A 72089-nucleotide genomic window follows, 5' to 3' on the forward strand; every position below is an offset into this window, starting at 1 on the left:
CCTGCTAGAAGCAATGACTTAAGTTATCAAGCTAGTAGGCACCATTCCCATTGGCGCATTGGCATCAAATGACACCAGCTTGCTTTGGGCCTGGACCTTCCTGTTCTTCCAAAAAAAGAACAGGAGTACTTGTGGCACCTTAGTGACTAACAAATTTATTAGAGCATAAGCTTTTGTGGGCTACAGCCCACTTCATTGGATTCATAGAATGAATGCAATCTTCTTTCTATATGTTCCATTCTATGCATCCGATGAAGTGAGCTGTAACTCATGAAAGCTCATGCTCTAATAAATTTGTTAGTCTCTAAGGTGCCACAAGTACTCCTGTTCTTTTTGTGGATACAGAGTAACACAGCTGCTACTCTGAAACCTGTTCGTCCAAGACACTCACAGTGCCTGGACACAGGTTGTTCTACTGTCTTCTTCTTAGGCAACAACTCTATGGACCAAGTTCTCTCACATGGTCCCAAGTCTAAACTAACTTCGGTTCCTACTCAATTCCACTCTTATTTACATCTCAGAAGACAGATGAAATTTCTGGCTTAGCTTCTTGTGCCATGGCTACTCTTTTTGGTATGCTAGATAAAATAAGCCAGGATCAACCCATCAGTTATCACAGTCCCATTAACTGCTTTCAATTTGAAGTATTCCTTCTTCTCGTAACCCTCTGTGTTACCTTATGATGAACAGTTTGGCCTACAAATCGTTCCCAAATGCAGTCTAAAGCAAATTAAGTGAAAAGTAACCCCCTAACAAACATTTTCACCACAAATAACTCTATCTAAAAAACTCCAGGAGCCACTTCAGTAATTTGCATCTGAAAGTGACTGAATATAATCTTCAATTTCCTCTTTCCTTCTATAGGTAATACAAACAGTATATTTTCTTGGAGGCACTTCAATGATGTTTCCTATACTGTTTTTATATCCAATGATACCCTGTTCTGCAGCATGCTGTGTATGGGTTATCTTGTGAGAGACTCTACCTATAGCTGTATGTCTATAACTTATAATGCACTTCAGAATACTTCAAAGTGAAAGATGCTATATAAAATCTTAGCCGTGGAAAAAATCTGCAAATATTCACTCCATTTTTAAAATAAGTGAATTCACTTGAACTCTGCATATGTTCATCAAGTGTAGTCACTTTTAGAATTGTTGAAAAGAGTGTTTGTGGAAGCAAATGTTAACAGAGTTTTGGAACATATTTGCGGGAAGCAGAATTAATATAATTCTCCATTAGCATCTACTATACAGTATAAATTCTAAGAGTTTTGTCCATTTAGTTCATGAACAGAAATATATCATGTGACTTAAGTGACCAATCATATCACTTGAGTTTCAAATTCTTAATATTCAGATAGTGCTTATGAATTAAATAAAAAAGACTTATTCACTGAAATATGGTGAGAAATATATCTGAAAAAACAGTATTATTTTTAAACTTGGAGAGTTGAAAAAGGAAAAGTTAATTGAATGTAATAAATTAATAGCCAAGAAACCAAATGGATTGAATGCTGACAAGCAGATTTGAACATCACTTGCCAGTTTTTTTGGTTTTTTAATTCAAAAAAAAATCATGACTTGTTCCATTCTCTGTTGTGGTGTGTTTGAAATGCATTGTTGTTCTGTTATCACTTCAATATATATTGCAGGGTGTGTACTATGGAGAAATTCAAAGTGCAGATCTTTTAAAATGAAATAATGTGAGTACAGCTTTCTGTTCCCCAAACAAATTTTACACATAATGTATTAGCTCATGTACTTGCATAGGTAACATTATTTGTGGGTGCGGGCAAGGCCGGATTAACTCTCCTGTGGGCCCAGGGCTATTAGATTTTGTTAGGCCCATGCATACAAGCCTTTTTCCTGGAGAGAGCTTGGTGCAGGAGGGGGCAGGGGCGGGGGATTAGGGTACGGGAGGTGGTGCAGGGTCTGGGTGCAAGAGGGGGATTCTGATCTGGGGCAGGGGTTGAGGTGGAGGAGAGGCTGTGAGGTGCAGGCTCTGGCTGGGAGGCACTTACCACAGGTGGCACCCTGCCGGCGGCACAGCAGAGCTCAGGCAGCCTTCCTGCCTTCCATAGCACTACACTATGAGGGGAGGGGAACAGCGTGTCTCTGTGCTCTGCCTGCACCTGCAAGCACCACCCCTGTAGCTCCCATTGGCCAGTTTCTGGCCAATAGAAGCTGTAAGGAAGGTGCTGGGGGTGGGGACAGTGCATGGAGCTACCCTCCCACCCCCACCAGGGGTTGCAGAGGCATGCTAGTAGCCAGCCGCTTCTGGGAGTGGTGTGGGGCCACGGCATGCAGGCAGCCTACCTGAGCACCCTGCTGCACCATGGGACTTTTAGCAGCCTGGAGTTGGAGATCGCTGCTTGCCTTGAGCTGGGGCCCTGGGCTGCTGCCCCTATAGCCCCTACCTTAATCCAGCCCTGGGTGCGGGAGCCTAAAACTTGGTGAACTGGCTTTCCTTGAGAAAAATGAATAGCTGACACATTTGTTTTTCTTTTACAAAGATGAAATACAAGTCAGATTAGCTAGTCACTGTACTGCTATTAATAATGAATGAAACTGTTAAGTAGTATTTGTTCATTAAGGAAAAAATTGAAAGTTCATTATATGTTATCAGACAAGCAAAATATTAATTCATTTCTAGCTTCTGCCTGTAAAATTCAGTAAACCCCACAAAGAGAAGCAAATAAAAAAGTTAATCTTTAAGTGGATCCTATAACTTCCTCTACAGAATGCCTTTTCTGGCTTTTGCAGGCTAACATATTCCTATAATGGTGTCCTAAAGCAGATGTGCTCCAGTGGAATCCAGTCTGCCTCCTCCTACTGCTGTTGATTCTTTCACTGTTCCTGTTGCCCAAGAATGAAATTATTACCTTGCACACTCTAGGGCAATGGGCTTGCACATGCCAGAAGAAAAAAAATCTCATTTGCCTTCTTATCAAAAGCGACAGCTAAAGCAGGCTTTTTATAGGCTGTGAATGTCAGTAGACAGAGCTTGCACAACTTACTTTTACAAAGCTCAAAAGCTTGTCTCTCTCTCTTGCCAACAGAAGTTGGTCCAATAAAAAAAATTACTTCACTCATCTTATCTCTCTAATATATTGGGATCAACATGGCTGCAGCAACACTTCATATTACAAACTATATTTTTAATACTTGTTACAGTGGAAGGTTGGTACAGGTCTGGTCTCTTCAGCAGCTGGAGTTCATCTGCCCCAAGCATCCTACCCAACACAAAGATATGTTATGAATTGAGAGCTCACCTAAGATGTTAATAATTCTTGAAGAAACGGGATCAGGTTGGCCTTTTTGTCTGGGGAAAGGGAAGGCCTAAGGATCTTTGCCTTCTCTGCTAGGGAAAGACTAGGGACTGTGACCGTCCTTGTGCTTGGAGGAATACAAGGATTTTCCCCTCTGCTCATGATTGGAGGTACAAACCACTCCAATGGAAGAAATAGTCCCTCATCATTTTTTTCCTGTAAATTATCCACTATCAGTCCAGGGGTGAATGGAGTGTGAGTCCATACACCCTTAAGTTTCACTTCTGACAAATACTGGGGCTAGTGATTTTGGATGACCAAATTTAGAGACGATAAAGAGACCTTATTTCCATAAAGTGCTGAGTATCAGCTGGGAGGACCCAGACCCCTGGGTGGGGAGTATCCATACCTCTTAAGGTGTCAACTTCAGCACTTCAGCATTGAAACAACCTTAGTCACTTCTGAAAATCTTGGCCTCTGTAAATAAGACTACTAGGCATCCACAGTAAAAATATAGTGAAAATTGCTAGAAATTATGTACTGTATGTTGAGCACTACATTATTTTAAAATATGAACAGTTGAACCATATATTGAATTAACTGATCTATGTCAGCAAACAATAGCTATACAAATTACTTGGCAAATACTGTATGTTTATTTTAATTTAATTTAATTTTAATTTAATCTGTTCATAAATTATGAAAACACCAAAGACTGACTGAAACTTATACAACACTAATTCTTTTCCATGCAGGCAAAACTCAAATGGCCAAACAGATGTTTATTAGATATCTTAGAAAGAAACAATTGTGCTCATAGCTGAAACTTGGATGGCAAGTTTCAGCCTCGAATCTCTTTTTAGAACTGAGTTCTAAATTCACAAGAAGGGATTACTAATGAAAGCGATAATGCAACCTTTCTTACACAATTCCAACCACAAAAAATATAATCTTATAGCTAAGGTTGTAAGAGTTCATTTTAAATCTATTAACATCCTAAAAAGAAAGTAAAAGGATGAAGTGATTCCATCATAACCCACACTCTCTTTATATGTCATGCCTGCCAATACCTTCAATGACACATATACACAAGAGACTAAAAATTTGTCTTAAAACTAGGGCTGCCAATTAATCACAGTTAACTCACGTGATTAACTCAAAAATTATTTGTGATAAAGAATTAATTGTGATTAATCACACTGATAAACAATAGAATACCAATTTAAATTTATTAAATATTTTGGATGTTTTTCTATATTTTCAAATATATTGATTTTGATTATGACAGAATACTAAGTGAACAGTGCTCACTTTATATGATTTTTATTACACATATTTGTACTGTAAAGATGATAAAGAAATTGTATTTTTCAATTCACCTCATACAAGTACCATAGTGCAATCTCTATCATGAAAGTATAACTTACAAATGTAGAGGTTTTTTTGTTAAACAACTACACTCAAACAAAATGTAAAACTTTAGAGCCTACAAGTCCACTCAGTCCTACTTCTTGTTCAGACAATCACTATGACAAACAAGCTTCTTTATATTTATGGGAGATAATGCTGCCTGCTTCTTATTTACAATGTCACCTGAAAGTGAGAACAGGCATTCTAATGGCACTTTTGTAGCTGGTGGGTGGTGCAAGGTATTTATTTGCTTGTTTTGCTAAACATTTGTATGCCCCTTCATACTTCGGCCACCATTCCAGAGGACATGCTTCCAAGAAAATGATACTTGCTAAAAAAATAATGTGTTAATTAAATTTGGGAGGAGAATTGTATGTCTCCTGTTCTGTTTTACTCACATTCTGCCATATATTTCATGCTATAGCAGTCTTGGATGATGACCCAGCACATGTTCGTTTTAAGAACACTTTCACAGCAGATTGGTACTTTCTTTGCATTTTGTCAAATAGGAAATTTCTAAAAATAGCTACAGCACTTGATCCAAGGTTTAAGAATCTGAAGTGCCATCCAAAATCTGAGATGGATGACGTGTAGAGCACACTTTCAGAAGAGCAACATTCTGATGCAGAAACTACAGAACCCGAACCACCAAAATATAAAATCAACCTTCTGCTGGTGGCATCTGACTAAGATGATGAAAATGAACATGTGTCAGTCCTCACTGGTTTGGATTATTATCGAGCAGAACCCTTCATCAGCATGGATGCATGTCCTCTGGAATGGTGGGTGAAGAATGAAGGGACACATGAATCTTTAGCACATTTGGCACATAAATATCTTGCAACACCGGCTTCAACAGTGCCATGCAAACACCTGTTCTCACTTTCAGGTGACATTGTAAACAAGAAGCAGGCAGCATTATCTAAGTAGGACTGAGTGGACTTGTAGGCTCTAAAGTTTCACATTGTTTTATTTTTGAATGAAGTTTTTTTTGTATATAATTCTACATTTGTAAGTTCAACTTTCATGATAAAGAGATTGCACTACAGTACTTGTATTAGGTGAAGTATTGTAATCAAGTATTAGTGCAAGTATTTGTAATCAAAAATAAATATATGCATCCGATGAAGTGAGCTGTAGCTCACGAAAGCTTATGCTCTAATAAATTTGTTAGTCTCTAAGGTGCCACCGGTACTCCTTTTCTTTTTGCGAATACAGACTAACACGGCTGCTACTCTGAAAACTGTACACTTTGTATTCTGTGTTGTGATTGAAACAAACATATTTGAAAATGTAGAAAACATCCAAAAATATTTAAATAAATGGTATTCTATTATTGTTTAACAGCGCGATTAATCGCAATTATTTTTTTAATCGCTTGACAACCCTACTTAAAACCTTAGCACTGATCTTTCCTAATCTGTGGTATAACAAAATCTTTACACAAATTGTTACATTAACAGCATTCAGCACACTATACTATACCTACCTTATTATAATGGTTATTTATTATAGTCATATATAGAATGTGTATGAGTAGAAAATGGTATAGCTCCAAATACTGCAAGTGGGTCTTCATAGATCCATAGACTTTAAAGCCAATAAGGGCTATTAAATCATGTAATCTGATTTCCTGTATATTACAGGGACATTGAATTTTCCTCTGTTACCCTATATAAGTACAAAAACTTGTTTTTAACTAAATTGTAACTTATAGAATTGCTTCCACTCTGGATACAAAGACATCAAGAAATGGAAAATGGACAAGTTCCCTTGGTGGTTTGTCCCAGTGCTTAATCACCTGCACTATTAAAATATTGTGCCTTATTTTGCCTTTGAATTTCTCTGGCTTCAACTTCCAGTGATAGATTCTTGTTCAGCCTTTCTCCACTATGTTGCATTCTCCACTCCAGAGTATCTATCTTTAAAAAGGAGAACAAAGAGGTTCTGGGGAATTATAGACGAGTCAGCCAAACTACAATACTAGAAAGGTACTGGAAGAAATTATAAAACAATCAATTTGTAAGTACCTGGAGGATAATTGGGTAATAAATAATATCCAGTGTGAATTTGTCAAGAGCAAATAATGTCAAACCAACCTAATTTCCTTCTTTGACAGGGTTACTGGAGTAGTAGATGGGAAGGGGAGAAGTAGATGAGAAGCATCTTGATTTTAGCAAAGCTTTTGACACATTCCCACCTCATTCTCAGAAGGAAACTTGGGAAATGTGGTCTAGATGAAATTTCTGTAAAGTGGGTGCACAAATGATGGAGAAACCATACTCAAAAAGTCATCAATAATTAACTATACAACTGGGAGGATGAAACTAGCGGGATCCCATAGGGGTCTGTCCTGGGTCTGGTACTTGTCAATATTTTTGTTCATGACTAGGATAGCAGAGTCAAGAGTATGCTTCTAAAATTTGGAAATGACACCAAATTGTAAGCACTTCAGAGGACAGAATTGGAATGCACAAGGACCTTGATAAATTGAAGAATAGGTGTGAAACCAACAAGATTAAGTTAAATAAAGACAAGTATTGTAATTAGGAAGGAAAAAAATCAAATGTATATCTAAAATATAGAGAATATCTAGCTAGGCAGTAGTACTACAGAAAAGGATTTTGGTGTTTTTTTGGATCATAAATTGAATATGAGCCAACAATATGATGCTGTTGCAAAAAAAAAGGCTAATATCATTCTGTGATGAATTGTTGTGATCAATTGTTTTCTGCATCCACGGAAGGAAGGACAAGAAATAATCGAATTAATCTGCAGCAAGGGAGATTTATGTTGGATATTAGGAAACGATTTCTAACTATAATGATATTGATGTCCTGGAATAGGCTTCCAAGGGAGGTTGTGGACACCTGACTGTGAGGAGTGTTCCAGTATTGGTCTCATCAATGCTGTATACAGCAGTAATAGCACCTCCCTGCTCCTGTTCTCTGTTCCCCTATTTATACATCCAAGCATCACATTAGCCCTTTTTGCCATAGCATCACCCTAGGGAGCTCATGTTGAGTTGCTTGTCCCCTACGACTCCTTTTCATTTACTGTTTTCCTGGATACAGTTCCCCATTCTGTAGGTATGGCCTGCATTTATTGTTCCTAGATGTATAACACCCTATGCCTGTATTTAATTGCACCTGGAAAGGGAGGATTATTCAGTGACCTGGCTGGAGGGCTGAGCCACAAAGAGGGAGAACTGTGAGTCCTGGAGATTGAGGAGGGATATGGTGTGAGCAATTCATCAGAAAAGAGGACGTTAGACCTGGGTGGAGCTAATGCCCAGACCCAGCCACAAGGAGCAGCCCGATGGTAAATGGACCCCGTGATGACTTCATTAGGGGTCCAACCATGCAGAGTAACTTGCAGGATCAAGGCCATAGTTTGTACAACATTGATTGTAAAGGAAGATGTCTGAAAAAATCTGGTCTTTTTATGTATTTCTTTAGGTACCTAATATATACATATACTTGGCAATGGCAAAATCAAGAGTCACAGCCCTGACATAGCTCCTTGACAAATTTCAAATCCCTGATCTAATTTATGCGGGCACTAGAGCTTCCCCCCGCAAAAAAAAGGCACCAGAAGCTTTTAACATGGGCAAAAGATATTTTTCCTTAGTTTCATTCTTGAAGATGGTTAAATCATATTGGCTGAAATTTTCCAGGAAAAAAACAAAATCAGGATGAGGCAGACATCCCACATGGAAAATTTCTGCCTAAACAGTTTATATCTAGCCATGTTTTAGGCAACTGAAAACAAATTCTTGTAATGGGAATTGTCAAGCAACCTTAATAATAGGTGTTGCCAGTCCTGCCTATAATGATTTAGATTGTTAGGAACATGATTGAAAATGCTGTGCTAGTATACCAGTTTTAATAAGCAAATCATAAAATATAATATATAAGTTGGTTTTACACAGATAACGTCTTTATAGTTACAGATGTGGTCACATATCACACTTCAACAACAAAGTTAAAGACTTCCACCTATAACAATTAATAGCTATAACAGGAATGATCGTCAAATAGCAGTGATATAAAATATTAATTCTGCAGTTATTCAACAGCGTAGCAAAGGTACCTAGTTAAAATTCTCACAGGGTCTCTGCTCATTATCATCAAATTTATGATTAACTAGAAATGCCACTAACATTAATGCATTGTATAACATCCCACATTTAAATTGCTGACAAAAATAACTGAATTAATATTGTATTAATCATTTGGTTCCATTAACTCTCAAACTTCAAAGTGATACTAAAGTTTACATATAATATTAATATAATATTAAGGATAAAAATCTGAAGTATTTGGGTGCTATAGTTTCATAAGAAGGACATTTTACAAAATCATTAATCAGTAAGTGGTGTTGCACCCTTTCAAGGAATTTATAAACTCAATCTTTTTAACTGTTTAGCAGGCACACAATAAAAATGTACAATTTTTGTGAATGTTCTGTAAAATTTTAACTTTAAGATTAACATTGGGTTATTTTGTTAGAACAATACACTCAACAATACTGCCACTCAAAATAATTGTACATATTATCAGCATCATACAGTAACTCTGTTTATATGAATTTAGTTTAATGAGAGGTTTCAGAGTAGCAGCTGTGTTAGTCTGTATTCGCAAAAAAAAAGGAGTACTTGTGGCACCTTAGAGACTAACAAATTTATTTGAGCATAAGCTTTCGTGAGCTACAGTTCACTTCATCGGATGCATTTGGTGGAAAAAACAGAGGGGAGATTTATATACACAAACAGAGAACATGAAACAATGGGTTTTATCATACACACTGTAAGGAGAGTGATCACTTAAGATGAGCCATCACCAGGAGCAGGCGGGGGAAAGGAGGAAAACCTTTCATGGTGACAAGCAAGGTAGACTATTTCCAGCAGTTAACAAAAACATCTGAGGAACAGTGGGGGGTGCGGTGGGGGGGGAGAAATAACAGGGGAAAATAGTTTAACTTTGTGTAATGACTCATCCATTCCCAGTCTCTATTCAAGCCTAAGTTAATTGTATGCAGTTTGCAAATTAATTCCAATTCAGCAGTCTCTCGTTGGAGTCTGTTTTTGAAGTTTTTTTGTGAAGGATAGCCACCCTCAGGTCTGTAATCGAGTAACCGGAGAGATTGAAGTGTTCTCCAACTGGTTTTTGAATGTTATAATTCTTGACATCTGATTTTGTCCATTTATTCTTTTACGTAGAGACTGTCCAGTTAGACCAATGTACATGGCAGAGTGGCATTGCTGGCAGATGATGGCATATATCACTTTGGTAGATGAGCAGGTGAACGAGCCTCTGATAGTATGGCTGATGTGATTAGGCCCTATGATGGTGTCCCCTGACTAAATATGTGGACAGACTTGGGAACGAGCTTTGTTGCAAGGATAGGTTCCTAGAGGATAGTGGTTCTGTTGTGTGGTGTGTGGTTGCTGGTGAGTATTTGCTTCAGATTGGGGGGCTGTCTGTAAGCAAGGACTGGCCTGTCTCCCAAGATCTGTGAGAGTGATGGGTTGTCCTTCAGGATAGGTTGTAGATCCTTGATGATGTGTTGGAGAGGTTTTAGTTGGGGGCTAAAGGTGATGACTAGAGGCGTTCTGTTATTTTCTTTGTTGGGCCTGTCCTGTAGTAGGTGACTTCTGGGTACTCTTCTGGCTCTGTCAATCTGTTTCTTCACTTCAGCAGGTGGGTATTGTAGTTGTAGGAATGCATGATAGAGCTCTTGTAGGTGTTTGTCTCTGTCTGAGGGGTTGGAGCAAATGCGGTTATATCGTAGAGCTTGGCTGTAGATAATGGATCGTGTGGTATGATCTGGATGAAAGCTAGAGGCATGTAGGTAGGAATAGCGGTCAGTAGGTTTCCGATATAGGGTAGTGTTTATGTGACCGTCGCTTATTAGCACCATAGTGTCCAGGAAGTGGATCTCTTGTGTGGACTGGTCCAGGCTGAGGTTGATGGTGGGATGGAAATTGTTGAAATCATGGTGGAATTCCTCAAGGACGTCTTTTCCATGGATTCAGATGATGAAGATGTCATCAATGTAGCGCAAGTAGAGTAGGGGCATTAGGGGACGAGAGCTGAGGAAGTGTTGTACAGCCATAAAAATGTTGGCATACTGTGGGGCCATGCGGGTACCCATCGCAGTACCGCTGATTTGAAGGTATACATTGTCCCCAAATGTGAAATAGTTATGGGTGAGGACAAAGTCACAAAGTTCAGCCACCAGGTTAGCCGTGACATTATCGGGGATAGTGTTCCTGACGGCTTGTAGTCCATCTTCGTGTGGAATGTTGGTGTAGAGGGCTTCTACATCCATAGTGGCTAGGATAGTGTTTTTAGGAAGATAACCAATGTATTGTAGTTTCCTCAGGAAGTCAGTGGTGTCTCGAAGATAGCTGGGAGTGCTAGTAATGTAGGGCCTGAGGAGGGAGTCTACATAGCCAGACAATCCTGCTGTCAGGGTGCCAATGCCTGAGATGATGGGGTGTCCAGGATTTCCAGGTTTATGGATCTTGGGTAGCAGATAGAATACCCCAGGTCGGGGTTCTAGGGGTGTGTCTGTGCGGATTTGTTCTTGTGCTTTTTCAGGGAGTTTCTTGAGCAAATGCTGTAGTTTCTTTTGGTAACTCTCAGTGGGATCAGAGGGTAATGGCTTGTAGAAAGTGGTGTTGGAGAGCTGCCTAGTAGCCTCTTGTTCATATTCCGACCTATTCATGATAACGACAGCACCTCCTTTGTCAGCCTTTTTTATTATGATGTCAGAGTTGTTTCTGAGGCTGTGGATGGCATTGTGTTCTGCACGGCTGAGGTTATGGGGCAAGTGATGCTGCTTTTCCACAATTTCAGCTCGTGCACATCGGCGGAAGCACTCTATGTAGAAGTCCAGTCTGCTGTTTCGACCTTCAGGAGGAGTCCACCCAGAGTCCTTCTTTTTGTAGTGGTGGTAGGAAGGTCTCTGTGGGTTACTATGTTGGTCAGAGGTCCTATCCTGAAGGACGACCCATCACTCTCACAGATCTTGGGAGACAGGCCAGTCCTTGCTTACAGACAGCCCCCCAATCTGAAGCAAATACTCACCAGCAACCACACACCACACAACAGAACCACTAACCCAGGAACCTGTCCTTGCAACAAAGCCCGTTGCCAACTCTGTCCACATATCTATTCAGGGGATACCATCATAGGGCCTAATCCCATCAGCCACACTATCAGAGGCTCATTCACCTGCACATCTACCAATGTGATATATGCCATCGTGTGCCAGCAATGCCCCTCTGCCATGTACATTGGTCAAACTGGATAGTCTCTACGTAAAAGAATAAATGGACAAAAATCAGATGTCAAGAATTATAACATTCAAAAACCAGTTGGAGAACACTTCAATCTTTCCGGTCACTCGATTACAGACCTGAGGGTAGCTATCCTTCAGCAAAAAAATTTCAAAAACAGACTCCAGCGAGAGACTGCTGAATTGGAATTAATTTGCAAACTGGATACAATTAACTTAGGCTTGAATAGAGACTGGGAATGGATGAGTCATTACACAAAGTAAAACTATTTCCCCATGTTATTTCTCCCCTCCACCCCACCCCCCACTGTTCCTCAGATATTCTTGTTAACTGCTGGAAATAGCCTACCTTGTTTGTCACCATGAAAGGTTTTCCTCCTCCCCCCCCCCCGCTGCTGGTGATGGCTCATCTTAAGTGATCACTCTCCTTACAGTGTGTATGATAAAACCCATTGTTTCATGTTCTCTGTGTGTGTATATAAATCTCCCCTCTGTATTTTCCACCAAATGCATCCAATGAAGTGAGCTGTAGTTCATGAAAGCTTATGCTCAAATAAATTTGTTAGTCTCTAAGGTGCCACAAGTACTCCTTTTCTTTTAGTTTAATGAGCTAATTTATTTGAAACCCTGACAGTTATTTAATTGACAATAATATATCTTATAAAGATGGGTGAGCCACAGGGACATACATTAAATCCCCGGTTTTATCAAATTTTAACCAGTGTTCCTCTCAATCAGAATCTGAGATGGAAAAATAACTATTCTTTTGGTGCATTTAATTTACTTGAGCACTTACAGGTGCAGTTTAACTGCATCTGTCTGTTACAAAGAGTGATGGACCCTTACCCCTATCCTGATTCATATCTGGGTCTGAATTCCCAGAATTCTGGGAATTCACATTTAGGGATTGTTTCGGCTTATTTCTAGGTACCAAATGTTATGTTTTTCCAGTAAAATATATACTACATGGCAAAAGAAGTATGAGGCCTGCTCCAACTCTTGGTTAAGTCTAAGGCTATGCCTACACTTACAGGGGGCGTGTAGAGTACATACATTAAATGACTCACAGCATAGGTATAAATAGCAGCATAAACTGTGAGGCACTGATTAGAAGAATAGAGTAAAGGAATGTCAGATCTTTAGGATATGTACCCTACATTGCTCTCTGCATGCCCAAGCAATGTCGCCTCCATCTACTCTCAATCATGAGTGGCGCGGAGAAAGCAAATAAGGAAACGTTATTTACTTGTTCCTATAATATAAGAACCATGGGGCACCAAATGAAATTAATAGGCAGCAGGTTTAAAACAAATAAAATGAAGTTCTTCTTAATTCAGCGCACAGTCAACCTGTGGAACTCCTTGCCTGAGGAGGTTGTGAAGGCTAGGAATATAACAGGGTTTAAAAGAGAACTGGATAAATTCATGGAGATTAAGTCCATTAATGGCTATTAGCCAGGATGGGTAAGGAATGGTGTCCCTAGCCCCTGTTTATCAGAGGGTGGAGATGGATGGCAGGAGAGAGATCACTAGATCATAACCTGTTTGGTTCACTCCCTCTGGGGCACCTGGCATTGGCCACTGTCGGTAGACAGGATACTGGGCTGGATGGACCTTTGGTCTGACCCAGTATGGCCATTCTTATATTCTTATATTCTCACACTGCTAATTTTAGTAATGTAATGTCCCACTTTCTCTCTGATACAGGAACCTTTCACCACAACTAAGAAAGGTTCCAGCAAGGGGAGGCCCCAGGGAAAAGCTCTGGCAGCTCTCCACTGCCGGAGCCTTAACCCACTGCAAGGAGAGACTCCAGAAGCAGGGAAAGGCCATGGCACTTGCCCAGAGCCTTTCTGTGCTGCCTCACCCCACCATAGCCTTTCACCAATACATGTAGCTACACACTGCAGTGTGGACACAGCCTGCTTTTTACTGTGGTGTGTGGCTTCACATACCCTACATGCTGCTACTGCCAGTGTAGAAAAGGCCTAAGACAGCATTTCTCAACCACTGAGTTGTAATTCCTGAGAAAGGGTTATAAGGCATTGACTATTTTATTCTAAAGCAAAGAAAATCTTGCTTCCCCACTCACAACACATCCTGATCATTCAAGGTCAAATATTCTATGTCAACTTCTTGAAACACATATGCTAAATTATATAGGCTTACTGTTACTGATACATTTTTTTTTATTTTATAGCAAATGTAAGGGGGTTGTGCACACTTTTGACTTTCAATAAGAGGTCACCAACCTGAAAAGTTTGAGAAACACTGATCTAAGGCATAGGAGTCAGCACCATCCTGCCTTTTACATATTGTTAAATAGGAGGGGGTTCTGACTTGACCCTTGGCTAGATGGTAAGGTGGTCCCAGTATGGAAAGTAGTGACAACCACTGGCTTAAGGGATACGATTCCATCATTACACATACAGACATGCTTTCACATCTGTTTTGCACAAGTGCATTTACAAGTTCCTCTTTGACAGCCTCATCCAAAGCCCATAGAAATCAATGAAAGACTCCTATTGACTTCAATGAGTTTTGGCTCAGGCTGTTAATAATGACAGATAAACTGGAAACAGCATAGTTAGTAAATATGTATAATATGAAATACCATCTGTTTACCCTGGCCTGATACACCCACCCTCCACTTTTGTAGTCATTGACAAGTCAAGAAGCACATTTCTAACTGCTGCTTTGCATGAAAATTTCATTGATTTGAGTGGAATGTCATCATATACTACATCAGGCATGGCAAATTTGCTGGCAGCAGTGGTTTTAATATATACCAAATAAATAAGAGATTTATTTCAAAAATAAGCCAATAAACTAGTTTTGTTAAACATTTCAGAGAAGTTAATCAGCATATCTCCTACCTTTCTCCAAATTTATCTTTGTTCACCAACCAACAAACAAGAAAGTAGAAAAGAAAAAAATAGTTAAATACAAAATAAAACAAAAAGTTTATCCTTGTAGTACATATAGATTTCCCCACCATAAAGATGTTTCAGAAATATTTGGGGGGTTTTCGTGACAATGCCACATATTATTTCCTCACTACCATTCACTTGTTTTAGCTTGATCCTGATGACCCAAATATGAGACCTGATTAGAAACATTTATTGTTCAAAAAAAATCTGTTTTAAATTACAAAAAAAAATTATGTTTAGTGTGTGTCAGGGGAGTCCATTATCTGATTATTCACAGACTACATTTATTCTTGTTCATGCAAATAGGTGAACATGTACGTTTTCACATCACACTCAACACTATGATGTCCACGTATGTGTCATAGTAGAGTTCCTCATCTAGTGTAGAATTTGAGTGTGCCTTGTGCAATGAGAACTACTATGCTGTTGATTCAACTACCACCAACCTACAGACTTGCCACCACAGGATAATAGCTAATCTCTTTTGGGAGCTCCACATAACGTTAGTTGAAAGACACTTCAGTAGGATGCAGTGAATCAGCATGTCTTCTGCCTCGGCCACATCCACTTTCCATTTAGCACCACTATGCTGGTTGTTTAGAGTCCCCACTCAGAAATAGATTGTAGTGAGTCAAGTCACCACAATCGCTCTGGACAAGAGACACACATTTTGGAGTCCTGGAAAACCCACAAAAAGAAACACTGATGGAACAACTAGAACAATAAGAACCAGGAAAAGGTACTGCTGTGAAATCCTGGGAAAACAGAATATCAAGAGGGAGAGTATTGTTGACTTACAACCTTTCCCCTTTTCCCCTGCATTTGCTATTTTGTGATAAGTTTAACAATATTATAAGGGATCTATAACTGACCTTGAGGTTTTGCATATTAGTTTGAAAAATGCATGGGGACAAGTAGATGAACATAAGTAATTGGGTTATCAAGCTTGCTATATTCAGAATGTATTGTGTTAGTACGAGGCCTATTGTAAGAAGTCATGATAAAGGCTGAGTTGTAGTTAACATAGTGCAAGACTGAAAGAATATAACCCTAGATCATAATTTTGCACTCATTCAGAGAAGGCAAATGAGGGACCACAAAAGGAACAGTACACTACAAGAGTCAGTTAGAAGGGAGTTTTTTGGAGGGTGGGAGGGTGTTGGCAGGTAGGTTGCTAGACAAGAGGTAAGTACTTTGACCACTGTGATCCATAGGAATTATTAGGAAATGATTGAGAAAGGACAGATGCAAACAGTTAATACAATATTAATGATTATGATTAATTATGGACACCCAGAATGCCATAGATGGAGTAGGGGCAGGCATTGACCTTATGATAATTGGAGTACCAGAACAGATGTTTATATATCGGTGACATTTCCATGATGTAGAATATAAGACACCACACTTAGTTCCCTTTCCTTGCATTCTCTCAGGCTCTTAAATAGAGTCAGCTGTATTTATGGTTTTCTGAGGTTCTCCACTTGCTAATTTTCATCACTGTATTTTCCTCATCTTTTTTATAGTATAAGTATGAAATATGTTTATTAGCCTGGCCCTATTGTGTGTATACATTGCTTATTTGGATAGGTTTATGCTGTTTAATATTTATAGTAGTATAATTATTTGATTTCTTTGTAAGGTTATAGATGGATTTATACTGTTCTATTGCCAGTCACTTCAATCCCAGAAAGAAAGAGCAGTTTCTAAGAGAAACTCTGTGGGTAGCCCATTTTGAGAAAAATCTGTGACTGATCATGAATAATAAACATAAGTGTGGCAAATAAGTTGTGTCATTATTTGTAATGGCTCCAGTGTGACTAGCAACATCCAGTGCAGTTGGGAGGTAAAGGAGCATTAAGACCAGACGCAAGACCCTGAGATCTGGTAAGAGGAAGGTTATCAGAACTTGGTGAGAGTGATTTCAATGAAGTGCATATGATAGAAGTCAGAATGGAAGGGGATCTGGAAACTAGCTGGAGAAGAAATGGAGGTAGTGGTTGTAGACAGCACATTGAATGAGTTTGGTGGTGAAAGGAAAAATAAAAAGGCAGGTGTGGCGGGGGGTGTTAATGGTGTTTTTTTGGGGGGGGTTGGGGAGACCTGAGCAGACTTGTATTGTGAAGGGATACAGCCAAGTGGTGTGTGCTGAGATGGAGAAAAATGAAAATGAGGGGATGAGATCTCAAAAACAGTGCAAATTATAACATTCAAATTTGAGGAGCTGAAAAATTGCATAGTTTTCTCAACAGTAAAGTGAGTTCATTTTTACATTGAATGTCTAAAGTTTTGCCCAGCTCTCCTCCTGACACACATTTTACTATTTGTGGTTGCTGCTGCCTTGCACACACAATGTTATCGTCAGGTTACTTTGAACAATTATAATTATAGCCAGGCAGTAATTACTATATATTATTCATTTAAAAAATCAGGAGCATATAGTATAAGGGTGGGTAGTAATTTCATATTAGGAAATAAAATGGTCTTTCAAATTTCTAATTTCAAGAATGAAAGTATGATAAGTAAGGCACTATTTTAATTTTAAAATCAAAATGAAAAGCATGTCTTTGGAAAGGCTGCTCCATAGCCACAGGAGATTTTGAATCCACATTACAAAATGGCTGCAGGCACTTATTTTGGTGTGGATGAATTATATATATTCACAATGAATATTATATATAATATTCATTCACACCAAAATAAATGCCTTCAGCCATTTTGTAATGTGCATTCAAAACAGAATATATTTCTTTCTGCTGAGTTATACTAACTCAGTTATACTAACTCAGCAGAAAGAAATGTATTCTGTTTGTAATCAAAGTGTTGAGTGATTTTATTAATACTAAATGAGTCAGAAGGTTAAACCAGTTTTTGTTACTGGGAACTGCGATCGGCCAAACCTGTGGCTACGGCAGGTAAACAAACAGGCCCGGCCCGCTAGGGGCTTTCCCTGCACAAGAGGTGGAACATGTTTGGGAACCACTGTTCTAGACTTTGAGAAGTGTGGTAAACTAAAATAGATAAATCTATAAATTATAAATACTCTATAAATAGAGTACAAGTTAATATTAAAACTTGATTCCAATACTGACCTCCATTGTTGAACTGTAAATATTCTTTCATCCTTGAAGATGAGCATTTTAGGCAATGTCTGTTCTGCAACTGGGAGGTGTGATTCCCAGCTCAGGTAGACATATATATGCTAACTCTGCTCGAGTTTGCATGCTAAAAATAGCTGTGTGGCTGCTGCAGCATGGAGCCAGCTCAGGCTGGCTGCACAAGTACAGCCTCAAATGGCTAGCTCAACCTGCTGTGACCACAACTGCTATTTTTAGGACTTTAGCTCAAATAGAGCTAGCAAGTGTATGTGTATGTGAATGACACTTCGAGCTGCAGTGTATACCTACCCTTAGAAAGAAAAGGGAAAAAGAGAAAAAAGAGAAAGAGAGCTCAAGAAAAGTAGATAATCAAGTGGGTTTAAGTTAACGCAATTTACAAATGAGTATTTCTCTCCATTACCACATATTCCATCTGCTTCCCCAGATTTTGGTCTTCACTGGAGATGCACTAGAATATGGATTTGACAGATCAATTTATAAACATGTGATGGGTTTTAATTTGCCATTGTTTTTAGTAGTCTCTCAAGCACCTGCAGCATGATCCAAAGGCCATTGAAGTCAATGGGAACACTCCCACTGACTTCAGTAGAACAGGCCTATATTTCCTTTGACTACAAGTGACATTTAGTTAGCCAGTATATTAAAAATATACTAGAAATAGTATCCTTACTAGGTTTACTGTCCTTTACTTCACAGTGACTGTGATTCATAGATTCTGAATGTCAAGCCAAAAGCGACTTCTGAAGGGGTATACAAATCCTGTACCAGCATGGAAGAGGTGAAGGAGCTGGTTTAGGCTACAGTGGCCCTGCCCCGCTGCACTTGTAAATTGTGCCAGGACAGGAGGAGGAGTTAAAAGAAGGAAATTCTACTCAGATGGGGGCAACCCTGGGAAGGGAACAGTATGTTGAACTCCCCAGCTCCCAGAGAGAGGTCTGTAAACTTCTTTGCAGAAAGGAGAACACAGATACATGGGTGGCAGGCTTATATAATTTTTGGTGGTGATCAGAATGGAGCCATCCCATCCATAGGATGGACTGGGGCAACCACCCCGGGCCCCACGCTTCAGGGGGCCCCACGCTTCAGGGGGATGTTGGGTGCTGGGTGGCCTGAGGGACTAGCAGGGGGCCTGGCACCGGCAGCAGCGATTAGCCGGCTCTAGCCTGCCCCTGCTCCACCCCTTCCTGCAAGCCTCTGCCCTGCCTCTTTCCAGCTTCTGCCCCCTCCCCCAAGTGACGCCAGGAGCTGGCAGGATGGGGTGGAGCGCAGGTCCAAGCTGGGCAGGCGAAGGCCTGGTCACTTGCTGCTGCCAGCGCCAGGCTCCCTACTAATCCTCCAGGCTGACATGGACCCTGCATCCCCCTGAAACACAGGGCCCCCCAATGTGCAGTAAGCCCAAACATTGGTGGAGCCAGGCCCACATTCCTAAATATTGGTGGAGCATAGACACCATGGGCCCATATAACTCATTGCTTATGCACAGATTCCCTATGCTAAGATAGGAAAAGAGACTGAGACCTATACTGGAGATCCAGTGAACTCTGGGTGGACTATGATACTGCCTAGGCCCTTCTAAATTAAGAGAGGCCAATATCCTCATGGTTTTCTTTCTTTATGCTTTTATTTAATGTCACTTGGTGACTGTGGACTGCTTTTGTTTCTTTCAGCTGAGGGACCTGAGCAGGACCGAAACAGCCAGAAGGCCTTGGCTAGAGGACCGAGCACCAGTCCCACAGTGGTGAGACAACTAGAAATGCATGACTGTGCTCCCAACATTGGTCCTGAAGAGGGTGCTCTGCCAAATTCAGATTTGTGACAGGACTCTTAGCTCATCGAGTTTGACCTCCTGTACGTTACCAACCATTATATTTCACCATGTTAACCCTAGAATGAGCCCAATAACTTGTGTTTGGTTAAAGCATAACTTCCAGAAAGGCATGCAATCTTGATCTGAAGACAAGTAGAAATAGAGAATTAACACTTTCCTTGGTAGTTTTTTCCAATTATCAATCACCCTATTTAAAAAAAAAAAATCTGTGCCTAATCTGAATTTGTCTGGTATCATCATCCACCCATTTGTTCTATTTATGCCTTTCTTGGCAAAATTAAAGAGCTCCTTAGTACCAGTATTTTCCCCTATGAAAGTACCTATTCATATAATCAACTGAATCACTCTCTTTTTCGATAGACTAAACAGATTGAGATCTTTAAGTCTCTCTCTGTAACATGCTTTCTCCAGCGTTCAAATTTAGTTTATGTCTGTTTTCTGTACCATCTCAATTTTTAACATATTTTTTTTTAAAATTGTGGACATGAGAACTGTATGCAGTATTCCAATACCAATGCCACATGCAGAGGTAAAATCGTCTCTCTGCTCCCCTGTGTATACATCTGAGGATCATGTTAGAGCTTTTTGCCACAGTATCACACTAGGAGCACACATTGAGTTGTTTCTCCACTGTGATCCCTAAATACTTTTCAGAGTCACTGCTTTTCAGGATAGTCCCTTAGTCTGTAGTTATGACCTGAATTACTTGTTCCGAGCTGTATAACCACTTATTCAGCTGTATCAAAATACATTTTGTTGGAATGGGCTCAGTTTACCAAGTGATCAAGATTGCTCTGTATGACTGCCCTGCCCCTACCACTATTTATGACCTTGGCAATTGTTGTGTCATCCACAAAATTTATCAGCAGTGGGCTACATTCTTAAATGGGTTTAAGTGCCTAATTTCAACGTTAGGCACCTAAGCCTAGGATCAGGCACCAGTGATTTTCACAAAACCCCACTAAACTAAGACTTACTCAGCACCTAAGATTTTCAGTAAAGGTTCCCTAGGTGCCTATGTTTCTGCCTCTGAGCATGTGGGCTGCTGCTCCATTAAAGGCATCTAGACACCTAAGCCCCAGTGTGATGCACAAACCAGGGGAAGTTAGGTGTTCCTCTGAAGTTAGACGTTCCTCTGCCTAATTTTTCTATGGGGCCTGATTTGGTAAGCATGTGAGAGTGAGGAGGAGGACTTCCCTCATAACTTTTAGCCCAGTGGTTAGGATTCTGACTTGGGATGTGGGCTAGCCCCACTTTAAGTCCCTCCTCTGAGTTAGGGGGAAAAAGGGTTTGAACAGGGATCTGATACTTCTCTGAAAGGGCATGAAACCATTTTCAAAAAATTGAGACCAGAGAAATCCTGAATTTCAGACAGCTCTACTTCTAATGGCCTACACCAATTTTGAAAATGGGGCCCAGGCTACTAACTCACTTAGGTGCTTTTGAAAAACTTGCTCCATGGCTATATCTAGCTAAGAGCCAGACTTCTCTGAATTCAACCCATGAAAGCAATTAAACTAGTTTAAACCTATTTCAATGAAGCAATCCAGCCATAATTACTATATACCATCTGTTCTGTTCTGTTTGCCTTGTGTTTTATATTATAAGCTTTTCAGGACAGACTTCCTGTTATTTAGCAGAGATCTCCTCTGAATAAAACCATACACTAGAAGTAAAATAAATATTTAAAGTGCTTAGGTTATCCTGGGAGAGGGGGGAAATGCTGAGAGAAGTTGCTACTACTGCATTATAATTGCTTTACCTAGGGCAGTGCCTTTCTTCTGTCTAGCCATTACCAAACTAACTAAAAAAAATAAGTAAATCAAACAGCCCAAGCTTTAAGCAATCCTTTAACATAGAAGTTGGAAATTTGTACCTCACTCCTCTCCTGACCGTTGTGCTGGGATGTGAAAGGAATAGAAGAGACTATGAAACAGGACTCATGGAATAGTTTATCTTTTATGCATAAAGAATCGAAAAGACTGAAGAGAGTGTGATCAGGCTGTTTAGATTCCAGCTGGCAGTATCTGGGAATACAAAATGAATGCCTAGGTATCAGTATTATTTGTCATCTTCTGGGAAAGGCAGAGCTGTATAGAATTACAGGAAGATGCATGCCTTGAACACCTTTCCTTTCCACTGCTAACTTTGGCTGCAATATGTTGCTGTATTCCTGATTTGTTATTTTCTCCTTTTGTTATTTTCTCCAAGGGATATCTATGGACACATGGTAGCTTATCAGATGCTTAAAGAATATTGCATGGGGCATCTGCTCGACAATGAGATTTTTATATGTCACGTTCCTAAAAGATCTGAAAAACCAGGAGCCAGAGAGATTAATCTGAGAACAGGATTAGCCATGAGTATGGAAAAATGAGGTAGAATAGCCTTTATTAAACTATAAAGAGATGGTATTTTGTGTTCCATAAATACCAATTATTTCTTGGCATTTTATGAACCTTCCTGTCAAGTGAAGTGGATAAAAGATATGTATATATGCAGTTTTCTGAGGTCTACTGAAACAAGAAAGGCAAAAAGATCTCTTCTCCAACAAGCGTAATGGATCACAAATTTTAGATTCTGACCTCCTTATCTGTGTGAAACTCCCATTGTCATTAATAGGAGCTCTGCTTAGATAAAGACAGCAGAATATTAAAGTTTAAATCCACAGTGAATATCTGGGAGGAGCAGTATGACCAAAAGAAGAAAACTAAACCAAACCTATTTTTTTCCAATTCTTATGTAAATAGGTTGTGAGGACATCAGATATCACAGTGCAGTAGTGGAATAACAGAAAACGTTTTCTGCAAACAATGAAGCATTTGCAATATTCTCTATTCTTTCCATCTCAATGAGTAGTCAGCTGGCAGTGTCTTATAGTAATGTCCAAAACAATTTATATACCTGTGCAGTTCCACCTAAATGGATCGGTATGGTGTCTTTACACCCATGTTGTCATTGACAGAAGAAATCATAATCAGCTGTATCAGCTGACTTTCCTGAGGTCACACTGTGACAGTCTGTATCCCTATGTTCACCCTTTTTACAAGACTATGATGGATTTTATGAAAAGAATGCCTTGTGAGTTATCATTTTAAAACTCAATTTGATGATCATTATTGTGTGGTAAAATATTTGTGGCAAGTTGTATGTAAAATTATATGGTTTTACTGTAGGATATGACTGAGACATATTCCAAGTCTGCAAAAGCAGGTACAAAACAGTACCTCAGAGACCAAAGGCAACCTGATGCCGCAACCAGGTGGCCACAAAGTAAAATGGACTATCATCTGGTTAAACAGCTATTCTTTGGCAGGAAAAAGGATGTGAGTGAGAGATTCCCATCCCCACAGGATTCATAGTAGCAGCCATGTTAGTCTTTATTTGCAAAAAGAAAAGGAGTACTTGTGGCACCTTAAATACTAACAAATTTATTTGAGCATAAGCTTTCGTGAGCTACTGCTCACTTCATTGGATTCAGTGGAAAATACAGTGGGGAGATTTATACACACAGAGAACATGAAACAATGGGTGTTATCATACATACTGTAAGGAGAGTGATCACGTAAGATGAGCTATCACCAGCAGGGGGGAGGGGGAGGAAGAAAACCTTTTGTAGTGATAATCATAATCATGATGGCATATATCACATTGGTAGATGTGCAGGTGAACGAGCCTCTGATAGTGAGGCTGATGTGATTAGGCCCTATGATGGTGTCCCTTGAATAGATACGTGGACAGAGTTGGCAACGGGCTTTGTTGCAAGGATAGGTTCCTGGGTTAGTGGCTCTGTTGTGTGGTGTGTGATTGTTGGATCATGTGGTGTGATCTAGCTGAAAGCTGGAGGCATGTAGGTAGGAATAGCGGTCAATAGATTTCCAGTATAGGGTGGTGTTTATGTGACCATAGCTTTCACATTGTCCCCAAATGTGAAAGATGGACACAAAGATGGATTACAAGCCATCAGGAATAGTATCCCCGATAATGTCACGGCTAACCTGGTGGCTGAACTTTGTGACTTTGTCCTCACCCATGACTATTTCACATTTGGGGACAATGTATACCTTCAAATCAGCGACACTATGATGGGTACCCGCATGGTCCCACAATATGCCAACATTTTTATGGCTGACTTAGAACAATGTTTCCTCAGCTCTCGTCCCCTAATGCCCCTACTCTACTTGCACTACATTGATGACATCTTCATCATCTGGACCCATGGAAAAGAAGCCTTTGAGGAATTCCACAAGGATTTCAACAATTTCTATCCCACCATCAACCTCAGCCTGGACCAGTCCACACAAGAGATCCACTTCCTGGACACTACGGTGCTAATAAGCGATGGTCACAAACACCACCCTATACCGGAATCCTACTGACCGCTATTTTTACCTACATGCCTCCAGCTTTCACCCAGATCACACCACACGATCCATTGTCTACAGCCAAGCTCTACGATACAACCGCATTTGCTCCAACCCCTCAGACAGAGATAAACGCCTACAAGATCTCTGTCAAGCATTCTTACAACTACAATACCCACCTGCTGAAGTGAAGAAACAGATTTGACATAGCCAGAAGAGTACCCAGAAGTCACCTACTACAGGACAGGCCCAATAAAGAAAATAACAGAACGCCACTAGCCATCACCTTTAGCCCCCAGCTAAAACCACTCCAATGCATCATCAAGGATCTACAATCTATCCTGAAGGACGACCCATCACTCTCACAGATTTTGGGAGACAGGCCAGTCCTTGCTTACAGACAGCCTCCCAACCTGAAGCAAATACTCACCAGCAACCACACACCACACAACAGAACCAATAACCAAGGAACCTTTCCTTGCAACAAAGCCCGTTGCCAACTCTGTCCACATATCTTATTCAGGGGACACCATCATAGGGCCTAATCACATCAGCCACACTATCAGAGGCTTGTTCACCTGCGCATCTACCAATGTGATATATGCCATCATGTGCCAGCAATGCCCCTATGCCATGTATATTGGTCAAACTGGACAGTTTCTATGTAAAAGAATAAATGGACACAAATCGGATGTCAAGAATTATAATATTCAAAAACCAGTCGGAGAACACTTCAATCTCTCTGGTCACTCGATTACAGACCTAAGAGTGGCTATTCTTCAACAAAAAACTTCAAAACAGACTCCAACAAGAGACTGCTGAATTGGAATTAATTTGCAAACTGGATACAATTAACTTAGGCTTGAATAGAGACTGGGAGTGGATGGGTCATTACACAAAGTAAAACTATTTCCCCATGTTATTCCCCCCTCCCGTCCCCACTGTTCCTCAGACATTCTTGTCAACTGCTGGAAATGGCCCACCTTGATTATCACTACAAAAGGTTTTCTTCCTCCCCCTCCCCCCTGCTGGTAATAACTCATCTTAAGTGATCACTCTCCTTACAGTGTGTATGATAACACCTGTTTCATGTTCTCTGTGTCTATAAATCTCCCCACTGTATTTTCCACTGAATGCATCTGATGAAGTAAGCTGTAGGTCACGAAAGCTTATGCTCAAATAAATTTGTTAGTCTCTAAGGTGCTACAAGTACTCTTTTTCCATCCCCACAGACTTCCTTTCCCCTGAACATCAGCTGGAGATGATTTTCAAAGTAAAAAGAGAAGTATAAGAAAAGGGGAAAAACACTCCAGAATACTCCCATCTTTCTCTATGCTCAGAGCATCAATTGCAACTGAAGGATAAGGAAGTAACACTGAAATGGGGGAGGGGTCCTGGTTGAAATGAATCCAGCCAATAAGCATGTGATGGGGAAACCTTTCCTTTGAATTAATTTAGCTTGTTATGTTAGATATTAGTTTTGTTTTACTTTTTATTTCTTTGTAACCAATTCTTACTTTTATGCCTCATTACTTGTAATCAGTTAAAATCTATCTTTCTGTAGCTAACAAATTTGTTTTATCTAAACCAGTGGGTGTTTGGAATGAAATGTTTTGGAAACTCCATTTGAAATTAGATTTGTGCACATCATTTTCCAGTCATCAAATGATGGACTTTATATGAACTTGTATTGTCCAGAAGGTTGCTAGGGTGTACAAGATGCACATTTCTGGGGGAAGTCTGTGGCTGGGAATTTGCTTTGCAATGTAATTCATGAGTGGCTAGCTTTAGCACCCATATGATATCTGGAAGTGATTTGCATGATGAAAAACGTGTGTGAGCAGATCAGGAGTGGTTGCTCTCACAGGTTGAAGAATTGAGGGGACATGGCTGTCCATCTGTTCAGATTGTCCCTTGGGTAATGTCACACACATGTCTATGGTTAGCCCAATTTAGGGGATGCAACTTCACTATAAAGTGAAGAAGTTTCATAACATAAAAAAGAGCTTCTGCAAGTTTTGTAAAATCATTTTTCTCTCTTGCCTCATGAAGATTATGAGTATTTCAGTTGTTTTCTACCATGATGCAGTGCTACACCTCATTTTCATAAGTCCCTGGGGATATTCACACAGCTCTACGTTTAGTAAAATTGCCAAATTATCACCTAAAAGAACAATATATAATGATGAACAATATTATTTGTATGGTAATCTTAATAAAAGCAATATAAAAACCTCCAGTACAAGAAAGCTATATCAAGTATGACACATATAAATGAATTGTTTTCAGCAATTTCAATCTCCCATGTCAAAAATTCAATCTCCCATGCCTTATTATATAAGGTCTGTTCACAAAGGCTATTATGCTACTTAATGGCAAGAACAAGAGGAAACTTACTCCCCTCTAGAGCTAGAAAATAAGTTTTTTTTCTGTCAGATTCTCTCCTTAACAAGGTGTTGTATGGACTATCTACATTGTGATAATGATTGCCGATGATAGGTCACAAACCATAATTCACAGTTAAATAACTTTGGAGACAGTAAGGAGCATGTCCTCTATTCAAAACAAATCTAAATCTCAACCAGTATCCTCTTTTGTGGATAAAGCCAGTTCATTTTTATATAAAGGATACAGTGATGCCATGCATAATTATGAAAGGAAAATCAACAAAGTGTTACAGGTTCATTTCATTATACTCATGTGCTATTGTTACATAGCTAGACCTCAAAATTAAAATTATTGGCAACATTTGTAGCAATTTGCTCTTCCAATTCAAAACAAAACTACACTACACTTTCAAAATCAACCCTTTTCAGGATAGAGTCCCTCCATCCTACAAGTATGCCCTACATTCTTTTTTCCTAGATGTATACATTTAGCCATATTAAAATGTCATTTGATTGTGCCCAACTTACCAAATGATCTGTATCAGTGACCTGTCCCCTTCATTATTTTTTATTATTAAATTTATTATTTATTATTATTATTATTATTATTATTAAATACCTCATTATTATTTATTATTGGGGTTTGTTTTTGCTGTGGGGGATGGTCTTTTTGGTGTGGCTTGTGTTTCCCAGATTAACAGAACTTGGGTGGGAAGGCTATGACAGATATGGAGGCAGCTGTTGGAGTGACTTGTGTAGTGGAAGACACAATGAGGATGACTGGATGTGGAAGCTGTGGTATGTCCATGATCCTGGAGTGGGGACCTGGTAAGAGTTTTTTCTGCATGAAATGCCATCTGATAGAGCTGATGGAGGAAAAGACCCGAGGTTTGGAGATGCAGGTGGAAAGTCTGGTTGAGTTTAGGAAGGGGTTTGAGCAGATGATGGAGCAAAGACATTAGGTATCTGAAGGGAAAAGCTCAGACTTACAGATGGAAGCAGGGCTGGGGAATTTTGAGGGGAGACTGGTTGAGGAAAGTGGTCGGTGGAAGCATGTGACTAAAAGAACAGGCAGAGGAAAAGACGGGCTAGTGAAGGAGAAGTAGAGCTTAGGAACAGGTTTGCAGAGTTGGAAAATGAAGAAGGGGTTCAGCAGATAGTCGCTGAAGGTGGAAGGGTAAGAAAGAAGAGAAGAGAGGCTAGTCCTATAGGAAAAGGGGAAGAGTCAAGGGAGACTACATCAAATATGAGCCCCAGGAGGATACAGGATGGGTTGAAGAGGATTATAAAGGAAAATAGGAATGGAAAGAACTTACAGCCAGAGGGAACAGGGGAGAGACTGGAGAATAGCACTGTCACCAGGAAAAGGCAGGTCTATGTAATCGGGTACTCTTTATTGAGAAGAATAGACTGGCCTGTAACTAGAGCTGATCCAGAGAATAGAAGTGTGTGCTGTCTTCTGGGTGCTAAGATACGGGATGTAGACCTGAGGTTGCAAAGGATCCTAAAGAGAGCGGGAAAGAATCCCCTAATTATCCTTCATGTGGGAATAATTGATACGGCTCGATTCTCACTGGAAAGTATTAAGGGAGACTATGCTAGGCTGGGGAATACGCTTAAGGAAATCGAGGCTCAGGTGATCATTAGTGGGATTCTGCCTGTTCCTAGAGAAGGGCAACAAAGTTGTGACATGATTATGACTGTCAACAGATGGCTTAGGCAGTGGTGCTATAAGGAGGGCTTTGGGATGTATGGCCTTCTGGAATGGTGGTTGAAGCATGAAGGGACATAATCTTTCATGAAGGGACATAATCTTTTGCACATCTTGCACTTAAATATCTTGCACGCTGGCTACAACAATGCCATGCAAATACCCATTCTCACTTTCAGGTGACATTGTAAAGAAGAAGGGGGCAGCATTATCTCCCATAAATGCCACTGGAAGGCATTCATGGACAGAGGACAGTTCTCTCGGGATGGACTTCATCTGAGTAGGGAAGGAAATAGACTTCTAAGATGGAGGCTGGCACAACTGATAAAGAGAGCTTTAAACTAGGAATTTGGTTGGGAGATGTCCAGGTAATCTCCACGCCAGATTTTAGCATTGAGAGGGAAGAAGATGAAATAAGAAAGGATACAGCCGTGGGTAGGAGAATGTATATAAGGAGTGAGGGCAGTGTGGATACCAGTCTAATAGGTTATACTGGCTGTAGAATGACTGTGCCTAATAGGGTTCAAAATGTGAGCGAGGCCAAACAGCAAAAATTAAGATGTTTGTACACCAATGCGAGGAGCCTAGGTAACAAAGTGGAGGCACTAGAGCTACTGGTGAAGGAAGTGAAACCAGATATTATAGGGATAACAGAAACATCGTGGAATAGTAGTCATGACTGGACTACAGGTATTGAAGGGTATGTGCTCTTTAGGAAAGACAGAAATAAAGGTAAAGGTGGTGGAGTAGCATTGTATATCAATGATAAGGTAGAATGTAAAGAAATAAGAAGCAATGCAATATAAGACAGAGTCCATCTGGGCAAAAATTACATTGGGGAAGATAACTAGTAGAGCCTCTCCTACAATAGTACTTGGGGTGTGCTATAGACCACCAGGATCTAATTTGGATATGGATAGAGCCCTTTTTAATGTTTTTAATAAAGTAAATACTAATGGAAACTGCGTGATCATGGGAGACTTTAATTTCCCAGATATAGACTGGAGGACCAGTGCTAGTAATAATAATAGGGCTCAGATTTTCCCAGATGCGATAGCTGATGGATTCCTTCATCAAGTATCAGAGTAGCAGCCGTGTTAGTCTGTAGTCACAAAAAGAAAAGGAGTACTTGTGGCACCTTAGAGACTAACAAATTTATTAGAGCATAAGCTTTCGTGAGCTACAGCTCACATCCGATGAAGTGAGCTGTAGCTCACGAAAGCTTATGCTCTAATAAATTTGTTAGTCTCTAAGGTGCCACAAGCACTCCTTTTCTTTTTGCTTCATCAAGTAGTTGCTGAACCGACCAGAGGGGATGCCATTTTAGATTTAATTTTGGTGAGTAGCGAGGACATCATAGAAGAAATGGTTGTAGGGGATAATCTTGGCTCAAGTGATCATGAGCTAATTCAGTTCAAACTGAACGGAAGGATTAACAAAAATAAATCTGCAACTAGAGTTTTTGATTTCAAAAGGGCTGACTTTCAAAAATTAAGGAAATTAGTTAGGGAAGTGGATTGGACTGAAGAATTTATGGATCTAAAGGTAGAGGAGGCCTGGGATTACTTTAAATCAAAGCTGCAGAAGCTAGCGGAAGCCTGTATCCCAAGAAAGGGGAAAAAATTCATAGGCAGGAGTTGTAGACCAAGCTGGATGAGCAAGCATCTTAGAGAGGTGATTAAGAAGAAGCAGAAAGCATATAGGGAGTGGAAGATGGGAGAGATCAGCAAGGAAAGCTACCTAATTGAGGTCAGAACATGTAGGGATAAAGTGAGACAGGCTAAAAGTCGAGTAGAGTTGGACCTTGCAAAGGGAATTAAAACCAATAGTAAAAGGTTCTATAGCCATATAAATAAGAAGAAAACTAAGAAAGAAGAAGTGGGGCCGCTAAACACTGAGGATGGAGTGGAGGTTAAAGATAATCTAGGCATGGCCCAATATCTAAACAAATACTTTGCCTCGGTCTTAAGTAAGGCTAAAGAGGATCTTAGGGATAATGACAGCATGACAAATGTGAATGAGGATATGAAGATAGAAATGACCATATCAGAGGTAGAAGCGAAACTGAAACAGCTTAATGGGAATAAATCGGGGGGCCCAGATAATCTTCATCCAAGAATATTAAAGGAATTGGCACCTGAAATTGCAAGCCCATTAGCAAGAATTTTTAATGAATCTGTAAACTCATGAGTTGTACTGAATAATTGGAGAATTGCTAATATATTTCCTATTTTTAAGAAAGGAAAAAAAAGTGATCCGGGTAACTACAGGCCAGTTAGTTTGACATCTGTAGTATGCATGGTCCTGGAAAAAAATTTGAAGGAGAAATTAGTTAAGGACATTGAAGTCAATAGTAAATGGTACAAAATAGAAAATGGTTTTACAAAAGGTAGATCGAGCCAAACCAACCTGTACTCCTTCTTTCAGAAAGTAACAGATTTTTTTAGACAGAGGAAATGAAGTGGATCTAATTTACCTAGATTTCAGTAAGGCGTTTGATACCGTGCCACATGGGGAATTAGTTAAATTGGAAAAGATGGGGATCAATATGAAAATCAAAAGGTGGATAAGGAATTGGTTAAAGGGGAGACTACAACGGGTCCTACAGAAAGGCGAACTGTCAGGCTGGAGGGAGGTTACCAGTGGAGTTCCTCAGGGATCGGTTTTGGAACCAATCTTATTTAATCTTTTTATTACTGACTTTGGCACAAGAAGTGGGAATGTGCTAATAAAGTTTGCAGATGATACAAAGCTGGGAGGTATTGCCAATTTAGAGAAGGATCGGGATATTATACAGGAGGATCTGGATGATCTTGTAAACTGGAGTAATAGTAATAGGATGAAATTTAATAGTGAGAAGTGTAAGGTTATGCATTTAGGGATTAATAACAAGAATTTTAGTTATAAGTTGGGGACGCATCAATTAGAAGTAACGGAAGAGGAGAAGGACCTTGGAGTATTGGTTGATCATAGGATGACTATGAGTGGCCAATGTGATATGGCTGTGAAAAAAGCTAATGTGGTTTTGGGATGCATCAGGAGAGGCATTTCCAGTAGGGATAAGGAGGTTTTAGTACCATTATACAAGACACTGGGGAGACCTCCCCTAGAATACTGTGTGCAGTTCTGGTCTCCCATGTTTAAAGAGTATGAATTCATACTGGAGCAGGTACAGAGAAGGGCTACTAGGATGATCCGAGGAATGGAAAACTTGTCTTATGAAAGGAGACTTAAAGAGCTTGGCTTGTTTAATCTAACTAAAAGAAGGTTGAGGGGAGATATGATTGCTCTCTATAAATATATCAGAGGGATAAATACAGGAGAGGAAGAGGGATTATTTAAGCTCAGCACCAGTGTAGACACAAGAACAAAGGGGTATAAACTGGCCACTAGGAAGTTTAGACTTGAAATTAGACAAAGGTTTCTAACCATCAGAGGAGTGAAGTTTTGGAATAGCCTTCCAAGGGAAGCAGTGGGGGCAAAAGATCTATCTGGCTTTAAGATTCTACTCAATGAGTTTATGGAGGAGATGGTATGATGGGATAATGTGATTTTGGTAATTATGGTAATTAATTGATCTTTAAATATTTAGGGTAAATAGGACTAATCCCCTGAGATGGGATATTAGATGGATGGGATCTGAGTTACCCAGGAAAGAATTTTCTGTACTATCTGGCTGGTGAATCTTGCCCATATGCTCAGGGTTTAGCTGATCGCCATATTTGGGGTCGGGAAGGAATTTTCCTCCAAGGCAGATTGGAGACATCTTCATCATCTGCACCCATGGAAAAGAAGCCCTTGAGGAATTCCACAAGGATTTCAACAATTTCCATCCCACCATCAACCTCAGCCTGGACCAGTCCACACAAGAGATCCACTTCCTGGACACTACGGTGCTAATAAGCGATGGTCACAAACACCACCCTATACCGGAATCCTACTGACCGCTATTTTTACCTACATGCCTCCAGCTTTCATCCAGATCATACCACTCGATCCATTGTCTACAGCCAAGCTCTATGATATAACCGCATTTGCTCCAACCCCTCAGACAGAGACAAACACCTACAAGATCTCTATCATGCATTCCTACAACTACAATACCCACCTGCTGAAGTGAAGAAACAGATTGACAGAGCCAGAAGAGTACCCAGAAGTTACCTACTACAGGACAGGCCCAACAAAGAAAATAACAGAACGCCACTAGCCATCACCTTCAGCCCTCAACTAAAACCTCTCCAACGCATCATCAAGGATCTACAACCTATCCTGAAGGATGACCCATCACTCTCACAGATCTTGGGAGACAGGCCAGTCCTTGCTTACAGACAGCCCCCCAATCTGAAGCAAATACTCACCAGCAACCACACACCACACAACAGAACCACTAACCCAGGAACCTATCCTGGCAACAAAGCCCGTTGCCAACTCTGTCCACATATCTATTCAGGGGATACCATCATAGGGCCTAATCATATCAGCCACACTATCAGAGGCTCGTTCACTTGCGCATCTACCAATGTGATATATGCCATCATGTGCCAGCAATGCCCCTCTGCCATGTACATTGGCCAAACTGGACAGTCTCTACGTAAAAGAATGAATGGACACAAATCAGACATCAAGAATTATAACATTCAAAAAACAGTTGGAGAACACTTCAATCTCTCTGGTCACTCGATTACAGACCTAAGAGTAGCTATCCTTCAACAAAAAAGCTTCAAAAACAGACTCCAATGAGAGACTGCTGAATTGGAATTAATTTGCAAACTGGATACAATTAACTTAGGCTTGAATAGAGACTGGGAATGGATGAGTCATTACACAAAGTAAAACTATTTCCCCATGTTATTTCTCCCCCCACCCCACCCCCCACTGTTCCTCAGATATTCTTGTTAACTGCTGGAATTAGCCTACCTTGCTTGTCACCATGAAAGGTTTTCCTCCTTTCCCCCCCCCTGCTGCTGGTGATGGCTTATCTTAAGTGATCACTCTCCTTACAGTTTTCAGAGTAGCAGCCGTGTTAGTCTGTATTCGCAAAAAGAAAAGGAGTACTTGTGGCACCTTAGAGACTAACAAATTTATTAGAGCATAAGCTTTCGTGAGCTATAGCTTGAGCTGTAGCTCACGAAAGCTTATGCTCTAATAAATTTGTTAGTCTCTAAGGTGCCACAAGTACTCCTTTTCTTTCTCCTTACAGTGTGTATGATAAAACCCGTTGTTTCATGTTCTCTGTGTGTGTATATAAATCTCCCCTCTGTTTTTTTCCACCAAATGCATCCGATGAAGTGAGCTGTAGCTCACGAAAGCTTATGCTCTAATAAATTTGTTAGTCTCTAAGGTGCCACAAGTACTCCTTTTCTTTTTTCGAATACAGACTAACACGGCTGCTACTCTGAAACTCTTGATAAGTCATTCCAACAGTTAATTACCCTGTTAATTTTTTGCCTTATTTGTAGTTTGAGTTTGTCTAGTTTCAACTTCCAATAATTGGATCTTGCTAGATCTTTATCTGTTACACTAAAGAATCATCTTACCAATTTTTTGTTCTCTATGTAGGTAATTGTAGACTGTAATGAAAACACCGCTTAACCGGTGCTGTTGTGGCTGTTGTCTCAAGATATTTACATGCGAGATGCACTGGAGATTCATATGTCCCTTCATGTTTCAACCATAATTCCAGAGGACATGCATCCATGCTGATGACAGGTTCTGCTCGATAATGATCCAAAGCAGAGCGGACTGACGCATGGTCATTTTTATCATCTTAGTTAGATTCTGGCAGCAGAAGGTTGATTTTCTTTTCTTCGGGTTCTGTAGTGGAAGAGTGTTGCTCTCTTAAGACTTACGAAAGCATGCTCCACACCTTGTCCCTCTCAGATTTTGGACTGCACTTCAGATTCTTAAACCTTGGGTCGAGTGCTGTAGTTATTTTTGGAAATCTCACATTGGTACCTTCTTTGCGTTTTTTCAAATCTGCTGTGAAAGTGTTCTTAAAATGAACATGTGCTGGATCATCATCTGAGTTTGCTTTAACATGAAATATATGTCAAAATGCCAGTAAAACAGAACATGAGATATACAATTCTGCCCCAAGGAGTTCAGTCACAAATTTAATTAACACATTTTTTTAACAAGTATCATCAGCATGGAAGCATGTCCCCTGGAAAGGTGGCCAAAGCATGAAGGGGCATGCGAATGTTTGGCATATCTGGCAGATACATATCTTGCAACACCAGCTACAGGGGTGGCATGGGAATGCCTGTTCTCACTTTTGGGTGACATTGAAATAGGGAGCAGGCAGCATTGTCTCCCATAAATGTAGACAAAATTGTTTGTCTTAAGCAGTTGGCTGAACAAGAAGTAGGACCGAGTGGACTTGTAGGCTTTCAGGTTTTGCATTGTTTTGTTTTTGAGTGCAGTTTTGTAAGCAAAAAAAAAATCTACATTTGTAAATTACACTTTCATTGTATAGAGATTGCACTGCAGTACTTGTAGGAGGTGAATTGAAAAATACTATTTCTTTTTTTATCATTTTTACGGTGCAGATATTTGGAATAGAAAATGTGAAGTGAGCACTGTGCACTTTGTCTTCTGTGTTGTAATGGAGATCAATATATCTGAAAATGTAGAAAGATATCCATATACAGTTAATACATTTAAATTAGTATTCTATTGTTTAACAGTGTGATTAATTGTGATTAATTTTTTTAGTTAATCGCGTGAGTTAACTGCGATTAATCAATAGCACTAGCACAAAGTAAATTTTAAAATGAAGACTTACCTTTCAGTTATCATAATCTTAGTTGTTATTTGTAACCATAGTTTGTGCTGTGTGTGTGTGCGTGTGTGTGTGTGGCACCTATCATCATGGGGTCCTGGTCCAGGGCTAGGGCTCCTAAGTGCTACTGCAATACAAATAATAATAATAATAATAATGATTAATAATAAAAATTCCACACAGAAGCCTGAATTTTAACTTGATGTCCCTTTAAATGTTTACTTTCTTTCAATAATAATAATAATTGTTTGGGTCACTTACCTTTTTGTGTGTGGCTTTTGATAAATAAAGCTTTAAGTAAAGTACCTTACATTTCCAGAGAAGCATGAGTATTCTTGTGTAATCTAAGTCTTGAGGTGTGCTTTAGGTTTATGTTTCTTTATGCATTTTTTTTTAAATAAAATATTTTCATAAAATGAATGCAGTGAAGTAAACTGTCAGGGTTCCTTCCCCACTCTGAACTCTGGGATACGGATGTGGGGACCGGCGTGCAAGATCCCTTAAGCTTATTTTTACCAGCTTAGGTTAAAAACTTTCCCAAGGCACAAATTCCACCTTGTCCTTGAACAGTATGCTGCCACCACCAAGTGATTTAGACAAAGAATCAGGGAAAGGACCACTTGGAATCCTATTCCCCCAAGCCCTACACCCCCTTTCCTGGGGAAAGTAATATCGAGTAATATCCTCACCAGTTGGTACAGGTGTACAGAGACCCGCACTTTGATATTTCATTGTTCTTAAGATCAAGTTTAGAATTGAAATTAGATGAATGTTTCTAACCATCAGAGGAGTGAAGTTTTGGAATAGCCTTCCAAGGGAAGCAGTGGGGGCAAAAGATCTATCTGGCTTTAAGATTAACCTCGATAAGTTTATGGAGGAGATGGTATGATGGGATAACGTGATTTTGGTAATTAGTTGATCTTTAAATATTCATGGTAAATGGGCCTAATCCCCTGTGACGGGATATTAGATGGGTGGGATCTGAGTAGGAAAGAATTTTCTGTAGTATCTGGCTGGTCAGTCTTGCCCACATGCTTAGGATTTAGCTGATCGCCATATTTGGGGTTGGGAAGGAATTTTCCTCCAGGGCAGATTGGAAGAGGCCCTGGAGGTTTTTTGCCTTCCTCTGTAGCATGGAGCACGGGTCACTTGATGGAGGCTTCTCTGTTCCTTGAAGTCTTTAAACCACGATTTGAGGACTTCAATAGCTCAGACATAGGTAAGGTTTTTCGCAGTAGTGGGTGAGTGAGATTCTGTGGCCTGCGTTGTGCAGGAGGTCAGACTAGATGATCAGAATGGTCCCTTCTGACCTTAGTATCTATGAATCTATGTATCTATGAATCTTTCTTTTGACTTTTCTCTGAACCTTCACCAATTTCTTTTTTCTCCCCAATGTTTCTAGAACTGTATTCCAGTAGTGGCTGCACCAGTATCAAATACAGAAATAAAATGACATTACACAAGGGTATCATCCAAATAAGCAACATATAGTGTTGACTAATATATGCTGGATAGCATAAAAATATATCATATTAACAATATATATTATCCACATGACCTATCCGCTGATATATATATATATATATATATATTATATATAATGGCCTATACCATAATCCTGGTCACTTAAGTATCCTATAACACTTTGCATTTGCTGAACTAAGCACCTGGAATAAGAAATAGGAAACTTGTAAAAATCAAGATACATTTCTTCTGTCTTAGTACAAGCTGGGGAGGTATCTTCATGGACCAGTGCCTGGAATACTAGTATCCAAAACAAAAGTAAGGAAGGAACAGAACAATAAGTTAGGGAACTGAGACAAATGGATGGATTGGATTTTAGTGATGTGTAAAGAAATATGTAACTTGTAAAATTATATAAACAATACCATCTGAAACGTGTCACTTGGGGGAGCACACCTTCTGCATAAGGTGAATGTAACATTGCTACACAGCACTTCTCAGAGACTGGTATGACATGGAAGTCTTTCTTGTACCATAATAATAAATATGATTCACATTGGTTACTTGCAATCTTGAGTGTATTTCATAACCAATTAAAGGTTATGTAATTGACTATACAATTTATCAACAATAGGTAAGGATATGACTTAGTCACAGATGTCAGATATTTACTGGCCCTTCATGACTTCTTTGGCTTCAGATGTCAGCGGCAGGAGCCGGGGCCGGAGCTGTGTGGCCCCACCTGCAAAGTTCCCTGTAATTTTTTACATCCACGCGTGGAATGAATTTTGTTATGTGCACGAATATGGAGGTGATGTGTGGCGTGTGGTTGGGGTTGAGGGTTTCGGAATGTGGGAGGGGGCTCAAGGCTGGGACAGAGTGTTGGCATATGGGGGATGACAGCTCCAGCTGGGGATGAAGGCTCTGGGAGGGTGCCAGGGATGAGGGATCAGTGTGTAGGAGGGGGCTCAGGGCTAGGCGAGTGGGTTGGGGTGTAGGAGGGTGACGGCTCCAGCTGGGGATAGGACTCTGGGGTGGGGCCAGGGATGAAGGGTTTGGGGTGCAGGATGTCCTGGGGAGAGACGACTCCCCCCAGCACTCTCTCGCCACAGCAGCTCTGGGGCCAGGGGAGAGGTGCCTCTCCCCACCTTTGCAGCCCTTGATATCCTGCTGCCCGGCTGTACTGCTTAGAGCAACTTAGCCCACCAGTAGCTGTGGCTGGGACTGAAGCCAGGGCTGTAACACCCCCCTGCCATCCCACTGCAGAGGGGTTCAGGCTGTCAGTCCCCTGCCATGGGGGCGGGGCTCCACTTGGCTTTCCTCCCCCCTCCCTCCTGCTTATTTTTAATTAAAGTCACAGATAGTTTTTCTTTATTTCCCATGACCTAACAGGAGCCTGTGACCCATCCATGATTTTTACAAAAAATGACAAAATCTTAACTTTAACAATAGGTTATGATAGTACAGGGAAATCTGTTCTTACCTCCCTTTTCATAGAACAATTGAGCATGTGTATATTTTTGTTTAATTCTATATTTTATCATTTTGTTTCTTACAGAATTGGTCAAAACAATTCAAATCTGACATTTCTCTATTTATAAGAGAGTCTATTTTGTTAAATTTGTAAGAGCTATTTTAAGTCAAACTTCTTGATATTTATGAAAGTTTTAGTTTTGTCATATTAAAATGGAAAATCTTGTTCTAGCATCAGTTTTCACATCTAAACAAGCTAATTTTTATAACTATAACTGGATGTTAAGAGTATTTTTCTGCGAAAATTACAGGAAAGGCTAAATGTTGGAAATGGCCCAGAGTAAAATTGCAATGATTTTTTCCCTCTCCTCAGGCCATACTCTAGAGTTTTAACTTGTGATTTTTGTACCTATTAAAATTTGTATGTAATATGATTCACATGTGGAAGAACCGAAGAAGGGATTAGTATAACAGTGATTGCTATTCACAGTAATGTCTCCTAACAGTTTCTGTAATAGGAAGCATGTTTATAATTTGGCTCAATACATTATCTTGACATTCATTTATAATTGTCAAAAAAGTGGCCAATTTTGAAGAAAAAAATTTTAAATTGATTGATTTTAGTATTTCATTAAGTCCTTAACCTATATTTTTTATTTATTGCATTTACCATTTTTAAATAGGAAGTTATTTTTTTTAAAGTTTACTATTAGCATCCAATCAACATCTAAAATGCAACCCTCATTTTAAATATACCAAAAGTAATCTTAATGATATGGTTTATTTCTGAAAGATAACCAAACTCAAGTCTAGACTGGAAAAAGCATTTATCCTTTAACCATGTGTGCAAAGATACAAACAGGCAACTGTTGGATATTTTTATGCAGAAATATATCAGTTATACTGAGTGCACATTTATAGCTTCTTTGCTATCTGTTTAGATATAGTATGCCTAGAGAACATTAATTTTAAGACCATTGCCTGAAGGCACCGGTCCCAGGCAATGATGATTTTACAATGGTAATCTTCAATAAATTATTGAAGCCATTTATTTATAAGAAGCTCCATTGTGTCAGCTCCAAAGCACTGATACAATAGACCTCCTTATATTTAATCAGCCCTATTCCACATCCTATCATATCTAAGCCAACTATCAGAAAAAAAAAAACCTTTTACTTCACTGGGAGTTTATTTTATCTTGTGAAATGTGTAGCAGGGAATTTATGTGCAAGGCAGGGTTTACAGCTCTGTAATCTCTCTCAGGTACCCGAGAGTTGAGTATTGCATCCTTCAATGTTGCCTAGATTAAAAGACAATTTAAGAGGTTTGCTTCTTCTTACAGGAAAAGCCATAAACATTTGGCAAATGTCCATCTTATAGTTCTGGGAAGTTGAGCTTGTCAATCAAGATAATTACATTTAGTTTCCTAGTACATCCCTTGTTATGGAGTAATTCAAGGTTTGGTTGTTTGACACCATTGTAGTTCTCAGTGTGCAAATAGCTGCAAGCTGTGTACACAAATCTTGAGACTATGAAGGTAAATTAGTATGATGTGATCATGAAGGGAAACTGCATATCTAATGCTTAGAAAAGAAGAGTGGGAGTTAAGAGCCTTGGGTTCCATTCACACCTCTGAGGCAGACTTAAGACACTGGGCAAGACATTCAACTTTTCTGGGTTTGTTTACTTTAGACTGATTGCCAGTTAACCCAAGTTAAAACATTCTACTGCAAATAAATTTTCTGTGACCGTATTGCCTGTATTTAATGTGGGGAACAACAATATCTACCTGACAGTGGCAAAGAAAAAAAAAAGAAAGCATGATGTGTGGCAAAAAAGCCCTTTGAGATCCTGAGATGTAAGGTGCTGTAGAAGTGCAAATCATCATAGTTACTAAATATACTGGTTTCAGAGTAGCAGCCGTGTTAGTCTGTATTCGCAAAAAGAAAAGGAGTACTTGTGGCACCTTAGAGACTAACAAATTTCCGATGAAGTGAGCTGTAGCTCATGAAAGCTTATGCTCTAATAAATTTGTTAGTCTCTAAGGTGCCACAAGTACTCCTTTTCTTTTTACTGAATATACTGTAAGTGATCTGTAACCCTACACAGCTTCACAAATGGGATTATACTAGATCAAGACAGAAATTTTCCGATGAAACAGGGTTTTATAGATCCTGAAATCTTTTGAAGAAATGTGTTCTGTTTTATGAACCACAGGCAGGTTTCCTGCTTGCTCACTTGATGAGATGCTAGGAAGATTTGAGGAGCAAGGGCTCCAAGGCAGTCGCCATTGTCCTACCAGTTATCAGCAATGCCCACACACATTTCTTTGAGAAATCCACTAACACTTGGAATATGGCAGGTGCAAAAACACGAACATTGGATAATCATCAAGGTTCCAATCCAATTCCTTTGCAATTCACAGAAAAAAAAAAGAACATTGATTTCAATTGTATTTGGATTGGGCCATTGGTGCAGAAAAGGATGGCAAAAACAAAAAGATATTTAAGTAGATTCATAGATACTAAGGTCAGAAGGGACCATTCTGATCATCGAGTCCGACCTCCTGCACAGCGCAGGCCACAGAATCTCACCCACCCACTCCTATGAAAAACCTCACCCATGTCTGAGATATTGAAGTCCTTAAATCATGGTTCAAAGACTTCAAGGAGCAGAGAAGCCTCCCTCAAGTCAACCATGCCCCATGCTACAGAGGAAGGCGAAAAACCTCCAGGGCCTCTCCAATCTGCCCTGGAGGAAAATTCCTTCCCGACCCCAAATATGGCAATCAGCTAAACCCTGAACATATGGGCAAGATTCACCAGCCAGATACCCAGGAAAGAATTTTCTATAGTAACTCAGATCCCATCCATCTAATATCCCATCTCAGGGGATTTGGCCTATTTACCCTGAATATTTAAAGATCAATTACTTACCAAAATCCCATTATCCCATCAGACCATCTCCTCCATAAACTTATCGAGTAGAATCTTAAAGCCAGATAGATCTTTTGCCCCCACTGCTTCCCTTGGAAGGCTATTCCAAAACTTCACTCCTCTGATGGTTAAAAACCTTCGTCTGATTTCAAGTCTAAACTTCCTGGTGGCCAGTTTATACCCATTTGTTCTTGTGACCACATTGGTGCTGAGCTGAAATAATTCCTCTCCCTCTCCTGTATTTATCCCTCTGATATATTTATAGAGAGCAATCATATCTCCCCTCAACCTTCTTTTAGTTAGGCTAAACAAGCCAAGCTCCTTAAGTCTCCTTTCATAAGACAAGTTTTCCATTCCTCGGATCATCCTAGTAGCCCTTCTCTGTACCTGCTCCAGTTTGAATTCATCCTTTTTAAACATGGGAGACCAGAACTGCACACAGTATTCTAGGGGAGGTCTCCCCAGTGCCTTGTATAACGGTACTAAAACCTCCTTATCCCTACTGGAAATGCCTCTCCTGATGCATCCCAAAACCGCATTAGCTTTTTTCACAGCTATATCACATTGGCAGCTCATAGTCATCCTATGATCAACCAATGCTCCAAGGTCCTTCTCCTCTTCCGTTACTTCTAATTGATGCGTCCCCAATTTATAACTAAAATTCTTGTTATTAATCCCTAAATGCAAAACCTTACACTTCTCACTATTAAATTTCATCCTATTACTATTACTCCAGTTTACAAGGTAATCCAGATCCTCCTGTATAATATCCCGATCCTTCTCCGAATTGGCAATACCTCCCAGCTTTGTATCATCTGCAAACTTTATTAGCACACTCCCACTTTTTGTGCCAAGGTCAGTAATAAAAAGATTAAATAAGATTGGTCCCAAAACCGATCCCTGAGGAACTCCACTGGTAACCTCCCTCCAACCTGACAGTTCGCCTTTCAGTAGGACCCGTTGCAGTCTCCCCTTTAACCAATTCCTTATTCACCTTTTGATGTTCATATTGATCCCCATCTTCTCCAATTTAACTAATAATTCCCCATGTGGCATGGTATCAAATGCCTTACTGAAATCTAGGTAAATTAGATCCACTGCATTTCCTTTATCTAAAAAATCTGTTACTTTTTCAAAAAAGGAGATCAGGTTGGTTTGGCACGATCCTCCTTTTGTAAAACCATGTTGTATTTTGTCCCATTTACCATTGACTTCAATGTCCTTAACTAATTTCTCCTTCAAAATTTTTTCCAGGACCTTGCATACTACAGATGTCAAACTAACTGGCCTGTAGTTACCCGGATCACTTTTTTTTCCTTTCTTAAAAATAGGAACTATATTAGCAATTCTCCAATCATTCGGTACTATTCCTGAGCTTACAGATTCATTAAAAATTCTTGCTAATGGGCTTGCAATTTCAGGTGCCAATTCCTTTAATATTCTTGGATGAAGATTATCTGGGCCCCCCGATTTAGTCCCATTAAGCTGTTTCAGTTTCGCTTCTACCTCTGATATGGTAATATCTACCTCTATATCCTCCTTCCCATTTGTCATGCTACCATTATCCCCAAGATCCTCTTTAGTCTTATTAAAGACTGAGGCAAAGTATTTGTTTAGATATTGGGCCATGCCTAGATTATCTTTAACCTCCACTCCATCCTCAGTGTTAAGCGGCCCCACTTCTTCCTTTTTAGTTTTCTTCTTATTTATATGGCTATAGAACCTTTTACTATTGGTTTTAATTCCCTTTTCAAGGTCCAACTCTACTCGACTTTTAGCCTGTCTCACTTGATCCCTACATGTTCTGACCTCAATTAGGTAGGTTTCCTTGCTGATCTCTCCCATCTTCCACTCCCTGTATGCTTTCTGCTTCTTCTTAATCACCTCTCTAAGATGCTTGCTCATCCAGCTTTGTCTACAACTCCTTCCTATGAATTTTTTCCCCTTTCTTGGGATACAGGCTTCCGATAGCTTCTGCAGTTTTGATTTAAAGTAATCCCAGGCCTCCTCTACCTTTAGATCCATAAGTTCTTCAGTCCAATCCACTTCCCTAACTAATTTCCTTAATTTTTGTACTTAGCGCCTTTTAATTTACATCAAACTAAACTAGTATCAGTAAAATATTGTACCATAATTTAAGCTGTGTACTCCATACATATTGACAGCAACATGCTATATCACTAACAGCATTGACGCACAACAATCTGAACCCCTGAGGAGTTTCTATTATCTAGGCTTCCCACTAATTGCTGAAATCTGCCAAAGAACTAAGAGCATATCACACTTCAACTTCTGATCACTATTTGGTTTTATTTAGAAAACAACAACAACAACCTTATTGCAAATATGCAGTATCAGAAGCAACTTTAGTGATGAATGAAAAAGAGCATAGTGAATGAGCAAGCACTGAGATATGCAAAACATGCCTATGTCACAATGAGACTCAGTGAATATTTGGCCCATACAGGGCATAAAGAACCGAAGATTTCTCTTTTCTCTGTGACATGTATTTAGCAGACATATTGCTTGCAAAATCATACAGTTTGCTGTCATGCTACATGGTAACAGATTTGATTTAGATATAGATAGCAAATAATCTTTATTTGTGGACACAAGAGATAAAATGCCTATCTTCCAGTGAATAAGGGAAAGATAGATTTGTTGGTCACTTATGACTGCCCCTAAACTAGTTTATATTATAGTAGAGTAAGATAACTTATTTCAGAGTAGCAGCCGTGTTAGTATGTATTCGCAAAAAGAAAAGGAGTACTGGTGGCTCAAATTTGTTAGTCTCTAAAGTGCTACACATACTCCTTTTCTTTTTAAGATAACTTATGTTACTTAAACCTATATGGCATGAGTGTACATTCCTCAGGCCATCTGTTTGTAAGCAATCTATGACAGACAATAGTGCCATAAGATTAAACTAGAGATGACAGAGTCCATAAAAAAAGTTGTGCATTTGCCTGAGGACATGGACTACCAGACACAGGGCTATAACACTGAATGTCTAAAGTAGGATATAATGCACTCTGCTCTTTCAAGTGAGGCATAGACACATTCAGAATATTCTACATGTTCTGCAAGAGACAAAAAGCCTTCTCTTTCTTTAAAAAGAATGGAAGTTCTTATCTCAGGAAAGGAAACAAGCAACGTATATCAAGATATTCCCACTTAGTGCACCAATAGTAATTCAGAACTTGTTGTCAGACCATATACACTGAGTATATTCAAGGTAACAGATCTTGTTGCCTTTTGTGGTTAAACATAATTGCCTCCTGGTATACATACTTCGTACTGGAGACCTTTGTTAAAACCAGCTACATACTTACTGCTGCCTAACTGGTGCCAATAACATAAATACACACATCTGCTAGTTTAATATGTACTGGCAAAGGAGGATTCTGGAAAGTCATACTGCAATCTATTACTCTGGTATCTAATATATACTCAGTTATGTCTGTATGGTCTATATAGATGCTATGTATAACTGCTTCTAATGTTCATTATCCTCTTGTGGCTGATCCTCCCTCTCTTTATTTCATATTCCTTTTCTTCTGGATGTGTAGTTATCTCTAGATTCTTCTTCAGTTGTTTACTGATCCATCCATTGGGAAGTAGAAAAATTCTCAATAGCAGGATGGCATTAAGAAAAAAAAATATGTAAACTACTCACTACTCAAGACAGATAATGCGGGCTGTTCACATATAATTCATGTTCATATATACAGTGCAGTACATAAAGATCTACCTCTTTCATGTACAAAAATATTTGCTAGGCTGAGAGAGGATCTTGGGACTAGAAATACATTAACTGACTTGTTAGATAGTTAATAGTTTGGGTCCCAGCAAATAAAAAAAAAAAGGTTGATCTGGGACAAGTACAAACTGTTGTTACCAGGGATGTATGACCTTAGTTACTGTGAATTCCTGAAATCAAGGCACACTGCACCTCAGTGATAGACACATGAGGAGAGGGGTTGAGTTGAGTGAGGACCTGATACATTAACTTTTAAGTTGGAGAGGGAGGCAGATCTAGGAAGAGTTGGTTGCTCTGTTATGAAGGCTGTGTTAGAGGGAAAGAGAAGCATTTATGTGTGGGGCTTTGCTGGGTGGAGAAAGGGATTGGTATTTTGGAGGTCTTCCCTGGGGAACTGAAATGTGTGTGAGTGGGGTACTACTTTTGTTGGGGGAATGGGTGGATTTTGTTTGGGTGTGAGGGAGGGGCTATAATGGTGGAATTGATGGATCCTTTGCTGAGGGCAGGGTTGTGTTGAAAAAGAAACTGATGGCTTTTTTTGTTGGGGAAACCATACAAAAGTCATTATTCTCTAGTGCCTTCACTATGATGGCATTCATGCCCTACAAAAAGCTTAAGTCAGAGAGAAGGTCTGGATTTATTATAGTATAATGAATTCAATTCGATTTCCTTTAAAAGGCCATACATTTACATATTGTATAGATACTTCTCTCACACAATACTGTATACTCATTTTATAAATGTATTAGTTAAGTGCTTTACTTTGACTGCTACAGATTTTCTTTATTTTGTTTTGGCAAAAGTTAGCATAGGTTTCAGGTTCATTATCTTTATGCAGTCTATTTTTCAGGTGGACCATTTCCTATGTATTCAACCTTACACATTCTAGATGTTTTTCCTCGAACCTTATCAGGAGTTTCATCTACTTCATTACCTATCAGATGGTTTGTTACTATACATGCAATTTCTTCTCTTGTCATGAAATGGGTGGTCATACCATCAATGTGGTTTCCCTATTCTAAAGCCTGTAGTGTATTTTTTAGATATTGTATGTTCAGCTTTGTAGCCATTTCTTCAATGGCATGCCCTTTGTTCCCTCATTGTGGATCTGAGTCAGAGTAACCATTACAATCACTGTCCATGAAAGCACTAGGGAAACATTTCAGGCAGCATTCTTCTGACAGCAAAAGTTTCATTCCAACATACTGCAGCACTGTACACAGCATCCTTTAATGTGTAGCATTTAAGGAAATAAGTGACAGACAAATCTGATGAGAGCAAATCACACAGGAAACATTCCTGATTTCTCTTTTACCACAAGACACCAATGTTCTGCTCCATGAGCTGAATGTATGATGGGGCATTTTAAGAAAATAAGTTATAGGAATCTTTTTTTTCCTGAGAGAAATCTCAAGGTAGGGCAACTATCCCCTAGTAAAATTGTTTTTTTTAGAAGACAGGCTATTTTCTTTCATCTTTTTTGAAACAGGAAAACTGATAATTGGTTTATGCAGGCAATAAACAGGGCAGTTGCCTTCTGTTTGTTGACTGTTTATATTTCAGGAAGATAGCTCATAAATCAATATACTAGAAGATATACAGATTTACACACCACACAGTGTTAAGTGATAATTTTGCAGCTTCTCATGGCATTTGACCAAATTAAAAATGAGATACCGCTTTTCATTTTTTGATAGTAGTTGATATAGTTTGGCATCATCAATTTGAAGTTCAATCAGGTCATCTGAATCTTTTCCAAGTTTGTCCATGTTGAATCCAGTTAAGCACATAAATCTTTTGCTTCAGTTTTCAAAGGAGAACAAAAGACTGTCAGGAAAAAAGACTCACTGGTCAAGTGTAATTTTCTCCCTTTTTATGCCTCCTTCCACTAAGAAAATTAGTGGAATACATTATGCTTCTGTAACTCACTGGCTAGTGTGTGTTACATGTCCTCTTTTGTGCCCGGTCCACAGAGGATGGGAGTCCATTACTATGCCCAGCTATAAAATCTGTCTCTAACTCAAACTGTAGCTGTTTATGTGTTTTATGCTGGATGTCCCTCATTCAATTCTAAGTATCAGTCAAGAAAGCAGCCATCACACTTCCACAGAAGAATTTTCAAGTCTAAAGGAGTCATAAGGCTCCCACTGCTTTCATATGGGTTTTGCTTAAGATATGCTTGTGGGCTATAATGAAGGGGAATTATTGATACAGATTTAGTAGACATAGCAAGAGCTACCCAACATCACATCTAAGATCCGATGAAGTGAGCTGTAGATCACGAAAGCTTATGCTCTAATAAATTTGTTAGTCTCTAAGGTGCCACAAGTACTCCTTTTCTTTTTGCAAGTACAGATGGTGAAACATACATAACTTGCCAGAGATGAACCTCAAAGTGTCTAGAATAATCATCAAGCAGGGAAAAATCTATTGAGGTTAAAAAAATTTAGTATGTAATAGATTCTAATGGGGCTTTCAGGATAGGTTACAGCTCTCAGATTTTATAGTGAGGATTTCTACTCTAGACTCATGAGAGAAATGGTTCATAATAGTTCTTCCACACCTAGTTTCATTAGACATTCCCAAATGTGCATAAAGACATTTTTCATTTCACAGATAATCTGCAATAATAATAATTTGCACTGTCAAAATTTTGACCTAGACATTTTTGTCTTATTCCCATCACCCCAATTCTTGCTACATAGATGCAAGCAAAATGTAAAAATGAATAAAACCAATCTCTCTTGGGAAGGTTGAGGTAGGATGGCTCTATAGTAAAGGTGTTGGACCTGGGCTTATGAGAGCTGTCTTCAATTCTGAAGACATTGACATTGTATGAGTACATTGGAGGTTTGAGGTGGTGGCTGTAGTACTGAAGCCTAATGGCAAAATCTGAATTTGTGTGGTCCTTGCACAAGTTAATAAAAGCATGTGCAGAGAGAGACATTCTTCCCACAGTGGACCAGACATTAGGTCTGTTATCAGAAGCTAAAATCTTCTCAAAGTTACATGCTTCAGCTGGCTTTGCCTTCCCCCTATCTCCCCCACACTAAAGAATCTATTCCATTAAGTACATTCATTACCCCGTTTGAACATGCTGTTCAATCATTTTCCATTCAGCAGATTTTCAGCACTCAAACATTTCTAAAAAAAGAGAATCTCTCAGATCAGGTTTGCCTGGCATCCTTTGCCATTCAGATGATGTGTTGCTTTATAGCAGAGATAACAATTAACACAGAGTGAACTACATGCAGTTTTGAGATGTTTTCAACAGAGAAATCGCATTCTGAAGGAGAAATGTGAATTTGGAAAGTAACAGAGAATATTTGTAGGACACAAATAAATCCCCAACAGGGAATTCAGTGAGACTCAGACAAGCTAAAGGCATTACTCACCTTACCCAAATCCAAAAGTATTTATGCTGCAAGAAGATTCATGGGCATGAAAACTCATTTTGAGAAATTCTTATCAAATTTAGCTAGCCTAACAAAACCCTTAAGAGATCTCTTTAATTGTCAAATATATGGATTTGGAGTAGCCCACAAGAAAACACATTTAATAAAATAAGCAAATAACTGACATCTCCATCAGTTTGGTAAACTATCCAACAACAGAAGCAGTGGATGCAGCTTCATATGTTACAGGAGCCATGCTCACACAAAAACAGTCTGAAATGACCAGAGAACTGTTGAATTCATATCAAGAAGCCTCATAGAAAAAGAAAAAAACATGCTTGAATCATTTTTCTCTGTAAACAGAACTTGATTAACCACAGATTTTTTTTTTCTGGAAAGGACACATATATTATTGTAGCTGATTACTTCTCATATATTGATTTGACAATGTTTACATAGACTTCATTGGCACAGTTCATCCAGAAACTAGATATCAAGTTCCTGAAGTCCTCATATTTGATAAAGATCCTCAGTTTACCTCTGAAATACATTTGCCCAGGACTTCAATTTTGCCATTGTACTAGTAGTCCACATTGCTCCCAGAGCAACATGGAGGTGGAGACTCTAAAAAAGACTTCTTTAAAAATCAATGTACCCATAGAAAGTATCCCTGGCATATTGTTTAACACTGCTTTTGTCTGGATTATATCCAGCAGAACTTCTTATGGGAAGACAACTAATGATGTCTTCATCTGGCATCCCAATACAATTTAAACCTCAGTGACCTGACCCAAAAGAAATTTTGAAAACAGGATGCTGAAATGAAAATTTGGTATAAACGAAACTTGAATGTCAAACTCACTACCTGAACTGAGAGATGATGGAACAAAGTTTGGACCTTGTTTGGGACTTGGAAGAAATTCCCAGATCCTACCTATGGGAGATTCCAAAAGGACTTCTCCGGAGGAATTGGGTTTCCCAATACAAAGAACAGAGGATCAGGGACTTGCAGGCCCTCTGTCAGGAACTGAACCTCCACCCATCTGGAACTCCATGCACAAACTCAACAGAACAGAGAATGGTCTGGAAGACTTACTGATCCCCTCAAAGACTTGATCTTTAGAATACTATTCAGAACTGTTTAAATGAAACAGTTATGTAAATAATTTTAAACAATTTGACATTTATTTTGAATTGCTGTGCATATACAGTGGCTTCTAATTTAAATTTTAATCTTTTAGTATAAAGAAATGGGAATAAGGAGTGGTTACAGAGTTCTTGATCCTCCACAGAGGCATAAGTGCTGGAACTAGAGGGGTGTGCACGTGTGTTGAGGGGGGATGCTGCCACACTCCCTGTCTTGAAGCACTTTCCATTATATACAGGTTTTACACTTTGGTTCAAAGGCTGTCAGTACTCCCACTATACAGATTGTTCCAGCACCCCTGCCGAGAGGACCAGGATGCATTGCCATGGGGATCTTATTAAACATAGGAACTTCCTGGTAAGGGAGTTCTGTAGTTGCTGCTTATATCATGGCTCTTTGTATTTATGTCCTCATACTGCAGATTATGTTGGCTACTGCAAGCCAAGCCTAGGATGCAAAGCTACAAGCAGTGAAAAGTTTTCCTAGATGTGGGAATATAGTGTGAAGGATCCACAGGTGTGCAACACTGCCCAAAAAGTGGATGGTACTAGCCAGTGAGGAAGTATGCCAGAGTCAAAAAGGGAGGGAGCGCCACTTCATAAGGAAAGTCAATAAATAAATAAAAAAAGAAGATAGAGCTTTGTTGAGCGTACCTCCAGGCAGCCTTTTCAAAGGATGCTATTTAGGAACCCCAAATGAAGTTTAAACGGGTCCTCCCTCAGATGAATCCCCTGCTCTTGTAGAGGCTGGTTGTCAGTACAAATGCTGTGTCCTACCAAAGTCCTGCTTTTACAGGGAACAAAGAGTGTAATATAGCTGAACAAAGAGCCAGGGAATCAGGAAATAAAGTGAATTTGACTGAGTTCTTGACAAATGGAAGGAAACTGTCAGAAGATGGAAAGGGCTCCATCTTTTATGAAGTTAACCTTCTATAATTAGCTACAGTAGTGAACCTTGTAGCCATGGGGTATTCTGTGACAGGCCCTTATGTGGGTGTGGGAGGAGACCATACATGAACACTCAAAAACCAGGTCTATGAATGTCCAGTTAGTACCAACTACAATTGCAATCCTCATGCTCAGCAGATCATGCTCTGACTCTACTTGTGGGAGCACACATCACTTCAAAGAAGGCAGAACAAAGCAAGACCATTGACTTACCCTCTTCACCACACCAGCATGCGGAGTAAGCCTCACCAACGTGGTGCTGAGAGGATATGCCACTGACTGTGGACTATGTGGGGCACAATCCTTTCCTAAGCTTCCTTTTCAGGAATGCATCTCCACAACACTCCAAAAAGCAGTCTAGTACCAAAATTTGATACTAACTTAGTTTTACTAATTATGTTTATTACAGTCATCCCCACTGAGTAATCAAGAACAGATTCCAGTTTTGCTAGACACTATTCAAACATAAAATAAGAGACAGTCCCTGCCATGAAAAGTTCACAAGCTAAATAGACAAGACAGGGGTAGGACTAAAATATAGAACACAAGTAGAATGCACAAATGTGATCGCTGCAAACATAACGTTAGTTCAACAATTATTTGGTTTTATTATTTAAATTCTTCCAGTGCGGTTAGGTTAAAAGGAGCTGACCTAGATTGAAAGATGGGTGGAGGCAATTGGAGCAAATAGCCAGCTGGCACTGTGGAGAGACCACCCAGACTGAAAATTACAGAAGGCAGTTCCAGGATATCTGTGTCCAAAGGCTTCTGCTTGGCCTGCTTTCTGCATCTGCTGAGCTGGATTCAGGGTCTGGCTGGTTTCTCTCTAAAGTCCCTTGCTCTGAGCCTACATCATTGAGTGGAGTAGGGATGTCATGGGAGTTCTAGTGCCTCCAAAGTGGGTCTCCCTGTGTAGTTACCTCCATTTGCCATTAAAGGAGTGCCTTGTCTTGGTGTCCTCTATTGCATCTCTGATGTCACCCACTGCTAGTATCTGTGAGCTGTGATACTGCTCCCAAGTTGGGAAATCCAGACCATTAAACATTGGTATCCCTTCTAGTATTTTTTCAAAGGAAGCAATGGAATTACAGGTGTATTTAAACAAGCTGTCCAATCCCTAAAGTTTTTGTCATGAATGAATGCAATTCCATTACAGGGCAATGACAGACTTGACACTTCTTTGAAACCAGTTTAAGCCCTTGCCTTAAGCCTTGAAGAGCATCAGTATCGCTGGATTTAGATACTTGACAGAAATTGCTCAATATCCCTACAGAATAGGACAAAAAAGGCTACAGACAGAGGAAAATGGCCAGAGGATTGTGTTTACTCACAGTCAGCCCCTCAAGATTGAGAGTTTATTCAAAAAGTAATTGCAAAACTTCCTGCAAACATCCGGTGAGAGAACCAATAAGTTGTTAATGCATCATTTTAGGTATAGGAGCCTGTCTGTGGAAGTGAAGAGTGTCACAGAATGGCTTCTTCCTCTGGAGATAATTCTCAGTAAACAAGTCACCTTATCTTAAAGCTTAAGTATTACCATATGCAATCATATACCATTTCCATGCTTTCAAAGATAAATTAATTTTTAGAGTGCTTCCAGCCAAGGGACTTGGATGACCTATAGTAAAAAACTCAAACACTACATCAATATGACAAAAGCATTCAGAAAAAAATGGGACAGGTGAGGGGGCCTGGGTTGATGTTGCAAATCTTCATAATCAACTAGGATTTTGTTTGGGAAAATGAACACTAGGAGTGATTTATATCCAGGCCTCAGTTTATCCAAACCTCAAAGATCAATCAGTAGGTCAGAGATGGGATGGGGTGGTTTGAGATTAAAATGATTCTAACACCACCAAAGTCTTTTATTTTGCTAGATAGAAAACTAATGATGGGGTTAAGATTTTTTTTCCTTTTAGAGCAGAGAAAGAAGTCAGAGAAGTAGTTCCAGTCTTGACCTGTCTAAAGATAACAATAATTAGAAAAGCAGATCATCTGAAACTAAAAATCAGAAAACTAAGAGGCTTACGACCTGGAGGAGAAAAAGAGAAGATTTCTCTCTCATATAATAAATATTATTTGAAAAATGATCATTTTCCTGATTGTTTTTAAAAGTGGAGACAAACGTGAGAGTATGGAGTCTCAATCCAATGTAGGCCATGGAACAAAACAAAACAAAACAAAACAAAAAAAAATGAAAAGTCCACAGAGCCAGTTAGTTCAGAGGTATTTTCCCTGGTTTTCAGTATTCTGAGGCTATGCGATTCCCAGCTTGAGCAGACAGACTTGCACTAGCTGTCATTAAATAGTAGACTTATTTTTAAAGTTGTTTTTTTTTGTTTTTTTTTTACTCCCAAGTTATTAAAAGACTTTATGGATAGACTTGAATGTTATACATCAGTTTGAAGATGAAACAAAGATTTGCAGTGTCATAAACAGAGAACCCTGAGCCTATTAATAATGTGGAGGAAAAATTCAGTGGACCCAAGTAGGCCTAAAACTTTGGTCAAGCTAACTGTGTATAAAGTATAAGAAGAAAGTAAAAAAAAAATTCCATTGTAAGGCAATTGCAAACAGCACAGTTTAAGAAATGTAACCATGAACCGCAAAGGAAACACCTGTCAATAACAGGAAAAGCTTGTTTTTGCTAAACGCCAAGTAAGGCAAAGCTATTGGTAAGCTTGCACTATATGCCAAATACGGAAAATGCTGTTGAAGAAAGTGGGTTTAACAAATTGTGGTTTTCAGCAATATAAGCTCCTGTATTTTCTGTTTACGCCAGAGCAGCTCTGGTTGACTCTCCCTGTATGTGCATGCTTGAATAAAGTAACCTCAGGTTTGTTCTGATCCAAAACACAATGTGTGGTTAATTTTCCACCACAATAACATCCTCAGAGCAGAAGACAATAATTAATGCAGGAACCATACCCAATTCCTCAGTTCCCCAGAACAAAGCTCCAATTTCCTGCCCTTCAGTTGCCTCCAGTCCCATGGTAACATACAAAAGCTGGACCATCCCTGTCACCAGCTGTCTGAAGTGTAGGGTGCACGGGGATACATCCTCCTGGGAGCATCTACTTGCTGGGCTGGAGTACTGCTAATCTTTGCTTTGTGGCTTTTCCCATTAGCAGAGGCATGCAGGCATGTGGATCTTTAGGAGATGGATGTGCAAAATGACAAGATAAAGACAGCACAGAGTATCAAGGTTCTGGGTTTGGTGCAAGTATGGACAGTAAATTTAGTGCCTTTCATTTTCTGTGAGTCGGCATGTATTTAGTGCTTGTGAAATGTACTGAATCGATAGTCATTGAGAATAAGCCTTACATTTATTCATGGACAGATGTAGCATGGGCAATCTTCCCCACACTGTCATTGCAGTGTGCCTCAGTTGCGACCAGGCGGGACCTCTTATGTGCATAATTCCATCTCCATCACCATTCAGCCTTTAACCTTTGAGACCTCCCTCCCTCAGGAGACCTGCCTCCCTGAGCCAACTGTGGAAATGAAATTGTGCTACTGCACGCATGGATCTCTGATCTGAGTCATCCAGTCCCTGTAAAGCTCTTTGTCATCGATTTTGGAATGTAACTTTCAGTACGTCGCAGGAGAAGGACAATAAATATAGCAGGAAAGAGAACACATCCAGCAGCACAAAAAAAATGCATCAAGAGAATGTAGAATGAGGACCAAACTAGTCATTGGCATAAGTTTCATTAGCATCAGTTAAACCTATCCTAAGCAGCAGGAAAAAACTATAAAGGTATAGTTTATATAAATGCAAGATCATGGTTCGGGGGAGCAGGGAGAAGCAAGTTGTTTCAGAATAGATTTTTGCTATTCTGTTGAACCTTGTATTCAATTTATCCTTTCCATTGTATTCTACAGCTTCTGTCACATCTTGTTTAGAATGTGAGGGGACTGGGGGGTTTTTTCTACATATTTTCCTCAGAATGATACGTGTATAAATGGTGACAAAGCATGGCGGCACAAATTTCCCCTGTTACAGACCTTACTAGAAGCTTAATCCTGAGCAAGAGCTGCAGAGATTCTACTAAATAGGGATACACTTACCTCAGTGCATACACCCATATCTTGTTGGGTTATCAGCACAGGCAGTCTTAGAAATGGGGTTGGGCTATCAAATGATTTTCCTGGCTCTCTACCCCTTCTTGCATGATGATTAAAAAAGTAAACAGAAGAACAGCCACAGCATTCTAGGGGGGCCATGAAGGCCACATTTTATATGCTCTAACCCTTCATGTTTCTACCTGCTTCTCTCACTGAAGAGGAGCCTTGTCTCCGCTTAGCCACCAACATTAAAATTAGGGCTGTTAAGTGATTAAAAATGAATCATTATTAATTGCACGATTAATCACACTGTTAAGCAATAGAATATCATTTATTTAAATATTTTGGATGTTTTCTACATTTTCAAATGTATTGATTTCAATTATAACACAATACAGTGCTGCAGTGTCACTTTATATTTATTTTTATAACAAATATTTGCACTGTAAAGACCAAAAGAAATAGTATTTTTAAATTCACTTAATACAAGTACTGTAGTGCAATCTCTCTATCATGAAAGTTGAACTTACAAATGTAGAATTATGTACAAAAAATAACTAAATTCAAAAATAAAACTATGTAAAACTTTAGCGCCTACAAATCCACTCAGTCCCACTTCTTGTTCAGCCAATTGCTCAATTTTTTTTTACATTTGCAGAACAAACAAGGTTTTTAAACATTTATGGGAGATAATGCTGCCCCCTTCTTGTTTACAATGTCACCTGAAAGTGAGAATGGGCATTTGCATGGCATTGTTGTAGCCAGCGTGCAAGATATTTAAGTGCAAGATGTGCAAAAGGTTATGTCCCTTCATGCTTCAACCACCATTCTAGAAGACATGCATCCATGTTGATGATGGATTCTGCTTGATAACAATCCAAAGCAGTGTGCACCAACGCATGTTCATTTTCATCATCTGAATCAGATGCCACCAAAAGAAGGTTGATTTTCTTTTTTGGTGGTTTGGGTTCTGTAGTTTCTGAATCAGAATGTTGATCTTTTAAGACTTCTGAAAGTATACTCCACACCTGGTACCTCTGATTTTGGAAGTCACTTCAGATTCTTAAACCTTGGGTTGTAGCTGTCTTTAGAAGTCTCATGTTGAAACCTTCATGTTTTGTCAATCTGCAGTGAAAGTGTTCTTAAATGAAACAACAAATGCTGGGTTATCATCTTAGATTACCATAACACAAAATATATGGCAGAATGTGGATAAAACCATGGAGCAGGAGACATACAATTCTCCTCAAAGGAGGTCAGTCAGTCACAAGTTTAATTAACACATTTTTTAAACAATCATCATCTCCATGTCCTCTGGAATGGTGGTCGAAGCATGAAGAAGCATATGAATGTTTAGCATATCTGACATGTAAATACCTTGCAATGCCGGCTACAAAAGTGCCATGCGAATGCTCTCTCACTTTCAGGTGACATTGGAAATAAGTGGGCAGCATTATCTCCTGTAATGTAAACAAACTTGTTTCTCTTAGCAATTGGCTGAACAAGAAATAAGACTGAGTGGAATTGTAGACTCTAAAGTTTTATATTGTTTTATTAGAGTGCAGTTATGTAACAAAAAAAAATCTACATTTGTAAGTTTTACTTTCATGATAAAGAGATTTCACTATAGTCCTTGTACAAGGTGAATTGAAAAATACTGTTTCTTTCGTTTGTCATTTTTACAATTCAAATATTTGTAATCAAAAGTAATATAAAGTGAGCACTGTACACTTTGTATTCGGTGTTGGAATTGAAATCAATATATTTGAAAATGCAGAAAACATCCAAATATTTAATATTTAAATTGGTATTCTATTAACAGTGTGATTAAAAACTATGATTAATCTCAATTTTTTGAGTTAATCGCATGAGTTAACTTTAATTAATCAACAGCTCTAATTAAAAGATGTGTATACCTCAAAGGATAACCCAATAGATAAGATGGGTTGAGTGTACCTATGATCCCCCTAATGATTGTGGGTGCACTCTGGTGGAGTTTAGATTATAGTCTCTGACCTGCAAAATTCAGAGCAGATATCAGAATTAATGACAATTTTGTGTTCAAAAATCCCATTCCAACAAATAAAGCTGTAGGACAGTTATATAAAACATTTCTTACTTTGTGACTTAGTCCAGATATGTTTCAGAGTAGCAGCCGTGTTAGTCTCTATCCGCAAAAACAAAAGGAGTACTTGTGGCACCTTAGAGACTAACAAATTTATTTGAGCATAAGCTTTCATGAGCTACAGCTCACTTCATCAGATGCATTTGGTGGAAAACCAAATGCATCAAATGCATCCGATGAAGTGAGCTGTAGCTCACGAAAGCTTATGCTCAAATAAATTTGTTAGTCTCTAAGGTGCCACAAGTACTCCTTTTGGTTTAGTCCAGATATGGGCATCTGAACAACAGTATGCTGGTGCCTATTTCTAGCACTCAAGTTTAACAATGTTGTCCTCAGTTTTTCTGCCTCACTTTCCTGATTTCCACATTAGGAATGATACTTATCTGAAAGTTTCAGTAGATTAGGCTACAGTCAAAGACCCTATGAAGGTAGTACAATAGTTGGATACTCCCCCTTCCCCTGAGGGCATGCCCCTACAATACTCACAAGTATAAAAGTGGTATAGGAAATGCTATGCTGGCTGTATATGATCAGAAGATTCCCCTAGGCTGGGCCAATTCTCCCATGGTCAGGTACACCAATTTAAGGTATTTACTTGTCATTGATGTTTCAGTTTACTCAATGATCAGGGCTATAATGTTGTGATTTGTTAGTTACTGTTAGAAGAACATGAATCAAAGGATAAAAATGTGACCCCCCCACCTTTCAGCAGTTGTGGACGTTTGTTCTTATGACAGCAACAGGAAGCCACCCTTACCTGTATTTTCTATCCATTGTTCCAGTAGGACTGTCTGAGCAAAAAAAAAAAAGTCCATAGAGATTTTTTCCTTAGTTCCATGCTGGTCATGCAGACAATACTGTATGTACTAGCAGCCCTAAAAGCAGCACCAAACAGTGCTGAGGCAGCAGGGAGAGGGAGAAAGATTGGCTGTTGAGAGAGGTATGAAAACATTGTAATTGAAAGAGCTGGAGTTGGGCTTTTCATCTTATTTTATTTTGCTGCCCTAGGCAGCTGTCTGTTTTGATCTGTCCCTAGGGATGAACTTAAGAGAGATTTTTCACACACACAAAAGTATAGTGTCACCTCTCAGCAGCCTTTTGGTTAGGAGGGATCTAACATTTGGAAGAAAATGTTGATAGCTTCCAAATGTCTAGTTTCTAACTAATCAGTACTGCTGCATCCTGCTTCAACTAGGAGTCAAACTATCAAAGAAACAAAGAAAATATGTCAAAAAGGTTTTACCAGAACATATACAAAAGTCAAAGTGTATTAAAACTGGAACATTATAGTTCCAGTATAGTTAGCATACTGCATGTGTGTTTAAAGGTAGGAGTTAATGGACTGATTGGGTCAGACTGTTGACAGCCAACATAAGTTCTGGCTTTACATGTATTTAGTGGCACCAAATAAAACCCAGGGTAAAAAAATTTTCCTGAGTTGCTACCATATTAAAGAAGTCACTGAATTTCATATAAATTAAAATTGCTTCATTTAATAATGTTTTAGCCAAGGGAAGGCATTGATTAGATAAAGAAAACATTATTTCCTTCCCAGGGGTCCACTGTCACCTTATTGGCAATTAAGAGTAAGCCTAACTATCTTTTCTTTAGTTGAACCTCATTATGGTGTGTTTTGTCTGTAGCAGGAACAAATTTGAGGGGAAATAACACTAAATAAAGTATCATGATGTTTAACAGCCTTCTAAAGAATACTGCAGTATTTCAAAATTTATACAAAACTAAGATTATTAGAATTTTAATCTTTTTAAGTCACAGAAAGAATTTGAGGGCTCCCTTATACAGTCAGCAACTGAGCTGCACATCTGGTGGTGAAACAAATTTAAGTGCTTGGAAAAATTTTAGTTGATCAGGATTTTTCCAAATGCAAACCATTTACTTTGGCTTCCTACAACAAGCATTCAAGAGGGGAAAAAAATATATCCTGGGTTTGTCCACCCATTTGTCAGTCCACAAACATCTCAGTTTTCTTCAAAGCTGCTCCATATGCATAGAGCATCCTTTCGGGATTAATTTGTGAGGCCTCTGTTCTTTCAAAGCCCACCCACTTCAACTAATCACACCTGACTGTTTGGCTGATTCTTTTGTAGTCATCCTGGCATAGGAAGTGAGTTGGATAATAGTCAATCTTTTAAAAAAGCAAAACCATCAAGTTGTGTAATAAATAATCTGTGCTCCCTTGTGATCTTGTTGTTATCCTTCAGTAGATGTTTATGCAGTGCTTACAGAAGAGAATAAGGGTGATATTGTCCTTGCCTGAAACTAGCTCTTCAGAGCCAGAAGAGTTGGCATGTGCGCGCAACAAATAAGACATCAACTGTCACATTCATTTGTTGCATCATTGTTGCAACTTTCAGATTAGTTAATCATTTTAGGAGCAGCATCTAGCTACACTTTGTGGTTGTTCAGTACTTAGCAAAATGTGGCCCTGACCCTAACCAGGGCCACTAGGCACTGCCACAAGGCAATTCATTAATGAACTCATTAACAACAAAAACTATAAGACATTGATCCTGCACCAACTAAATCAATGGGAGTTTTGCCATTGCCTTTAATAGGTGTTAGATCAGACCCTAAGAGTGAATTCGGCACCTTTAAAGAAACCACTATTCCATCAGCTTAGTTTCCTCTCTTATGTTTTAGAAGGTGATTTACTATGCGACCACTGTTTTTGCAATACCGTGTAGAACAGAGAGGGATGTGTAGAGGAAAGTTTCTTTTCTTCACCCTTGCAAATCAATTTATATCATGAAATACAGGAATCTGATTACCCATATTGTGCTCTGTTAGGAATGCCTAGAATGAAAGTTTAGTAATAAATCATAATGTATGGGGTGGCACCCACCTCTCACAAGCACCCCCTGGTCAAGTGTGTCCATGCCTGCAGTTTTTCCTCAATTGCTTGGCTCATGGTGCTCCAGTCAGCTGCTACACTTGTCACACATAATCCAAGTGCAAACAAACATGGTGCTCCCTCTGGCCAAGTCTCACACAGTTCATGTGCAGACAAACAAGCTCCTGCTGGGGTATAAGTTCAAAATATCCTGCAGCCCTCTAACAGTCCAGCTGGACCCATCATGGTACCCCTCCATTGGCAATGTCTCTTCAGCTCTTCCTGGGTTCCGGTCTTCAGTCTGATTGACAGTACCTATCTCAATACCCTAGCTGGCCAGTTTATGTGCAAAGGTTCCTACTCTGGGATGGAGTAGCACTCCAAGGGTTTCCTCTCTGGAGGCTTTTCACTTGCCCCTTAGTCCTCTGATGCTGGCTCTGTCTTACTTCAGCTCCTTTTGGGGGGGGGGGTAACAGGTCCCACATACAGTCCCTTCCCTGGACCTGTCTAAACTCCTTTCTTGGGTCTCAGCCCAGGGACCCTCTAAGTAGCAGCCACATCCCTTTAACTAACTTCATTTCCGTAGGCCACTTCCCCTAGCCAGTGTTAATTAAGTCCTAGCAGCCACCCAGAGGCTATTCCCTCGCCTCACCTGATCCTGCTAGTGCCAGCCAGCCCTTTCAATTCTTTTTATATAAGCCTGCTCGGCCCCAATTGGCTGTTCCCTACAGTCTCTCTTATTGGCTGTGTCCCACACAGCTGCTCTAGCAGCTTGGAAAAACCCTCTATTTCTCTTTTCTGGGGTGGCGTGAGGCAGGGCAGTGCCTTCATTAGGAAAGTCACCCATAGCATGGGGATTTTTTTTATTAATATATGAAGAATATAACAAAAAAATAAAATATGGTAATTAAAACAGTTCTATCTTCACACAGCCTAATGCCACCTTGCTTGGTGACTGAAAAATGACAGCTGCAGATCAATATATTTCCATATAATTAGTAGTGTTATGTTAGCATCTAGGAGTCGCCAAACAGGATCAGAGCTCCTCCACTGTACTAAGCACTATATAAGCTTATAGTAAGAGATAGTGCTGGCTCTGAAGAGTTTACATTCTAAATACAGAATAGAAGCCTAGGGTGAAATAAGACAAAGGGAGAAATGACTGACTCAAGGTCACTCGGCAGGTCATTGTGAAAGTCAGGAAAAGAACCCAGGCCCACCTCTCAGACCACTGCCTTAGTAATTGGACTACACTGAAAGGATTCATGATTTCCTTCGACTTAAAGTTCTATATCACACATAGAGCTGGTTGGGAATTTTTCAACAGCATGTTTTTGTTGTCAGAAAATGATAATTTGTAAAAATTGAAACTTTCCTTAAAAAATGTTTTGGTTTTGATGAAACTTCCTCAGGAAGATTTCTGAGATCCAGGACAGAATTTCTGGTGAGAAACATCCACTCATCACAGAATATCCAATAGCCCAGTGATTAGGGAACTCTCCTGAGATGTGGGAGAGTACACATCCCTTCTCTTCATCAGGCAGAGGGGGGCAGTTGGTGAATCCCCTAACTGGTGGTCCATTGTGTCTCCTTCGAATATACAAAATTTTGTTCAAATACAAAACAGCACATAATGAAAACCTCAGTTTTTCACAAAATGGAATCTTCGTTTTCCAGGCCTAATCACAAGTCCAGCTTGTCTTTTTTTCTTTCAGTAAACAAAACAGATTCAAAGTATTAATTTCTCTAGGTATTTGTAGCCTAGACATCTCAATGGAATCTGGACAACAATGGAAACTGAGTACTCAGCACCTATTAGGAACATGCTTGTAACAAGACTTTACAACCTCCTTCATGGGGATGCAATAGTAATTTAACTCACAAAGGTAAAAACAAATAAAAAGCATACCTCCATTTGGGCTGAGTGAATTATATTTCATTCATGATTTTTTCATCATAAACATCATGTCCAGGAAAATCAAGGTTAATAAGGAATTTTCACAGATGAAGTCTGTGCATAAAAGTGGGGTGTTCCAAGTGCCATACTCTCAAACCATAAACTACAATTAGGGCTGTTTGACCATTATCATTTCCTGGTCCACATTTTCCTCCTACTGGTGCTCATTCTACAATCTACTTTCCTATAGGAATTTCTTATACTAGTGTCTACTACTGAGGTTGCAGTTTCTGAGGACTGATCCTTTCGGTCTGCTGCTAATGCTGCTGATAGCTTTTGGGACATTCATGAGACTTACACTCAGCATAACACTGGAAATACACACAATGCTGATGGTAAATAGCAGAGATGAGTCCAAACAGTGAAGAAATGAGATTTAGTTTATGGCTGAAATCCCGGTCCCATTTAAGTCTGTTACAAAACTCCCACTGGGTTCAACAGGGCCAAGATTTCACCTTCTATGTTTTCACAGTTCTTAATATCTTGCAAAAGATAAAGATACTCTTGTTTGTGGTGGATATTCAGGAATGATTTTAAGGAGACTGGCAATGATATTTTCAGAACAATGCAAGAGATATACCTTCCATCATTTTTAATGGAAAAAGAAATTCTGAAGTTTACTCTTAATAAGACTAACATTTTCTCTGGTCTTTTTTCAACAAAATACTGATTTGAAGCATGGACCTAAACATTTTTTGGGAGGGAGAGCTATTATTCCTTTCCCCCAATAAATGGTCTGGACAGATGGAATGATTATGTTCATTTTAAAACCCTGGGACATGAGATTCAGCAATGACTTTTCTGCTCCCTGAAGACTTGAATACAGATCAGATAAGATGTGAAATGTAGTATTTTTTTCTTTCCCCATCTCAGTCTACTACCTAGTATGTTAAAATCGGTAGTTTTTGAGACGGGGCCCATTGCTAGAAATAACAGGGATCTTAGATCATCTTTGATATGCATTGGCAAGTCTGACTGAAATATGCCTCCTTTTCAAATACTATCAACCTCTCATTTGAATAAGCCTCAAAATATTCAGTCTAAGAAAACAAAAGTAAATAATGTTAATGATAGGCTAACTGGCAAATTTTAGGGAAGGTAGCCGTATATATTTCATTTGCCTATGCTGCCTGTCTACTTATCAGATTTTTAAGTTAATGAGAAATAACTTGTACACAATAATAAAGTTTGAAATGCTTAGAAACTACAGTGATGTGTATTATAGACAAATCCTAAACTGCTGAATGGATCATGGCATTTTAGTTCATCTTTAATGTTTCATTAATACCAGTTTTTGCACAGATTGTAATAAAGGTGGATATGAAAATCCACAAGTTGTTACACTTACAGCAGGTTCTGTAATTTTAGATGTTGGGCTGTACCATTTGCCTTATTTACCTGATTAGTCCAATGGGACAAATCATATGGGTCAGTGTGGTGTTTAGATGTTGCTTGTAATTATTAGAATTGGGAGCACTGCTGTTAGGAGTCTGAAAGGACAGGAAACAGGAAGGACAGGGGAGGAGTTGAGAGGCTGGGAGAAAGCTACAGAAGGTGCAGCAGCTTGGTAAAGATGTTTCCACTTTGAAAACAAAGTCCTGTTGAAGTTTACCTAGTTGATACAACATTTTGGTGACGAGGATGGATCTTCAGCCTCTGAACCCACCTGCACCCTTTCTGCAAAGCCCAGGTGAGCCTCCAATTGCTTTTACTACCTGGATCCATATGTTTGAGACTTATCTGCTTTCAATCAGTGCTACAGAGATTTCTGAAGTAAGAAAGCGTGCTCTGCTAATCCACTACCGTGGAGCAGAAGGGCAGTGTATATTTTACACTTCTCCCCTTGTAGATGATAAATATGAGACTGTACTCACTGCATTAAAGAATTTTTTGTGCCAAAAGTGAATGTAGTAGCTAATCACTACAGATTTCATGAGCGTGAGCAGAAACCAGGGGAAACTATATTGCAGTATATTGCTTCCCTGAAGAGTCTGATTGTAATTTGTGACTTTGGGAATATGGCTGATGAGATGATTAGAGACCAGCTCACTGAGAAAACAACCATGCTTCAAGTAAGAGAACACTTCCTTCTAGAACCACAAGTTACACTAGAAAAAGCAATAACCATTACTACTCAGATTGAGTCAGCTACAGCTGAAGCCAAAATAATGAGCATGGATACAGGAGGCACAGTCCAGGCTGACTCCTTTGCAGAAAAGTTCACTACCACTGCAGATACATAATTGCAAGAGGAAAAGTAATGAAAAATCACTGAATCAGCAAATTCAAAATACAGTAAAAGCATATTTTCACTGTGGATCCCCACAACAGCTTGCAAGCTACACAGGATGTCCGGCAAAAGTAGCTCAGTGCAATCAGTACAAAAAGATTGGACTTTTTGCTAAAATATGTCGCAGTAGCCAGTTCAATCAATACCAGTTACAATACCAGATGTTACTGTGCTGAGCGTGGACAAAATCACTACTGCACATATTCCAGAACAGATAAAGGGCACTGTAAACGTTTCTGCCATACCCTCAGGCAAACCACACTCTATTCAGCTAATGTTGGACACTGGCTCAGCAGTATCTATGCTACCTGATTCCATCTATTTGCATTACTTTAAAGATGTGCCTCTTACTGAACCCAAACTTCACTTGGTGTGCTATTTGAAAAACCATATTCCAGTACATGGCTGCCTGCCAGTAATAGACACTTTTGGTGATTGCTGTGTAACTGCAGAGTTCTACATTGTCCACAAAGGCACTCCTATGCTTGGCAAAGATTTATTGGCTGCTTTAAATCTCAGGGTAGTTAATGGACGAATTGGTCTTCCTCAGCAAAACACTCTTGAGGTACACACACCAGTTTCAGCTGGGACCCACCACCAGGTTGAGGACAAACTCGGCTTTGCTTATGGGTTTCTGCATAAAGCTAAAATGTGGAATAATGTGATGACTGCACGACAGAAGTTCTGGTGCTTACCATTTTCAGTCAGGGAAGCTGTTTCAGAGGAACTTAGAAAACTTGTTCAAAAGGACATTATTGAAGAGATCGACTCCTCGGAATGGGTTTCACCTATAGTAGTGACGCAGAAGAAGGGTGGAGGCGTTTGCCTTTGTGTGGACTTAAGGAAAACAAATAAAGCTATTGTGATTGACAGCCATCCTCTTCCTCACACAGAAGAAGAATTTGCAGAACTCCATGGAGCAAAGATGTTTTCTACTCTCGATTTGCAGAGCGCATACCACCAGGTTATGTTGCATGAAGATAGCAGAGACCTCACAGCATTTATTATACAGGAGGGACTATTTCGTTTTAAATGTGTTCCATATGGTATCGCATCTGCCCCAAGTGCCTTTCAAAAAACGATGTCATTGATTCTGAAGAATCAACATGGAGTTCAGTGCTATATGGATGATATTATTGTATTTGGAATACTTCTGAGGAGCATGAAAATAACCTGCAGTCTGTACTAAACTGCATCAGCACAGCAGGCCTCCAGCTGAGAAGTTCAAACTTACTGTGGACAACGGATGCACAAGCTAGTTTTGAAACTATTCAGTCCTGCATTGCCCACAATTGTAACTACTGATGCTTCTGATTATGGACTTTGGGCTGGTCTCACACAACTGCATGAGGACAACACAGAGAGGACTGTTGCATTTGCTTCAAGGACACTAAGTAATGCTGAGAGAAAATATTCTACAGTCAAAAAAGAAGCACTTGCTTGTGTCTGTGCTACTGAAAAATGGAGAACTTACTTGTGGGGCCACATGTTCAAGTTATGCACAGACCACAGCTCTTTGATGATGTTGTTCACCAAGAAAGGACTGGGAAGAGCAGGATACTGTATTGCTCAATGGTCTGCAAGACTACTCTCTTTCAATTATGAACTGGAATATAAGCCTGGAAACCAAAATGTGGTCGCTGATTGCCTTTCTCACCTGCCTTTGCCTTCACCAAATGGTCCACTGGATGTTGAGGATGTAGTGGTTGCGCTAATTACAAGCACTCTCACTGCAGTTACAAGAAAACAATTTCAAACTGCTTGTTCAGCATGTCCAATTCAACAAAAAACTGTGGGAATTTCTGACAAAGAGATGGCCCAGTCACCCTAAAAACCTTGACCCAGTTTTGCTGCCTTATTTTAGAGTTTGGGATGAACTTTCTTTGTTTGATGGCTGTGTGCTACAAGGTACACACCGGCTCCTTGTGCCAGAAGAATTACACTCAAAACTCCTACACCTGGCACACGATACTCACCAAGGAATTGTTTGAAACAAACAGGATCTGTATTGGTGGCCAGGGATGAACTCTTAAACTGAAGCACTCATAAAATCCTGTGGCACTTGGCAAATGCATGATAAGACAGCAGTGACATGTACCCCTTCATTACAGCCTGTTCCTCTTCCTGAATCTGCATGGGAAAAAGTTGCGATTGACATTGTAGGACCCTTTGATGCTGCTCCAATTAACGGCTGTTATGCATCACTTTAATAGATTATTTCAGTAAATGGCCTGAGGTAGTGTTTACATCACAAATCTCTTCTGCTAATTAAGTTCCTCTCTTCAGTTTTTAGCAGGGAAGGTAACCCCAAAAAATTAGTTTCAGATAATGGTAGTCAATTTACTTCCCTAGAGTTTGAAATTTTTCTAGCACAGAGGAACATTTTACACAGAAGGTCATCCCTATGTGTAAAACATTACCCTTAAGCCAATGTGGAAATCAAACAGTTTAACAGAAGTTTGAAAGAGTGTTTGCAAATGGCTAAACTGGAAGGGCAATTGTGGATACCCTTCACTGCTGATTTCTTGCAAGCATACCGGGCTACACAACATGCTACAATGCAAAGATCACCCACAGAGTTACTGCATGGGAAACAGATGAATACTAAACTGAACATTGCTGGATTGTTGAAGGCATGACCTGATGCCCCAAATGAGGAAGATGTGAGAAATACAGTTTAACAGAACCAAGCAAAGTCTAAGGCTTTCACAGACAAGTGGCAGGGTGCTAAGGAACCAAAGTTTGAGTGTGGTTCCTTCATTAGAATATGAAAACCTGGAACTTTACACAAAGGGGACCATAAATTCACAGCTCCTCTTAAAATCATGGAGAAGAAGGGACCTTACACCTATTAACTTTCTGATGGGCGGGTATGGAATGCTTCTTATCTCATACCTGCCTATGCACCAAGAGGAGATTATGCCAACACTAACTCTGCATTGGATGACTTCACCGTAGTACCAATACAACAAGACATTGCACTGGAACTGGGGCTTGAGAGACGGCCTGTCAGACCCAGACAACCACTTGTCTGGACTAGAGACTATGTTATGTAATATCTCCAGTGTTTTCAGTGTAATATTTCTGCCAACAGTATAGTGTCTTGTTTCATATTTGTTCCTGTGGTTAGAACAATAATGTTTATTTTCATTGGGAGAGTTTCTTAAGAGAGGAGGGAATGTGGTGTTTAGATGTTGCTTGTAATTATTAGAACTGGGAGCACTGGCTGTTGGGAGTCTGAAAGGACAAGGAACAGGAAGGATGGGGGAGGAGTTGAGAGGCTGGGAGAAAGCTACGGGGGATGCAGCAGTAACTTGGTAAAGAGGTTTCCACTTTGAAATAAAGTCCTTTCGAAGCTTGTTAGTACCTTGCTTGGTTGATATAACAGTCTAGTCTATCAGGAAGAAATGAGGATGTTATATATTTTCACTGATTTGTGGTATTCATCAGATTGACATAACACCAGGAATGACACATCAGCGTAGGTTTTACTTCTGCTCTTCATTTGCAATCATTTCTGATTTTTTTTTAAAAATATTTTTTAAAAAGTAGTAACTGTATAATTCAAATGTGTATAAATGCATAACTACATACTTTCAATGGATAAGGACTAGAAACCGGAATGCAAATGTTTCTTAGGACAATGGTAAGAAATATATACTTATGATTAAACTTTTATGACACAAATATTTCAGTTACTTCAATCTAGCAGATGTTCAAGTGCATTTATTTAATAATAAACCAGTTGTCCCTTTTTTACAAAGCGGTTCCAAAGTGTTGGTTTTAGTCTTCTGTCATCACTACCCTGCGGTCAGTGAATGTGTCTACATCTATAAGTGATAGCCTGTATTAATATTGAACAATTTAACACACATCTGTTCATGACACACATCTGTTCTGGTACAAGTACATAGGAAACAGCTTTACTCATGTCACAGTAAAATTACATGGTTTCTATGTATCACAGGAGCTGCAAAATCTGGGAATAACAGTAAAGAATGGAAACTAGATGCACAGCTAAGCTCAAGTTCATTTAATACAAACAACTTCATTTTCAGTGAAGTGGTAGACCTAAACCTCAAATGAAAAAAATCTACAAGGATGAATGTGGCTCAGTTGTACTATTTAGGCAAAGCCCTGAATTGGGCAGTGTGGGCTATAGCCCAGGTTGCATTATCTTTAACTTGCTTTCCTGAGTGAACCCAAGTGGCTGTTCAGTCCAGATGCTCAGGCCGTGAAGAAGGAACAGGAACTGCTTGCTCAGGGCTTCTGATAGGCAGCTGGAAGGAGCAGACCTCTGATTGCAATTGGTCTGGAGAAGTGGTTGTCAGGAGAGGTGCATATGCTTGTTGTTCATTCTATGAGTTAGAAATGTTACCTGGGGTTTTGCTGAACCCAAAGCTGTTGGTAACTTTACTCTTTGTGAGGCAGTGGCAGGAAATAAATTAATGGCCAATGGACAGTTGATGCAAGCAGGCAAACAAAAGTGCTTTCACTTATTAAGAGCTTCTATCTTATTAAACATTCATAGTATTCATTACACCATTGCTTCTATTCCTAATTTCCAGCACTTACACACATCCACAACAGGTTAGTAGAGCACCCCAAATTTACCCCAGATTCATATTTACCCAGAGTCTTGAGGAGGTCTTGAGTAGATAACTGTAAATATCCAGTGGCTGGCTTTTCATCTGCAGGGAAACTTGAGAGCTGTCCAGGTGTCCAAGTGTCAACCAATCGCAAATTTCTGTCTCTTTTTATACTCAATTTGTTAGTATGACATAGCTTGATCATCAAAAAAACCCACCAAAACTGCTGTGCAGAAGCTAGGTTAAGTGGGGAGTTTTCCCAGTCTGTCAGGGGGGGAATTTTCCATCAGTTAACCAGCTGGATAGCAATAGTTAACTAATTTCAGACTTCCCATCTTGTAAAACCACATGCTTAGGAAAAACAACTCAAGTCAGGAGGGGACAGGGTCGTGTTTACTGCTTATGGTCACTCACTTTCTATTTCCCTCCTGATCTGTTAGTTGTGCTAAGGCTTCAGAAAGGCCTCTCTAATGATTTCAGGCAGCAATAAGCATAACAGTTGGTATTCCAGCTGCAGACAGTGGTTTAGGCATCTTACTGGGTTAACAAAATTTCCTCTTTAAAGCAAAGTTTTCCTTCTGTTCTATATTATTGAGGTGCTCCTCCTAGGGAAGGTTAGTGACAGGATTCTCCCTGCACCAGTAAGGTCATCTGTTATTTCTGTTACTCTGTTACTCAGCATGGGACTCAAACAGACTCTTAGGGCCTAGCTACACAGGACAATTAACTGAAATATCTAGTGTGGAATAAACTACTCTATAATACCTAGTCCAGAATAAGATCCCATGTAGGCACTCCTATTCCAGAATGAGAGAATGTTTGTCTGATTTAATCTGCTACTCTTATTCCAGAAGAGTGTCCACACACAGAGCTAATCTGGAATAGTTTATTCTGAAACAGCTATTCTGGTCAATTTTCCCCTGTATAAAAGCTCTTAGACTTTTCTGGGAGAAGAACACTTATAAACTTTTCTTTAAGTCTGTGAAATGAAGCAAATGCTACAGATTCATATTTAATAATAGTTAAAGTAGCTGACATACACACTCAAAGGTCTCAGATTTCATGGTTTTCCAGGGTCAATGGACATTATGAACTGGCAAAGCAATACAAATGCTTTTAGAGCCAGCACAATTTTCTATGTACTGGTATATCTGTAACTTAAACATTCATAGTATTCATTACACCATTGCTTCTAGTCCTAGTAACCAATGTAATCCTGGATCAATTATGAGAAAGGAGGGAAAAAAATCCCTGATTTCCATAAGAGTCATTCAACAGCATCATGCCCCACACCCAACTGTCGCAGGTCCCAGTACTACCATTACCAAGCAAACACCGACCCACTCCCCAAGAGTCAGGAATAGCATTTCACTGTACTTCACTTCACTGTAGGAGAAGTATTTGACTTCACTGTAGGAGAAGGGCATGATGCTGGGTATCTGTGTGCAATAGAGAGGAGGTATGTCCTCTGTGCCTCCACTTTTAGCACAGCTTGTTGGCCTGTGACCTAGCCAATCTGCCCCTTACAACATGATTCCACTTCACTTACATGTTCTTAATTATTTGCACGTCAGTGGAAGTGAAAAAAAATCTGCTGAAAGGATTTCTAGAGCAGAAAATAATGTTTCAGACTGCAGTCAGACCTTCTCAAATTATAGATTACAGTAGTGATAGTAATGCCAAAGCCAATTACAATAAGATTTAAACTAGTCAATAAATCAAATCAGTTGCCTCTTGAAGAAAGACATGAAGTACAATATATTGGCTGAAGGAGCACAGTACTAATCTTTTATTTATATATGTTCAGGCCAACTTTAAAATATTTCAGCATTTAGTTTGTATAAAATATTTCTCTACAATATACACAAATACCTTAACAAATTCTTCACCTGGACTTAATTAATTGATTTTAAATATGTCAGTAATAATAAATAATAGCTTACTTTTTTATAGTACGTTTCATCTAGAAAGTTCAAAGCACATTACAAAAGAAGTAGCATTATCTCCATTATCATTAATAGTAGAAAATATCTTTTAATAGCTGACTTTTAGATGTTAATCAGTGGATTACTGTTTCTCAGTAAGTTCAGCTCCATTGATGAATTCATGATTTTTTTGTTTTTATTTGAAAAACATATGTTGTATTCTATGTGTGAAATTCTAGTTCTGTTAAGATCTTTATATAAAATTCATTGTACATGTTATACATGAGAGCTGATCAGAAACTTTCTGTCAGAATTATTTTACCACAGAAAATAAAAAGATTCCACAAAACCCAAAGTTTCTGCTAAAAGTTTTCAATTTCCTAACTGGGAAATTGAAATGAAATATTTCATTTTGGGTGAATTTGACCCAAATCTGAACGTTTAATTTTTTGAACTTTTCATTTGGAATTAGTTCAATGAAACATTAAACTGCATTTGCCTTTGGCACTTTGCCTTCTGGGAGTTATAGTTCTGCTGTCTGCTACTTGGAGGACTACGTCTCCCAGAAGGCAATGCGACAATTTCTCTCTGATCAAGAAGTGTGGTGCATCATGGGAGTCATATGATTGTGGTTGTATGGTGATGTGCTCTGGCCAGGGATCCTGTCCCATAGTAGAGAATGAAGGCCAAAACTAGAACATTTATGAGGCAATGTTCCATAGGGAAATGCAGTTTAACATTGAAATGACTGAAAACTAAGTATTTTAGATCATTTCAGCAAAGAAACTAAAGATTTTGATTTAGGAACTGTGTCATTTTCATCAAAGATGTTGAAATGAAACATTTTGAGAGCTCTGAATCAAGTTTAGGGGGGTCTGGAAATTTTCAACTTTTTGGTCCCCATGTTGGGATGAAAACAACTGTTGAAATGTTAGGATTTTACTCTGCTCTATTATACATGTTGCTGACCATTCATTCCATATGTTCAAATAGCTGTAATCAGAGATTAATTAGAGGAAAAAGATGGTTTTGTGGCTAAGGCATGATGGAACTCAGGAGATGTTAGGAGAATTTCCTGCCCAGCCATGGACTTTGTATGTGAAGTTGGGCAAGTCATTTAACCTCTCTGTGCCTCAGTTTCTCCTCTGTAAAATGGGCAAAATAATCATAGAACCATAGAATATCAGGGTTGGAAGGGACTTCAGGAGGTCATCTAGTCCAACCCCCTGCTCAAAGCAGGACCAATCCTCAACTAAATAATGCTTTCTTTTATGCTTTTCCCATCTTGTCTTTTTTATTTTTTTATGTATCTGAATAGCACATAGTGGTTTAGAGACCAGATTTAATTTCTGACCTTTAGGTACTACCACAATAAGAACAATTATAATCAATCAAACCTATCACTCCCACTTTCTTCAATGTGAATTAAGGATAGCTCCATACCACCTTTCAGGTATTTGGCTAATTATCAGAATAAGTTATCCTTGTCTGTGACCCTGGAAAATGAAAGTACATTTGAGGAGTCAGAAGAAATGTTGGATACATTGGATTCATCTTACATTTGTGTAAGAATCGAAGGGAACCAGTAGAAAATAATGTGAGAGCTCTCAAAGAATTTGGGAGTGGTTCTGAGAAAATCTGAAAAGTATGAAGACAGGCTCCTTTATTCTTCTAGTGGGAATCCTCTTTAATAAATACAGGATTACTAGAATGTAATTTGTGATCATATTAACATGATTACACCACTAAGAATCCCAGTGGAGTCCCTGAAAATATTATTAGGGTTGTCAGTAAAACTTATTAGTTATGGCCAAATTCCTACTAACTCCCAGATGGGGGAGAAAACAACCAAAACTAATTACTACAGTGGTGCAGATGGAGGAAGGTGTCTGCAGTAGAAAAAGATTGCATAAAACAGCCATCAAGGCAAACATGATTATTTCTTCATTATAGTATTATGACTTATCATAGGGGAAAATAGCAGTGGTTCAACAGTAAGGAATGTTGATGAATTTCAGCATTTATAAATGCTGTATCAAGACACAGCATCTACAGGG

General features: G+C 39.3%; 1 long non-coding RNA gene across 1 annotated transcript; it reads left to right on the top strand.

Annotated features, from left to right (window-relative positions):
- Positions 1–10105: 10105 nt before the first annotated feature.
- Positions 10106–34671, top strand: LOC122458430. The gene is made up of 3 exons (XR_006278478.1): positions 10106–10116; positions 15286–15296; positions 34151–34671. It is a non-coding gene; the product is annotated as an uncharacterized LOC122458430 (long non-coding RNA).
- Positions 34672–72089: the final 37418 nt, after the last annotated feature.

The sequence above is a fragment of the Dermochelys coriacea genome, chromosome 2 (assembly GCF_009764565.3).
Source record: "Dermochelys coriacea isolate rDerCor1 chromosome 2, rDerCor1.pri.v4, whole genome shotgun sequence".
Classification (NCBI taxonomy): Eukaryota; Metazoa; Chordata; order Testudines; family Dermochelyidae; genus Dermochelys; species Dermochelys coriacea.